The following is a 72089-nucleotide window of genomic DNA, read 5'->3' as shown; positions in this document are numbered from 1 at the left end:
GGAAGTCTTTCTAACCTACTTGAGACTTGAGACATTGATAGGTTGCAGAAGTGGGCTGAGAAGTGGCAGATGGAGTTCAACCCAGAGAAGTGTGAGGTGGTACACTTTGGAAGGACAAACTCCAAGGTAGAGTACAAAGTTAATGGCAGGATATTTGGTAGTGTGGAGGAGCAGAGGGATCTGGGGGTACATGTCCACAGATCCCTGAAAGTTGCCTCACAGGTAGATAGGGTAGTTATGAAACCTTATGGGGTGTTAGCTTTCATAAGTTGAGGGATAGAGTTTAAGAGTCGCGAGGTAGTGCTGCAGTTCTATAAAACTCTGGTTAGGCCACACTTGGAGTACTGTATCCAGTTCTGGTCACCTCACTATAGGAAGGATGTGGAAGCTTTGGAAAGGGTACAAAGGAGATATACCAGGATGCTGCCTGGTTTAGAGAGTATGGATTATGATCAGAGATTAAGGGAGCTAGGGCTTTACTCTTTGGAGAGAAGGAGGATGAGAGGAGACATGATAGAGGTATACAAGATATTAAGAGGAATAGATAGAGTGGATAGCCAGCGCCTATTTCCCAAGGCGCCACTGCTCAATACAAGAGGACACGGCTTTAAGGTAAGGGATGGGAAGTTCAAGGGGGATATTACAGGAAGATTATTTACTCAGAGATTGATTGGTGCGTGGAATCCACTGCCTGAGTCAGTGGTGGAGGCAGGTACACTAGTGAAATTTAAGATACTACTAGACAGATAGATGGAGGAATTTAAGGTGGGGTGTTATATGGGAGGCAGGGTTTGAGGGTCGGCACAACAATGTGGGCTGAAGGGCCTGTACTGTGCTGTACTATTCTATGTTCTATGTCCTATAGTTTACAGATGCTAACAGATTGGTCAGACCAGTTAGATTTTGCCGGGGTTGAAATAGGACACCACATTGTTTCTATACTTAAAACGCAGGGTTTTCCCAGGAAAAATGATAGCCGATGCGATGGTTTCTGGCTTTTTGCATTTATCATACGACACCAGAATAAAATGATTGTGGGTCTTAAGAATGAGGTGGTGGATCTGAATCAGTGCTGTACTGTTCTGAGAGAAGTGCTGCTGTCAGCTCAGACTCGGGCTGCAAAGTTAGAAGATCAGAATATAGAGATAGCTTGTCAGCTAATGAAGGTACAGCAACTAGAGGCTGCTCACCGGGTTAATTGGCAGACTGATCCTGTTAAGACTTAAGTTTAACCTACTGTAGAGCTGGGGCGTGGGGATGTCTGGCTGGATGATGAAACTGAGGGAGAGAGAGTAGTGTGGACCCCTCTGTTCATCCTTCAAAATGAATGCCCTCTCCCCTAAGTACCGGAAATTGTACGGGCCAGGTCAGTGATTACGCGTTCCCACACCCACCATGGCTGCTTCCCCTCAGGACCAGGAGGGGGAGGAGGATCAAGAACGTGTGAAGGATGGTACAATGGGCACCTTCAAGACAGCAGAGATAATGGAATTCTCTGCTAAGGAATCAGCGGGTTTAGGGGATAGGTACAGATGGAAGCCTGGAGAGCCTCTGACCATGTGGTTGTTGAGGATATAAGTACAGTGATTCCATTATTACAAAGTTTGTAGAAGGGGGGCACATAGGCAGGTACAGAAGTTAGATAAGCAGACGGGGAGTAAGTAACAATCCATAGTGATGCATTATGTTCAGGGGAAGCAAGCAGCATTCTCGGGGCATTATTGATCACCTGCTGTTTGAGCAGAAAATGCATTTTATTGAAAGGTTATTTAAAAGAGAGTTCTTGCCCCCGCCCCCCCCCCCCCCACCATATGGTAGATGCTGAGTCCCAGGTTGGAAAAATAATACTGCAGGCTTTCAAAGTAACCTACTGATGGTTTTTGGGATGCAGGTAAATTAGTCAGACTATGTCTGTATGTCATGTATAGAAATGTTTTTAGCATTGCTCAAAGCTAGCGTCCTGGAGGATCAGGTAAAAGCTGTTCACACCCCACCCCTATGCAATGTGGAAGGAATATTGCCAGCATAAGTGAGAAGAGGGGGCCATTAAGGGGGAAGGATCATTCTTCAAGCCCTCTCCCAATAAGGGTTCTTTTTGTCCCCTGCTGGATTCCTCACAATCCATTACGGCATTACAAAGGGCTGTGATTGACCTTTGGCAGAAGTGGGAGTTGAGAGGTGGTTCGCACCATTGTTTCCCATCCTTGAAAGGAGGAGTTCATTTGACCTGCATCCTTCTTCCCTGTAAATAGAGTGTGAATTACTTGAATGCAGAGAAACGTGAAGAGGTGTGGCCACACGCGTCAGTTTGTATTTGTGTGTGTGTGTGTGTGTGTGTGTGCGCACTTTGCCTTTAAGAGACTGTGAATCTGTTGGAGCTCATTCAGTTGCTTTTTCCTTCTGTTGTTTCATAAGTGTGCCATTTCCCTGGGGGGAAATTAACTGGCTGTTTTAAATTTTGCAGTTCCATGTGATGTTATTAAAGAAGTGGAGTACAGCCTGGGCTTTGTGTTTTTGGTTGTTTTTTTTAATCTGTTATTCTGTTTATTGTGTCTTAATCTGTTACTTTGTTTATTGTGTTTTGTTACATGTTTCCCATGCAATCGATTTTAGTGATAACTCACATTTCACACTGGCAATGTGAAATCTGGGTTGATGGGGGTAGTAATTTGGGAACTATATTCCAGGTATGAGATGCATATAGTTCAGAGGGACGTAAGCATTTGGGAAGAAATTCTAGAAGTTTTTTTGTTTTTGTGTTTTCTAAATACCCAGTAAGTGCATTTGTAGCTCTGTGCATTACAGAATGGCAAAGTGGTAATGATACTGATCTGTGGTGGAACATTCCTGTGAATGGCCTATGATTATGCAAACAGGACTAATGTGTCAGACTGCTGGATTTGCTTGTGAATACCGAACCACACTGTGGAAATGATACCATTAATACTGATCCCTCTCAATGACAAGGAAAAAGACTGTAGGGGGAAATTATCCAGCTTCTGGGGTTTTGACACTGTGTTTTAGGAAAAGCCAGGAGGGCGTAGTCTATCCAGCCCAGCTTGATCCATAACAGCCTTAAGGGACTTGGAATTTAATAGCTCTATTGGAGTAAGTTCTTTAAGGGCTGGTTTTTCCTTACATACCATTTGTTTGATTGGAAGGTCCTGATTCTAAAGTGATGTCCCCACCAACAGGGAGTATTGGTGTAGGTGGTATGACAAGCACAGGTACAAGGTGGACGGCAAGTGTGAGCACGAACAGTATCCTGGAACGGTTGTGTCCATGCAGAATGATGTTGTGAAGGTGCATACTTGCTGGACACTGAATGGCTCTTACTGGATATGCATTTCCTAGTCCTGTTCCTGGTCCCCACAGGGTGGTGTAGTTGCCATAGGTACACCATCCCAGTGTTCTGGATGAGCACCTCTCCCATGCTGGTCAACAGAGCAAGAGGACTATTACAAAGTAAGGAAGGTTTTGAATGATAACCTTTCTCAGCATGGTGCAGACAGACGGTCCCTGGAACAGATTGTGGTGGCTTTATATTACTTGCTCATTAAAAAAATGTGGCACTTTTACTATTATTGGTCAATGAGAATGTTTCCAGGAATGAAAGGGAACGTCTGGCAGCTCTTAAGCTGAATTCCCTGGAGTTCAGGAGAATGAGGGGGAATATAAGAATCAGAATCAGGTTTATTATCACCGGCACGTGACGTGAAATTTGTTAACTTAGCAGCAGCAGTTCAATGCAATACATAATATAGAAGAGAAAAAATAATAATAAATAAAATAAAAACAATAATAATAAGTAAATCAATTACAGTATACATATATTGAATAGATTAAGAAATGTGCAAAAACAGAAATACTGTATATATTAAAAAAGTAAGGTAGTGTCTAAGGCTTCAATGTCCATTTAGGAATTGGATGGCAGAGGGGAAGAAGCTGTCCCTGAATCACTGAGTTTGTGTCTTCAGGCTTTTGTACCCCCTGCCTAATGGTAACAGTGAGAAAAGGTCATGCCCTGGGTGCTGGAGGTCCTCAATCATGCACGCTGCCTTTCTGAGACACCGCTCCCTGAAGATGTCCTGGGTACTTTGTAGGCTAGTACCCAAGATGGAACTGACTAGATTTACAACCCTCTGCAGCTTCTTTCAGTGCTGTGCAGTAGCCCCTCCATGCCAGACAGTGATGCAGCCTGTCAGAATGCTCTCCACGGTACAACTATAGAAGTTTTTGAGTGTATTTGTTGACGTACCAAATCTCCTCAAACTCCTAATGAAGTATAGCTGCTGTCTTGCCTTCTTTATAACTATACCGATATTTTGGGGCCAGTTAGATCCTCAGAGATCTTGACACCCAGGAACTTGAAGCTGCTCACTCTCTCCACTTTTGACCCCACTTTGAGGTTTGGTACATGTTCCTTCGTCTTACCCTTCCTGAAATCCGCAATCAGCTCTTTCATCTTACTGGTGTTGAGTGCCAGGTTGTTGCTGTGGCACCACTCCACTAGTTGGCATATCTCACTCCTGTACGCCCTCTCGTCACCACCTGAGATTCTACCAACAATGGTTATATCATCTGCAGATTTATAGATTGCATTTGAGCTATGCCTAGCCACACAGTCATGGGTAAGGGGAGAGTACAGCAGTGGGCTAAGCACACACCCCTGAGGTGCACCAGTATTGATCGTCAGCGAGGAGGTGATATTATCACCAATCCACACAGGTTGTGGTCTTCCGGTTAGGAAGTCATGGATCCAATTTCAGAGGGAGGTACAGAGACTTAGGTTCTGTAACTTATCAATCAGGATTGTGGGAATGATGATACTAAATGCTGGGCTATAGTCGATGAACAGCATCCTGACATCGATGTTTGTGTTGTCCAGGTGGTTTAAAGCTGTGTGAAGAGCCGTCGAGATTGCATCTGCCGTTGATCTATTGTGGTGATAGGCAAATCGCAATGGGTCCAGGTCCTTGCTGAGGCAGGAGTTCAGTCTAGTCATGACCAACCTCTCAAAGCATTTCATCACTGTCGATGTGAGTGCTACTGGGTGATAGTCATTATGGCAGCTCACATTATTCTTCTTAGGCACTGGTATAATTGTTGCCATTTTGAAGCAAGTGGGAACTTCCACCCATAACACTGAGAGGTTGAAAATGTCCTTGAATATTCCTACTAATTGGTTGGCACAGGTTTTCAAAGCCTTACCAGGTACTCCATCGGGACTTTCTTCCTTGCAAGGGTTCACTCTCTTTAGAGACAGCCTAACATCGGCCTCTGAGACAGAGATCACTGGGTCATCAGGTGTGGCAGTAGTTGTGTTGTGTTCTCCCTTTCAAAGTGGGCATAGAAGGCATTGAGTCATCTGGTAGTGAAGCATTGCTGCCATTCATGCTATCGGGTTTTGCTTTGTAGGAAATAATGTCTTGCGAACCCTGTCAGAGTCATAGAAACATTCCGAATGTTAAAAGGCCTGAACAGATTAGATATGGCAAAGTTATTTCCCATGGTGAGGGAGTCTAGGACAAGAGGGCATGACTTCAAGATTGAAGAACGTCCTTTTAGAACAGAGATGCGGAGAATTACTTTAGTCAGAGGGCGGTAAATCTGTGGAATTTATTGCCACAAGCAGCTGTGGAGGCCAACTCATTGGGTGCATCAAAGGATATGGGGGGAAGGCGGGAGAGTGAGAATGGCTAGAAGAATTGGATCAGCCCATGATTGAATGGCAGAGCAGACTCGATGAGCCAAATGGCTCATCTCAGCTCCTATATCTTATGGTCTTAAAAATCCTGCACTATTAGGAAGGTATGCTCCAGAAGCACTTTTAACTAAGTATCTGTTTGTTGAATATTCAGTTTTATAGCTTGTGTAACTTGGGAGAACATGAGTGTTTGGTTGAATGTTTACTATTTGTAAATAAATGATTACTGTACCTACTCACACTGGTTTCCTGTCTCACTCACCAAAACCATGGACCTGCTTTAACATTACAGTTATGTCAATAGCTGACTGGATTCACAATCCAGTTTTTAGATGTTCTGTAAATCCACTTCTGCAATGTGGCTTTGGGTCATGTGTCCAAGTATCACGTTTGTGTACTGTGGCAAATTCTGTTTGGTACTGCTCAGCTTAAGGTGCCATGTAAGGATTGCCAGTTTGTACTAACATTTTACTGCTTTACACAGAATTTGCATTAGTACGTTAAAATGCTGATTCTTTTAGGCAATGTAATTCCTTTTGACTGCACTCGACTTTGTCGCAATCCCCATTATTTGTCGTTGTATCGGATTGCATTTGCTTTCTGAAAATATTATTTTGCATTAGAAGTTTACAAGTCAGGAACTTAATTGAAAAAATTACTTTTTTTTTGGTCAGGGAAGACGAATTACGGCTCAGATTTCGACCAAGAGATTACAAGCATTTTGAAATTCAATTTCCATTATCGATGTGCTAGAACCTTTAATCCTTTTTCCACAAAAATAATTTTTAAATAGAATTAATTTTAAGTAAATGTTGTGGATGTTGGGATCATGAAATAAAAATTCTGAATGAGCCACACAGAAACTGTGGCAGGAGAAAAAGTGTTGATGCTTCACACTGATAACCTTTCAGTGATTATAAACAGCAGCCAATAATACTGCACATGCTCAGCACTTGCGGATTTCTTGACCTTTAGACTTGTTTTGTTCGGAAGTCTCTGATTCCTTTAGGCTGTGCACAGCAATAGTTTGTAAAAATTAAAGGACACAGTTACTTACTTTTACAAATAGGCAGTCAAGTTCAGAAAGCATTGTGAGGTAGAGTACATAAAAGCAATTTAATTTTACCTTGCCAAGGAATGTGACCCATTAGTGTGAGGAATCATAAAGTGCTTATTATCTTGTGCTGTTCTACAATGACAAGATGTAATAATCACAATCATTGTCCTGCATATTTCTTGGTTAAGCTACAAGTTGTTGATGATCAGATGTGTTGTCTAGGATCTTCTGAATACATTCAAGAAGCACTCAAGCAAAGGACAGTTCACATGATGATATTTTACACTCCTAAGTTATGTTATTGCATTTTATTAGATAATGGAATCGTGCAGAGCATATCTTAGATCTAAAACATGCATACAAGCTACATTTACTTGTACACATACTTTTTATACATCCCCCATGAATTTATTCAACTATTCCAAGTCCAGCAGTGGTTTTAATTTCAAAATGCTCCCTCTTGCATTCAAACTCCCCAATACCCTTCCCTGCAACATGTTTTTAGCTGCCCTCTGAGAGTGCAATACTTTTCTAATTCTCAGTAGCTCTTGGCTCCAACACATTCATATAGTGGTTCATATGCTTTCACTTTCCACAGCAATTAATCCCAAAACTCTCTCCCTAAACTCTTCACTTCTTCAATATTTCTTCGACTTTTAAAATATGCCTTTTTAAAAAAAAAGGTATTCCATTGTTAAAGCTTTTAATCAAATGCACCAAAGTCATTTTATATGCTTTGTTGTAAAGTAACATTTGAAAATACCTGTGTGAAATTCCTTAGGATGTTCTAATGTCTTAAATACTGCATAGGTTCTTGTTTTGCCATTGATTGACTGCTGCATCTAAAGACGCCAATGTCAAAACTCTCACATTGTAAACTCTATTATTTATCTGACACCTTTATGTGACAAAATTCTCAGCAATTCTATCATGAGCACAGCAGTCAAACCAAGATAAAAAGAGGTTGAATTTTTCCAGCGTATTGACTGAAATGAAACAAATTGATCAGTACACTTATTTTGAGCACATAGCATATTATTCTTTGATTGTTACCATCAGACATGCATTTGCACTCGATCATTGTGTCTAAAGAAGTCACATGGAGAACTCATCATCATCTTTATTTGTCAACTCATGAATGCATGAAGTAAATGATTGGAAGTAAATTCACAGAGTAGTATGTAGCTGGTTTTTGCCAGGCCATGCGTGCGACGTAATGAAACAATATTGATTTTAAGAATGTGCAGGAAAGGCAGGGAATATGATCCATGACCTCGATTACTAAGACAAATGAAAATAGCTTTCACTAACTTCATGAAGAAGTGACTTTTAAGACAGTAAAAATTTTACTAAGAGGCTCATCAGGATGAGTTAAAGGAACAGTGTTGCCAAGGTACAACAGCCTCTCACTCAACGTCAGCAAGACCAGGGAGATGATTTTTCAGGTGGAGGAAACCGGAGGTCCATGAGCCAGCCCCGACTGGGGGATCAGAGGTGGAGAGGATCAGCAACTTTAAATTCTTTTGTGTTATCATTTCAGAGATCTGTTCTGGGCCCAGTACGTAAGTGCCATTATGGAGAAAGCACAGCAGCGCCTCTTAGAAGTTTGATTCCACATGACATCTAAAACTTTGACAAATTTCTAGAGATGTGTGGTGGAGAGTACATTGACTGGCTGCATCATGACTTGGTATGGAAACACCAACGCTCTTATATGGGAAAGCCTACAAATTTGGTGGATATGGCCCAGTCCATCGCTGGTAAAGAACACTCTACCACTGAGCACATGTACACGGAGTGTTCTCGCAGGAAAGCTGTATCCATCCTCAAGGGCTTCATCATCCAGAGTATGCTCTCTCCTCACTGCTGCCGTCAAGAAGGCACAAGAGCCTCAGGACCCACACCACTAGGTTCAAGAACTATTATTACCCCTCAATCATCAGGCTCCTGAACCAGAGGTGATAACATCACTCAGCTTCACCTACCTCATCACTGAATATTCCCACTCAACTGGACTCACTTTCAAGGACTCTGCATCTCATCCTCTCAATAGTTATTGCTTATGGTATTATTATTGCTGTTATTGTCATTTCTTTCTGTACTTGCACAGCTTGTTGTTGTTTTTTGCAAATAGGTTGTTGTCCATCCTGTTGGGTGTGGTCTTTCATTGATTCTATTGTCTTTCTTGTATTTACTGTAATAGCCCACAAGAAACAGAATGTCAGGGTTTACATGGCAACACATAGTATGTACTTTGAAAATAAATTTACTTTGAACTTTGAACATTGAAATTCAATCACTGATTTAAGGTGGTCTTACCAGAATTATTATGCTATAGTTTGTCTTAACTCATGAAAACTGACAACAAAAGAAATGAAGGATAAAATTAAATGTAATCAAATCAACCGTGAAAAAATTGAATATAAATTCCCAGTATTATTGCTTTATAAAACAGGAATAGCCCATTGCGTCCTGACTATGAATGGTGATGTAAGAGAAGGGAGTTGATGCCTTAGATCAAGGCTTCAGTGAGGAGGCCCAGGTGAGGAGCATGTAAAGAATCAGGTAAAGTTTTTGTTTTCTTGTTCATCCATAGCACTTGACTCAGTGTAGGTAGGATGGCAGTTAGGGCAGTGTAATTCTCCTGCAAGGTGTGGGAAATTAGAGAGCTTCATGGTCTCCCTGATGACTACATCTGTGGGAAATGGACCAAGCTGCAGCCCCTTTCAAATTAGGTCAAGGTTTAGATGTATTCAAGATGCCAAGAGAATCATTGAGGTGAATTTTACTGACCATACTTAAGGTGCAGCTTCGGCTAGATGGACGAACAACAGGAAAACTAAGGAGGCAGGGGAAAGTTTAAAAGGGACCTGAGGTCAAGATTTTTTTTATGCAGAGTGTGGTAGGTTTATGGAATAAACTGCCACAGGAAGTGGTGAGGCAGGTACAGTAGTATTATTTAAGAAGCACTTACGTGGAGGGTGGAGCTTAAGGGAATATAGGCTGAATACAGGAAAGTGGGACTAGCTATGTGGACGCAGTGGGCAGCATAGACGTGTTGAGCTGAAGAGCCTGTATCCATGCTGTATTGCTCTATGATTACCAATTGTGTTTAGCCATAGTGATCATTAATAGAAGATGAAGCCATGTTGAACTGTCACTAGAGAAGCACAGGACTCTTACTTAATCACAGCAATGTTATGTTTGTTCTTTAATGATTCAAACTTGTGTGGGTTTTCAAACACTAACATATATATTAACATGGCTTCTATCTCCGTGCTTTGACCTGCCAATAGTGTGTGCGTACTTGACCCATTCAACAATGTCACGTCCAGTTCCGGGTGAACTGCCCGCATTGCACACTGGGAACTGAAGTTCTTTATTATGCACACATTGTCTCCCTCTAAAGAAAACAAACAAGTCAAGTCAAATCACTTCTTATTGTCATTTCAACCATAACTGCTGGTACAATACACAGTAAAAATGAAGCAACGTTTTTCAGGACCACGTTGCTACGTGAAACAATACAAAAACTTCACTGAATACAATAGTCTTCCTCATAAACCTGTACGACGCAATAATACTTTCCAACAAAAATATTTACATTAACTTCAATGGTAATGAGCAAATGCTGTCCCTTATTCACTCAGCCTCTCTGTCTCTGAGGTGTTTTGATGATCCTCCTTGGCCTGCCATCCATCTCCACAGGTGTATTGCTTTCACTTGCTGTGTTCAGTCTCTGATCAACATGTGTCTTTCTTTCATATCCTTCTGACAAGATCCTATCTGTTTGTCTCTGTTTTTGTTCTTGCTGTGTGACCATAATGCACTTCCCATCCCTCATAGCGGAGCACCAAACTACATTCATGTGATCAGTGAGCCATTGCATGGCTTCTGACTGAATCTGTCTCAATTGACAGAGATCCTTCTGTTGTCTGCATATCACAGATAGCGATTCCTCCTGTTGGCGTATGTTGCTCTTCATTCTTGGCGAGGATTGTGGAGATATTTTTGATTTCCAGTCTTTAACTGGAAGTGGTTGAGAGACAGATTTTGAACCACAGGTCCATGATGTGGAAGAAAGACTGGAGGCTTCTTCATCATGATCTCGAACTAGATGTTTGATTTCGTATCTCACTTCTGACACCATGTTACGTTTGTTCTTTTACAAAGACAAACTTGCGTGGGTTTTCAAACACTAATGCATTTATTAAAATGAGACAGTCATGGCTTCTGGCTTCACACTTTCATCCGCCAAGAGCATCTGACCTGTTCACCAATGTCATGCATAAAAGTCTTTAGAGGTTACGGAGAACTGTGTGCTAAACAGAAAAACACCCAATGAGTAGCTGTTCTGTGGTCAAAAATGCATTGCTAATGAGAAAGGTCAGTGGAGAATGATCAGAGTACTCAAGTTAACAAGGCAACAGCAGTATCTTAGGTAACCATGCGTTGTAACAGAGGTGTGCAGGAAAGCATCTCTGTATGCACAATAAGTCAAACCTTAAAGTGGATGGGCTACAGCTGCAGAAGACCACATGCATACAAACAGAGAGTGGCCACTTTATTAGATAAAGGGGGTACATAATAAAGTGGCCACTGAGTGTTCTGTATATGCTGAAATTCTTCTCAGTGAAACAGGGATGAATAGGGACACAGGGCAAGGAGCAGAACCAGGAACAGTAGGGGGAGGAAAGGCCTCCATAAACCTCTAGACTCAAACCTTTTTAAAAAAGATTTAAAGATTAGCTTTCATTCTCACATACACTGTACATCAAAACATTAAAGTATACAATGAAATGCATCAAATTAAATCAGTGAGGATTGTGCCAACATAGCATGTCCACAAATCACTATCACTAACCGAAAGCCTTTGGAATGTAGGAGGAAACTGGAGCACCTGGAGGAAATCCACACAGTTATGGGGAGAGTATATAAAGTCTTTACAGATGGTGATAGGAGTTGAATCTCAATTTGTGATTGCTGTAAAGTGCTCCATACTCCCCTTATCACTTTCTCATATTCCCTTGTCACAAAAGCATCAATTGATCTGCAAATAGAAACCATAGAAACTACAGCACAGAAACAGGCCTTTTGGCCCTTCTTGGCTGTGCCGAACTATTTTTCTGCCTAGTCCCACTGACCTGCACACGGACCATATCCCTCCATACACCTCCCATCCATGTATCTGTCCAATTTATTCTTAAATGTTAAAAAGGAACCCGCATTTACCACCTCGTCTGGCAGCTCATTCCATACTCCCACCGCTCTCTGTGTGAAGAAGACTCCCCTAATGTTCCTTTTAAACTTCTCCCCCCTCACCCTAAACCCATGTCCTCTGGTTTTTTTCTCCCCTTGCCTCAGTGGAAAAAGCCTGCTTGCATTCACTCTATCTATACCCATCATAATTTTATATACCTCTATCAAATCTCCCCTCATTCTTCTACGCTCCAGGGAATAAAGTCTCAACCTATTCAACCTTCCTCTGTAACTGAGTTTCACAAGTCCCGGCAACATCCTTGTAAACCTTCTCTGCTCTTTCAGTCGAAGCAAGCAGCTGAGAAGGAGTGAAGAAATCGGGTAGAAAAAGTCGTTCTTTTTTAAACACTGCTCGGTGAGAAGGGTCTGCACTGCGCAGGCACGTGACGTAGCGCGCCAAGGTTTAAAAAGCAGACCACCATATACAGTGGCCATCGTTGGAGTGGACTGAGTCAGAGTGGGACGGCTTTGGCTCAAACAGGCAGAGGCCAGGGTAGGTTCTGGTAAGTTTTTTGTTCAGATTGTTTAGTGCAGTGAGAATGCCAGGCAGGATGTTGGAATGCTCCTCTTGCAGGATGTGGGAAGTCAGGGAGCCCTCCGGTGTCCCTGACAACGACACCTGCAAGAAGTGCATCCAGCTGCAGCTCCTGACAAACTGCATTAGGGAACTGGAGCAGGAGCTGGATGACCTGCGGATCATTCGGGAGAATGAGGAGATTATAGATCGTAGCTACAGGGAGGTAGTTACGCCAAAGGGGCAGAGGACAGGAAATTGGGTCACTGTCAGGCGAGGGAAGAGGAAAGGGCAGTGAGAGCAGGGTTCCCTGTGGCCATTCCCCTCAACAACAAGTATACCGCATTGGATACTGTTGGGGGGGATGACTTACCTGGGACTAGCTGCAGTAGCCGGATCTCTGGCACTGAGTCTGGCTCTTCAGTGCAGAAGGGAGGGGGGAAAAGAGGAGAGCGGTAGTGATAGGGGACTCGATAGTTAGAGGTGCAGATAGGAGGTTCTGTGGTCGTGACAGAGAATCCAGGATGGTTTGTTGCCTCCCAGGTGCCAGGTTCAAGGATGTCTCTGATCGATTGCATGACATTCTGAAGTGGGAGGGTGACCAGCCAGATGTCGTGGTGCACATCGGTACCAATGATATAGCAAGGAAGAGTGAAGAGGTCCTGGACAGTGAGTATAGAGAGCTTGGTAGGAAGTTGAAAAGCAGGACCTCAAGGGTGGTAATCTCAGGATTGCTACCTGTGCTAGGTGCCAGTGAGGGTAGGAATAGGATGCTCTGGAGGAGGAACAAGTGGCTGAGGAACTGGTGTAGGGGGCAGGATTTCAGATGTCAGGATCATTGGGACCTCTTCTGGGGCAGGTGGGACCTGTACAAGAGAGACAGGTTACACTTGAACCACAGGGGGACCAATATCCTTTCAGGGAGGTTTGTTAGTGCAATTGGGGAGGCTTTAAACTAGATTTGCAAGGGGATGGGAACCAGAGTGCCAGAGCTGACAGTGTGGCTGGGGTGAAAATAAATGATTTTGAAAGTTTAAGCAAATCCGCTGATAGAAAGGTTGTGAGTGGTGGTAAAAATCTTCTGAGGTGTATATATTTCAATGCTAGGAGTATTGCTGGGAAGGCGGATGAGTTGAGGGCGTGGATTGACACGTGGAATTATGATGTTGTAGCAATTAGTGAAACTTGGCTACAGGAGGGCAGGACTGGCAGCCTAATATTCCAGGGTTCCAATGTTTCAGATGTGATCGAGGCAGAAGAATGAAAGGTGGGGGAGTAGCATTGCTAGTTAGGGAAAATATTACAGCAGCGCTCAGGCAGGACAGATTAGAGGGCTTGTCTACTGAGTCCTTATGGGTGGAGCTGAGAAACAGGAAAGGTATGGCCACATTAGTGGGATTGTATTACAGACCACCCAATAGTCAACGAGACTTGGAAGAGCAAATCTGCAGAGAGATAGCAGGCAACTGCAGGAAACATAAAGTTGTGGTGATAGGGGATTTTAATTTTCCATACATTGATTGGGACTCCCATACTGTTAGGGGTCTAGATGGTTTAGAGTTTGTAAAATGTGTTCAGGAAAGTTTTCTAAATCAATATATAGAGGGACCAACTAGAGGGGATGCAATATTGGATCTCCTGTTAGGAAACGAGTTAGGGCAAGTGACAGAAGTCTGTGTAGGGGAGCACTTTTGTTCCAGTGATCATAACACCATTAGTTTCAATTTGATCATGGACAAGGATAGATCTGGTCCTAGGGTTGAGGTTCTGAACTGGAAGAAGGCCAAATTTGAAGAAATGAGAAAGGATCTAAAAAGCGTGGATTGGGACAGGTTGTTCTCTGGCAAAGATGTGATTGGTAGGTGGGAAGCCTTCAAAGGGGAAATTTTGAGAGTGCAGAGTTTGTATGTTCCTGTCAGGATTAAAGGCAAATTGAATAGGAATAAGGAACTTTGGTTCTCAAGGGATATTGCAACTCTGATAAAGAAGAAGAGGGAGTTGTATGAAATGTATAGGAAACGGGGTAAATCAGGTGCTTGAGGAGTATAAGAAGTGCAAGAAAATACTTAAGAAAGAAATCAGGAGGGCAAAAAGAAGACATGAGGTTGCCTTGGCAGTCAAAGTGAAGGATAATCCAAAGAGCTTTTACAAGTATATTAAGAGCAAAAGGATTGTAAGGGATAAAATTGGTCCTCTTGAAGATCAGAGTGGTCGGCTTTGTGCGGAACCAAAGGAAATGGGGGAGACCTTAAATAGGTTTTTTGCGTCTGTATTTACTAAGGAAGCTGGCATGAAATCTATGGAATTGAGGGAATCAAGTAGTGAGACCATGGAAACTGTACAGATTGAAAAGGAGGAGGTGCTTGCTGTCTTGAGGAAAATTAAAGTGGATAAATCCCCGGGACCTGACAGAGTGTTCCCTCGGACCTTGAAGGAGACTAGTGTTGAAATTGCGGGGGCCCTGGCAGAAATATTTAAAATGTCGCTGTCTACGGGTGAAGTGCCGGAGGATTGGAGAGTGGCTCATGTTGTTCCGTTGTTTAAAAAAGGATCGAAAAGTAATCCGGGAAATTATAGGCCGGTGAGTTTAATGTCAGTAGTAGGTAAGTTGTTGGAGGGAGTAGTAAGAGACAGAATCTACAAGCATTTGGATAGACAGGGGCTTATTAGGGAGAGTCAACATGGCTTTGTGCGTGGTAGGTCATGTTTGACCAATCTATTGGAGTTTTTCAAGGAGGTTACCAGGAAAGTGGATGAAGGGAAGGCAGTGGATATTGTCTACATGGACTTCAGTAAGGCCTTTGACAAGGTCCCGCATGGGAGGTTAATTAGGAAAATTCAGTCGCTAGGTATACATGGAGAGGTGGTAAATTGGATTAGACATTGGCTCGATGGACGAAGAATTACATTGTATACATTGTACAATGTAATTGTATACAAGTATACATTGGCTCGGTGGTAGAGAATTGCTTCTCTGAGTGAATTGCTTCTCTGAGTAGACAGTGAGGAAGGTTTTCAGATCCTGCAGAGGGACTTGGACCAGCTGGAAAAATGGGCTAAAAAATGGCAGATGGAATTTAATACTGACAAGTGTGAGGTATTGCACGTTGGAAGGACAAACCAATGTAGAGCATACAGGGTTAATGGTAAGGCACTGAGGAGTGCAGTGGAACAGAGGGATCTGGGAATACAGATAGAAAATTCCCTAAAAGTGGCGTCACAGGTAGATAGGGTCGTAAAGGGAGCTTTTGGTACATTGGCCTTTATTAATCAAAGTATTGAGTATAAGAGCTGGAATGTTATGATGAGGTTGTATAAGGCATTGGTGAGGCCGAATCTGGAGTACTGTGTTTCTGCCAGGGCCCCTGCAATTTCAACACTAGTCTCCTTCAAGGTCCGAGGGAACACCCTGTCAGGTCCCGGGGATTTATCCACTTTAATTTTCCTCAAGACAACAAGGACCTCCTTCTTTTCGATCTGTACAGTTTCCATGATCTCACTACTTGTTTCCCTTAATTCCATAGACTTCATGCCAGTTTCCTTAGTAAACACAGACGCAAAAAACCTATATAAGATCTCCCCTATTTCCTTTGGTTCCGCACATAGCCGACCACTCTGATCTTCAAGAGGACCAATTTTATCCCTTACAATCCTTTTGCTCTTAATATACCTGTAAAAGCTCTTTGGATTATCCTTCACTTTGACTGCCAAGGCAACCTCATGTCTTCTTTTAGCCCTCCTGATTTCTTTCTTAAGTATTTTCTTGCACTTCTTATACTCCTCAAGCACCTTATTTATTCCCTGCTTCCTATACACGTCATACAACTCCCTCTTCTTCTTTATCAGAGTTGCAATATCCCTTGAGAACCAAGGTTCCTTATTCCTATTCACCTTGCCTTTAATCCTGACAGGAACATACAAATTCTGCACTCTCCAAATTTCTGCTTTGAAGGCTTCCCACCTACCGATCACATCCATGCCAGAGAACAACCTGTCCCAATCCACGCTTTTTAGATCCTTTCTCATTTCATCAAATTTGGCCTTCTTACAGTTCAGAACCTCAACCCTAGGACCAGATCTATCCTTGTCCATGATCAAGTTGAAACTAATGGTGTTATGATCACTGGAACCAAAGTGCTCCCCTACACAGACTTATGTCACTTGTCCTAACTCGTTTCCTAACAGGAGATCCAATATTGCATCCCCTCTAGTTGGTCCCTCTATATATTGATTTAGAAAACTTTCCTGAACACATTTTACAAACTCTAAACCACCTAGACCCCCAACAGTATGGGAGACCCAATCATTATATGGAAAATTAAAATCCCCTATATCCCCTTATAGTTTTGGCATCATGAAGCCAAGAACAGTGTGACTAAGATCGATCTTACTGAAAGATTGGATGTGAATGGCCCCAAGGTTGAGAAACAACAAGAATCCACTGCTGCGTAATGACAGCAAGCACCCTCATGAGGAACAATGAGGAACAATTTGTTGCAGCAACAAATGATTTCCCTCTGGCAAATCATTTGTTGTTCCAGATTCCAGCATCTATAGTCTGCAGTGTCCGAGCTCACTGATGATTTCAAGAACCAACGAGGTATGACAAATACATTGGAATATGTTTTAGGCACCTAAGAGAAGACAATATCAAGCTTGAGACGTTTAGCTAACTGCAACCTTCTCTCTGCCCCTCGATCTATCATCCTCCATCGAATACAATATTTCACAAGTGGGGAATAACTTAATATCATGGAGCCAAGATTTTATCCAGTACATTCTATGATTTAAGACTTGATAGAATGGACAGAAGATACCATTCCCCCAATGAGACCACAGTGGTGCAACGAGTTGAGCTACTGCCTCATGGTGCCAGAGAGCTGGATTCAATGCTGACCTCCGGTACTCTCTGCATACAGTTTGCACATTCTCCCTGCGACTGTGTGTGTTTCCTCTGGGTGTTCCAGTTTCCTTCCACATCCCAAAGATGTGTGGGTCAGCCAGTTAAACGGCCACTGTAAATTGCCCCTGGTATATAGGTGGGTGGGAGGAGTTGATGAGAACGTGGGGAGAATAGAATGTGGGATTAAGGCATGATTAGTGTAAAGGGGTGGATGATGGTTTACATGGACTCAGCAAACTGAAGGCCCCATTTCTGTTTTCTACGATCAAAGAAGGGGATAACCTTTGAGGTAAAATATTCAGAGGTAAGGTCTAAAATAAGTCTTTTAAAGCAACGGGAAGTTCAAAACAGTGCTACTCAAAAACCAACTGCAACTCCAAAAGGATTTCAAAATAAAATTTGATTGTTTTGTTTTTTGGAATCAGGCTAGATAAAGAGTTAAGATACAGATCAACTATAATCTAATGCAATGAGAAACATGCTTGAAGATCTGAACAACTTATTCTTAAATGCAACTTTGTCGCCCAAGGGAAGTCTGATGCAAATAAAAAATGCTTCTGCGGAATTTAACTTTTGTTGTGCTGAAAGGATATATAAAAAAAACTCCATGCTTTGAAAATAATGGGATGGTAACCTTACAGAATTAGGGCACATCCTCCCTCCCAGCTACAACTCCACTCTCAAGCCTACCCTCTACTATTCTCCTAACCTTCCTCCCTGCACCCTGCCCCCGCCATCCAATGAAGCAGTCACTTAGATAATTAAGATTTGCACAACCATTTTGAAAAAGCAATTTGACTGTCAGATTGAATGATTTTTCTTTGTTTCAAGCAGGGGAAGAGCAATACTGGCAGCTCTGATAAAGGCAGGCAGTGTTAAGAAGCATAAGTATTTAATTGATCTGTTCTTTGATAATCCTTGTTGTTCTTACTGAGCAGTCCTTGGAGTGATGGCCATTCTAATGACTTATTCAATTTTACACTTTCCCAGTACCTCAACCAGGAATTTATTTGTCCTCCTTAATTATGAATTACAAACCTTGTGTTGTATTTAGACCTTATAACTATATACCAAATAAACTTACCAATTACAAGTAGCAGAAAGGCCAATGGTTCAGGATTTAACACCACATTTTTTGACCTAATCAATTGGATTACAGACTCAGTTTCAGCTACAGACATCTAGGAATGAACTGAGTATTTTTTATAAATAGTGTAGTTATTTCTTCTCTAGGAGAAGTGGACACTTCTGCTTTATATTAATGGTTAAAAGAATTGTTACTGCTGAATTGATGCTAAGTTATCAGTGTAGGGAAGTGGATGGGGAAAACAGTAGGGAATGGCAGAGGGGGAAGTGAATACTGGATATGGAAGAACATAGCAGAGGGGTGATGGGAAGAAGAGGTAAAGTGGGAAAATTTCCAAACAGAATCCCCACCACCATGCAGCTGTTCTCCCGGTAACCCTATAAAAACACTGAGAAGGTAGGGATTTACTTTTTTTTAGGTGATCCTCATAAAATGTTGACAGAACATATTGGAAGTCTTAACAATCTGTCTCAAAGGTCTCCCACTGCTATTCAAAGCTCCAACAAAAACTGACCAGCAGAGGGTAGTATATTTTTATGTAGCACTCAGAATCAACAATGTAAAATTGTTTTCTCCCAATCCGCAGTTTTCTGTTGGGGAAGTGTGCAAGTGCACACCATAGCTATCAAAGTGCCAGTTGACCTTGTTAATTAACACTACAGAGCAACTTAAAAGACCATAGGACCAGACACATGTGCAGAATTAGGCCATTTGGCCTGTCGAACCTGTTCTGCCATCCAATCATGGCTGATCCTTCTTTTCCCCCTATGCCCAGCCTTGTCCCAGTAACCCTTGATACTGTGTCTAATCAAGAACCTATCAAGCTGAGCCAATGACCTGGCCCCCACAGCTGCCCGTGGTAATAAATTCCACAAATTCATCACCCTCTGGCTAAAGAGATTTCTCTGCATCTCTCTTTTAAATGGATTGCCCTTTATCCTGAGGCTGTGCCCTCTTGTCTTAGACTCCCCCACCTTGGGAAACATTCTTTTCACATTTGCGCTGTCTAGGCCTTTCAACATTTGAAAAGTTTTAATGAGATTAAAAGGTTTCAAAGGTACATTTAATGCCAGAGAAATGTATATAATATACATCCTGAAATTCTTTTTCTTCCCTCTCATCCTTCTAAATTGCAGTGAGTACAGACTTAGAGTTATCAAACATTCCTTGTATGATATGCGTTTCATTCCTAGAATCATCCTTGTGAACCTCCTCTGAACCCTCTCCAATGCTAGCACATCTTTTCTTAGAATGAGGAGCCAAAACTGTTCAAACTACTCAAGATGAGGCCTCACCAGTGCCTTATAAAGCCTCAGCATCACATCCCTGCATTTGTATTCTAGACCTCTTGAAATGAATGTTGACATTGCATTTGTCTTCCTCACCATCAACTCTACCTGCAAGTTAACCTTTAGGCTGTTCTGCACAATTATCAGCTTCTTGATGATCACTTGGGTTCTTCAACCCAGTACTAACATTTATTCCTGTCTAGAATTGGCATCTTCTACTAACTATGAGTTGAACTGATTTGTTAGCTCAGGCCCCTTCAGCCCTGAGTGGAGGTTGGACATCTAAAGGCACCAATAAGAAATTTTTCCCGTTGCTTCTTAATGTAAACCATCTGGAAACAGTCCAAATGCTATTACACTTTTGCTTAGCCAGCTTTTATCTATTTCTTTGCCCTGTTTCACTAACTGAGCTATTAAAGCAATCATTTTAAACAGGCGATTGCTTCCATTAATCTAATGGTGAGCATTTTGATGGATTGAAGGATTTGTACATCAATGAGAATAATGTTAGTGTCTTCTAGTCACCACCATGGTATAATGCCGCTTGGAGTAATGTTGGAAAAGGAACCTGAATATTGGTAGAATGACAACCATGAACAGTTCACTGCATCTGTAGCTGATTCATTTCTATTTTGTCTCTCAGCCTGAACTTAAAAATTCCAATGCACCTTCTGTTTCATGACTCATTTGACAACCCCTAATAAATGCTCCATTACTGATGAACGATTCCCTACATTAAACTTTGCAAAATAAGCCTCAGGAAAAAAGGCTTCATCAGTTCCAATGCTTTGCAGTTGATAATTCTAATTGCAAATTAAGAAATTAAAGCAGATGGCAACATCAAAAACAACTGCTGTTTCAAATTGTTTAAACTAACAGAAACCAACATAAAAATATCTGAAAATTATCAAAAGTTATATCGGGTCCAGAGTCATTGTCTCGCCACAACAGGTCTGATTTAATAAACTGAAGATGAATTCCAATTCCAACTGAAATGGCAGCTCAGTTCTATAAATCTGGAATTAAAATGGTATGCAAATGAACACAAAGTTGTTGGATTTTATCAAAACCCAATAGTGCAGAAGGAAACAGGATTGAAAGTTGCAGTTTTCTGAGTAGAACTTATCACATACCACATGACTTGGATTCCCTATTGACCGACACCTTGCCTGCTTCACACCAAGAAATCAGAATCTGTTGGCTGACAGGGCTGGTATCAAACAGGGGCTGCACAGTAGTGTAGTGGTTAGCACAATGCTTTACAGTTCCAGCAATCTGGGTTCAATTCCTGCAGCTGCCTGTAAGGAATTTGTGCTTTCTCCCCGTGACTGTGTGGGCTTCCTCTGGGTCCTCCAGTGTCCAAAGATCTACTGATTGGTAGGTTAATTGGTCATTGTACATTGTTCTGTGATTAGGCTAGGATTAAATGGGGAGTTACTGGGTGGCATGGCTCGAAGGACTGGAAGAGCTCATTCTGGACTGTATGTAAATACATAAATAAGTCCTGCATAGCAGCAGGGTCTTTAGGGAAAGGGAGACCAGAAGCAAACCATACCCACAAGACCGATGAGGAAACAGTTGGATGATAAAACCATCACCCCCCTCCCTCGCCAGCTTTGTCATCTGTCAAATTGTTGAGTTTTTGTAATGTTTCTGAATGTTCTTGATATTTCAAAAGCATTAAAATCCTTTAGATCTGGAACAAAAAATATAAAACAACATTTAAAATGATAACAACCATTATTGCAAACACAAATAATTTAAACAGAATTTACTTAGTCTTAACTTCCTGGCAGGTGCAAAATCTTCCTTGAAGATGAGCAAAGTCATTGATTCTACATTGGATGCATCAATAAGTTCTTCACACAATGTTTAGCAAATTCTAGAGTACAATGATAAATTCTCAGCTGACCTCTTTCTATTCTCTTACCTCCTTTTCCTGCAAGCAGCAACTTATCTTTCATCTCTAAATTTTCCCAATTCCAGTAGAAAATCACTGAAAGGAAACACTAACTCGTCTTCCCAAAGACGCTACCTGACTTGCTGAATAGGTCATATTTCGATGTTACATTACATTCCTTAGGGCTGCATCAAAGACCTCAGCGTACTTAGCTGCTTCATTACGGCTACCCTAGCCTCCATTACAAGTTCAGATGCTTGCAGCTGTTGCATTCTTATTCTGACATTTCAAGCTCAAGTTAACATTTATTGTCATCTGACTGTACACATATACAACCGAACGAAAAGATGTCCAGGCCGGGTTGCACCCACACAGCATACATCACACACTGCACATGAAACAAGGTATTACCACAAATAAGTTAGTAAAATATAATTCACAGTGCAAGTAGTGTGCAGCACAGGTAAGCAGGGAGCAGCTCACTGTCCTGGTGATTAAGTCCCCGGTGGTGGCAGAATATTCATTAATTTCTCAGCCTGAGGGAAGAAGGTATTACTCAGTCTAATATTCCTAGTTCTGATGCTCCTGTTCTTCCTTCATGATGGTATTGGATCAAAGTGATAGCGGAATGGGTGGTAGGGATCTTCAACAATGCTTCAGACATTTCATGTACTATAATTCCAGTAAATGCAACAAATAGGGGAGGAGGATGATCCTAGTGACCCTAGTGATCCTCTTCATGGTTTTTGCAGGGTCTTGCAGTATGATGCCTTGCAGCTTCTGTACCACACACTAATTCAGTCAGACAAAACACTCTTGAGGTGCTCCCGTAGAAAGTAGTTAGAATTGGGGGTGGTGGGATGGTGTCTTGTATGTCTCAATCTCCTCAAAACGTGTGTACACCACTGTACCTTCCTGACTAGTGAGGAGCTGTTGTGGGTCCAGATTAGATCATCTATTCTGTGCACACCGAGAAACTTTGTGCTCTTCACTTTCTCCACGGCAGAGTCATTGATATGCAATGGAGAGTGGTTGACCTGTGCCTTCCTGAAGTCCACAATCATCTCTTTTGTCTTGTCCATGTTGAGATTCAGTCTGTTGTTCTCACACCGTTTCACAAGCCTCTTTACCTCCTCTCTGTATGCCGACCCATCATTTTGCTGATGAGGCCAACCACTGTAGCAAACTTGGTGATATGGCTTGAGCTGAATCTGCCAGTGCAGGCATGAGTCAGCAGCATGAACAGCAGAGGACTGAGATCACAACCCTGGCAGGGGGTGGGCACCAATGTTCAGTGTGATGGAGCTTGAGATGTTGTTGCCAACTTGGACTGACTGGAGTTTTTCCATCAAGATATCCAAGTTCCGGTTACAGAGAGAAGTGTTGAGTCCCAACGAGGACAGTTTACTCACCAACCTCTGAGGAATGATTGCGTTAAACACCGAGCTGAAATTAATGAACAACATCATGGCATACAAAACAAAGTTTCTCAGTGGGACAGGATGGTGTGGAGGACCAAGACTATGGAATCATCGCTGGACTGGTTTGAGCAGAATGGGAATTGGAAAGGGTCCAATGTAGCTGGAAGGTAAGATTTTATGTGATCCATTACTAGCCGCGAAGCATTTCATGATTATTTAAGTCAGTGCTATTGGGTGATAATCATTTAGGCCAGATACTGTTGGCCTCTTGGGCACCAGAATGATGGTGGCTGCCCGGAAACCTGCAGGAACAGTGAGTGGACTGCTTCAGAGAGATATTAAGGATGTCCATTAAGACCTCTGTTAACTGGGCCACACAGTTGCTTAGCAGCTAACCAGGTATGTTGTCGAGCCCTGCAGCTTTGCATGAGTTTACCCTGGCTGTGGCCTGACAAGGTGCCTGTTGCTTATGAAGAGAGGGGGCTTTCCACATCATTCAGTTGGTCAAATCATGTATAGAAAGCATTCAGCCTCTGAGAAAAGGAGGCTTCACTGTCATTGACACGTAGGGTGTGTTTTATACCATGCCCTATGTGCTACCTGTCTCTGGTGTCACAAAAGTGTTTGTGGATTTTCTAGATGATACTTCAGAGGCATCAACATTTACTGTAGTGCGTGGGGTGCTGATCAAGAAAACTAATATTTGTTGAGTTTAACTTTGAAACTCTTCAGATTTTGAGGAGCCCATGCTCACGTGAAGCAAGCAAGACAGTATTCAGACTTAGACTGGAAATCAGTAATTGGAAGCCACACAAGTGCCATGATTCAGTCACTGGTTTCCGGTCCATATCTGGATACAGCTCCAACACTTTGGAAGCTAAATACTATACAGGGCAAATTAGCTTGCTTGATCAGCAACCAACACACTGCACTAAGTGTTGATGCCTCTGAGGCATCATCGAGAAAATGCTCTGCATCAGCTCATTAAGGGTCCTGATCACATGACCTTACTTTTGAAGGGCAACGAGAGCCAGTGCGTGATGGCACCACCAGCTGTGAGCTTCCTCCAATAATAAGGCAGCTTTATTTTGTAAAGTATCACTATTCCCTCATCTTCACCAGTTTGAGTTCTAGATCTGCCTAACTGTGGAAGTACCTTCATCACAAACTCAACCATTTAGGACCGAAATGAACAGGAACTGCTTTTCCCAGAGGGTGGTGAATCTGTGGAATTCTCTGCCCAATGAAGCAGTGGATGCTACCTCAGTAAATATATTTAAGACAAGGTTGGATAGATTTTTGCATAGTAGGAGAATTAAGGATTATGGGGAAAAGGCAGGTAACTGGAGATGAGTCCATGGCCAGATCAGCCATGAGCTTATCGAATAGCGGAGCAGGCTAGATGGACCAGATGGTCTACTGCTGCTCCTATTTTTTATGTTATGTTCTCAAGTATCAAAATAAAATAAATGTAGATGGAGAAGACTATTTCTTCTCTGTTGTTACATAGTTGATTCAATAATTCTCACTTTCATCAGTCTCTGGACGGTTTCCTTGTCCTTGATGTTATTATGAACTCCATTTAATGAGTTTTACATTTTAGATTAATTTTATCAGCAAGGTGTAGTTGAGACTTAATTATATTTAAGTGTTACTTCAAACAAATAAATTTGCTTTGTTTTCAAAAGTGAACTTAAGGCAGATAGTTTAATTTTCAAAATGCCATGTTTACTGTCAAACCACAGATCACGGAACCAATCTAACTGACCATTCATGAACCGGTTTCCCAGAAAGAAGATATTAGGATGTATCTGCAGACAAATAATCAGAGAAGTCTGGGATAAAGCTGGACCAAATCAGAAGAAATTTACTGCTTATGCCCAGCTACCAGGAAAGTGAAAGTGAATTAAAAAGCTGCAGATGCAGGAAATCTAAAACAAAAACAGAAAATTTGTGAATGACACAAAGGTTGGCGGAATAGTTGACACCAAGGAAGGATATCAAAATTTGTAGCGCAGTCTGAACCAGCTGGAAAAGGCCAAAAAATGCAAGATGGAATTTAATGTAGACAAGTGTGAAGTGTTGCACTTTGGGAGGACAAACTATGACAGGACTTATACGGTGAACAGTAGGGCACTATGAGTTTGGAAGAACCGAGGAATCTGGGAATACAGATCCTTAATTCTTCAGAAGTGGAGTCACAAGTAAGTAGGACCATAAAGAGAGTTTTTGGCCTAATGGCCTTCATAAATCAAAGTAAGACATTGCTGAGACCTAATTGAAGTATTGTGTGCTGTTCTGGTCAGCTACATACCTACAGGAAAGACATCAAGAAGATTTAAATTTGCAGAGTAAAATTACAAGGATGTTGCCAGGATTGAACCTGAGTTATAGAGAAAAGTTGAATAGTCTAGGATTTCATTTCCAGGAGCATAGGAGAACTGGGGGAGATTTGATAGAAGCATACAAAATTATGAGAAGTATAGATGAGGTTAATTCAAGCAGGCTTCTTTCCACCCAGGTTGGGTGAGACTGGAACTAGAGATTATATGGCAAGTATTTAAAGAAAACTAAGAGGGAGCTTCTTCACTCAAAGAGTGGTGCTTATCGAACGAGCTGTCAGCGGAAGTGGTGGATGCTGGTTCTAATGCAACATTGAAGAGAAGTTTGGATAACTACATGGATAGGAGGGTTGCGGGTCAATGGATCTAGGCAGAATAACAGATTGGCATGAATTAGATGGGCTGAAGTACACCATGACTCTATAGCTCTATGACTAAATACTAAAAATGCTTAGCAGACCAGGCAGCATTACAGGATAAAGAAACAATCAACATTTCAAGTCCAGAATCCTTCAACCAAATCCTGGCAGAAATTACTTTCGATACTTTTCTCAGAAGGCTGGTTTCAACTGTGGGGAAAAAGAAGATAATATAGTTTTCTAGAAACATCAGAGATTTTTTCACAATAATGCACATCAATACTAAATTCAGTCCAAAAGTGCAGGATAAATTTAATGTGAGAAATGAGTCTGTTAAAAATAAGATATGCATACCATATTAATGGTATTGTATCGAATGTTTGGGAAAAATAGAAGGGAGAGCTTATATCGGCATTACATTCAGATGCCTATTTTCCAACACAGTAGATTGTTAATTTTGCAGTAACCACCCACCTTTCTTGTATATGTAGGGGTTCCCCTTTGGTTTTTCCCTCATCTACATTTCCAAACAATCTTTGCAGCTTTCATAAGTGGTTAAATCTGATCACTGAATAGAAGAAGTGATGTACAACCGGTTTTTATAGTGGGTTGGGATACGAGTAGTGCTAGCAAGCAGTTCAACACCCTTAATTGACATAGTTCTACTTTCTTTCTGATTGCCCACTCAATTCAGAATCAGAATCACCTTATTGGCAGAATATGAAAGATACCAGCATAAAACACTGGACAATATCATAACAGACAACACAACAACAACCAACAATCTACAAGACAATAGTGCAAACAGTCTGATCAATCAACAATTAGCAGAATGGTCAAATGTACCAACATTAATAATCGAACTTAAATAAACGTGAGTATATGAACAGACTCAGGTGCATTAAGAAGGCCTGGAAGTTCAATGGGGACACCAGTCACCCAACAATAAACTGCTTCCATCTGGCAAACAGTACCTCAGCATTAAAGCCAAGACCAACAGGCTGCAGGACAGCTTCCTTCTACAAGTCATTAGCCATTCACATGTCTGTACATTGCCATAGAGTCATAATGCAAAGATTTTTATTCCCACACATTGTGGGATGGATGTAAGATTTAAGTAACTTCTAATTCAAGTTCAAATAATTATCAACAGAACAAAGAGAGACCATTTAATGGATGTTGTACAGGGATAGCAAGGGTATCGATTTATAAATATTGTATGTTCACAAAATTTACTATGAATGCACCATACATTCCTGCAAAAATAGCAACAAAAATCAGGAAGAAAATATGAATTCTGGCTAAACCACTGTCAAAGCTTTAGGAATAAATATAACATCTACATGCTCTCTCAGTATTTAATATGCCTAGCCTGTATGCAAGTTGATGATGTAGCACGGTTGACAGAAAGGTGCCTTCACCTTCAGTATCCTAATTTTGTATCAGCTCCAGAGTTGGAAGAGTCTATGCTTGAAATCTGTTTGCTGAGAGATCACAGGCTGTGCCTTCCTGCCACCATGAATATACGTTTTAGTGTCAGTTCTTAGAAAATCAGTGACTCTGATTTTAAGCTGTGACATCAGAAGAGCCCAGGAGCAAAGAGCAGTGAGTTATTTATGGAGACTTTGACAGTCATGAAAACAAAACCCACTGTTTCACGAGTGCTAAAGCCATATTTATAGCATACAAATAGTTACTTTCCCCATGCTGTCAGGCTGATCAACACCACCTATATTAACCCACCCCACCACACTCTCCTCCACTGCCCCAATTTAATATTTCCTCTCAGTGTCATCTTATGTACAGATATTCCTGTAGCTAGCGTTATTTTATGTACATACAATCAGTCTATATATATAAGCTAATCTTAAGTATTTATTGTGTTTTTATTGTATTTTTATTGCTTCAGTGTTTTTTTGTGTTGCATCAGATCTGGGGTAACAATCAGTTCATTCTACTTTATGCTTGTGTACTAACAAAGGACTATAAATAATCTTAAATCTTGAATATTTTTAACTGTATGATATACATCCCTGGCATAAATGCTGCATATTTAGAGTCTCTTCCCAGATCAATATCATTGTGTACACATTATCTTTAGATATACAGTGCCTTAAATGATTCAAGTGGCATCAGTCCAAATTCTGGGAATCTATTGCCAGGGTATAAAACAGAATTAAGCAGACACAAAAGTGGTTTGATGGGAACATTTTCCTGATCATTGACCAAAAAAGAGAAGTGCAGGTCCCGGTTGATCTGCTGGGCATTTGTAATACTTCCTGATTTATTTTGGATTGCTAGCATCTGCAGTAGTGTAGAGCAACACACAAAGAGCTGGAGGAGCTCATTGAGAAAGGCAGCAACTTTGGAGGGAAATCGACAGTTGATGTTTCATATAGACTGACAGGTAGAGGAGAGGTCACCAGTATAAGAGGGACGAGGGAAGGAGGAAGCAGGCATTAGATGGATCTAAGTGGGGAGGGTGGTTAAGCAAATAGGGAGTGGAGAGTGGAAATAGCAGACGAAGCTGGTAAGTGATAGTTCAAAGTAAATTTTTTTTATCAGAATGCATACATGTCGCCATATACAACCCTGAGATTCTTTTTCTGCGAGCACACTTAGCAAATCTATAGAACAATAAGTGTAAACAGAATCAATGGACAAAGAACTGTGCAAATGCAGATATAAATAAATAGCAGTAATTACCAAGCGTGAAATAACAAGACAGAGTCCTTAAGTGAGTGTAGCTTGTTCAAGAGACTGATGGTTGAGAGGTACTAACTGTTCTTCAATCTGGTGGTGCAAGTCCTGAGACAACTGTACCTTCTACCTGATGATGGCAGCAAGAAGAGAGCATGGGCTGGGTGGTGAGGATCTTTGATGGTGAATGCTGCTTTTCTACGGCAACATTTCATGTAGAAATATTCAGTGGTTGGGAGGGTTTTACCCGTGATGTATTGGGCTGAATCCACTTCATTTTGTAGGATTTTCCACTCAAAGACATTAGTGTTCTCATTACAGGCCATAGTAAAGCCAGTCAGCACACTTTCCACCCCCAACTAGACAAATTTTTCAAGGTTTTTGATGAAATACCAAAGCTCTGCAGACTCCTGAGGAAGTAGAGATGCTGTTGTGCTTTCTTCACAATTATATTTATATGACATGTCCAAGACAGATCTTCTGAGATAGTGACAAGGCTGAAGGTGATAGGAGAAGAAGGTGGAGTATGGAAACGAAGGGAGATAGAGAGAGAAGATGAGAGTAATGGAAGTGGGGCATATGGAGAGGGTGGAGGAGACAGAAGAGAGAGGGTAATAGGGTTTGCTTAGATCAGGAGGAGAGAGAAAAAGGATAGAGAGGGAGCAGTTTATCAGAATTAGGAAATTCAATGTTCATGTTTGTGGGTTCTAGACTACTCAGGTTGAGCATGAGGTGCTGTTCCTTTAGTTTGTATTCAGCTTGACCCTGACGATAGAGGAAGCTAAGAACAGACGGGCCAGTGTGGGAGTAGGAAGGGGCATTAGAATGGCTGTCAGCCAGGGTTCCAGATGCCCACAATGGACAGTAGTGTGCTTGGTGAAGCAGTCAACCAGTCTGCACCTGCTCTAAAAAAACAGGAGGCCAGATCGGGAGCACTGAATAGAGTAAGTAAGGGTGGGGGATATGCATATTAATGACTGCCACACCTAGGAGGGCTGTTTAGGGATGTAGTCTGCTGTTGGATTCTCTCCTCCCAATGATAAGTGGCCTCTTTTGCATTTTATTTAAAATTTCCAGTCTTCACAGTTTGTATGTTTTATTTCTGCCGTAAGAACTTTACCTTGCCTTCCCTTCCCTTCCCGGTTTTTCAATGTGGGAGAAATTCCCTTTTTGATGTGACATTGACATCTCTTTTATTTTGTTCTCTGGAGAATCCCCTTCAATTCTTGTTTGTTACTTGTTTTTAGGGAATCTATCTTAACAGCCAGCTCTACCAACTGGGCAGAAACTTGCTTAGATTCCAGCTTCTAATTTAAAACAAAATTAAAATCCAATTCATTCTGTGCTACCAATGGGAATGAAGAATACAATAAAGCAGTACATGGAAGATATCCTGCAATATGCACTCTATTTAGTAGCTTATTTGTGTAGCAATGGTTAAGTAAACTCTTATAAAATTGATAACGTGAGCTAAAAATTATGAAAATTAAGATTTGTTGAATTGCTAATGATGGTGATGCTTTGTGTTTTTTTTTTGGCTTCACCGAAGCATTTTATATTGGCATTGTACAGCTGATCTAATGAAGCAGCTGTGCACCGTCATAAATACATTGAGCTCTATGTGAGATGAGAAATGAAGCATATAGTTCAATCAAGGAAATATTTGTTAACTGTACAAATCCTAAGGATAAATAAACATGGAGTTGTTATTATTAGGGTACATTGATTGCAGTAGCATCATTCAATATTTTTTTTCAATCAAGTGATATATTTATTACCAAACTCTCTATATGAAATGTTTTCTGCACTACATAACACAGTTAACACTTGAGGTTCTCTGTGCTGTGTTTGGTGTAACCAATGACCAATCAAATCTCACAACGTTCCTTGCAGCCTTTGACAAGCCAGAAAGATCTTTGATAAACAATCAACCTAGTTTTGGACCTCATGATTGCTTCCAATTTCACCTGTCAGTGGTCCTGTACTTCGTAAATTTTGGTCACCCTTTTCCATATCTGCTCCTCAGATAAATCCTGAGGACTCTTACTCAGATCTACCGTCTCCACAAGCATTTTAATGCCATTTGATGCTAAAATCTGCTTCATATGCTCCTGATGCTAATTCTTGTTTCTCCCTCTCACCACCCAACACTTATTCTGTAACTTCGCTTTCTCCCCCCTGCTTACTGAACATTAAATTCTGTTTCCTGTCTCCATAGAGGCTTTAGTAGATCTTTACTCTTCACCAGTACTACTGTCCCAGACTCAGTATTGTCACAGGTCCATGCCAGCTCATCTCTGTGAAAACCTTTGATGCTGTTGTCATGATTTTGTACTGCCAGTCTGGAACCAATATTCAATATGGAGAGTGATGACACTTCAGAATTTACAGCATGAAAGGAAGCCAATCATCCCACTGAATAGCCTTTCCATTCTACCCAATGGCTTATTTCAGACATTAACCATTTACTATGTAAAATTAAAAAAAAACCTCTTCCTTACATCACTTCGTGAATATCCCCTATTACCTGCCCCCTCCACAATGAAAACACTTCAATTCATTCTACTCTGTACTAATTCATCATGATTTTAATTGCCTCTGTCATGTCAGCTATAGACTCAGAGTCATAGAACACTGCAATACAGAAACCTGCCCTTTGGCGCATCTATCCTGTGCCAAACGTTTAATCTGTCAATTCTCACCAATACTGCACTTGGGTCATAGCTCTCCATACCCCTTTCGCCCATGTGCCTATCCAAATTTCTCTTAAGTGTTGAAATCAATCCAACATCCACCACTTGAACTGGCTGCTTGTTCCACACTCCCACCACCCTCATGTTTCCCTTAAACATTTCACCTTTCACCCTTAACCCATGACTGCAAATTGCAGTCTCACTCAACCTCAGTGAAAAAAGTCTGCTTACTATTATCCTATCCATATCCTTCATAACTTTATATACCTCTATCAAATCTCCCCTCAGTCTGCTGTGTTCAAGGGAATTAAATCCCTTTTTTAGTCCTGACGAAGGGTCTCGGCCTGAAACGTCGACTGCACCTCTTCCTACAGATGCTGCCTGGCCTGCTGCGTTCACCAGCAACTTTGATGTGTGTTGCTTGAATTCCCAGCATCTGCAGAATTCCTGTTGTTTCCCTTTTTTAGACTTGTTTTTAGGGAATCTATCTTAACAGCCAGCTCTACCAACTGGGCAGAAACTTGCAGAGATTTCAGCTTCTAATTTAAAACAAAATTAAAATCCAATTCATTCTGTGCTACGAGAGTGATTGATAAGTTTGTGGCCTAAGGTAGAAGGGGTCAATTTTAGAAAGCCTAGCACATTTATTTTTCAACATAGTCCCCTCCTACATTTGCACACTTAGTCCAGCAGTCGTGGAGCATATGGACCTCTTCTTTGTAGTCGGCATCTTTGACCTCCAGAAAGTGGTCCACAGCTGGGGTGATTGATAACTTCGTGGCCTAAGGTAGAAGGAGATGAGTTATACAGCTCTCGTTACATACACGTGCAGTTCAACTCCGTGAGTAATTTTGCAGAAAGTTTGAAGTTAATAACTCATCTCCGTCTACATTAGGCCACAAACTTATCAATCACCCCTGTTGTGGACACTTTCTGGAGGTCCAAGATCCGTATGCTCTACGACCACTGGACTAAGTGTGTAAATGTAGGAGGGGACAATGTTGAAAAATAAATGTGCTAGGTTTTCTAAAATTGACCCCTTCTACCTTAGGCCACAAACTTATCAATCACCCCTGGTATTCAACCTTTCCCTATAACTCAGATCTTCAAATTCCGGCAACTTCTTTGTAAATTTTGTCTGCACTCTTTCAATCTATTTACATCTGTCCTTTAGGTAGATAACCAAAACTGCACACAGTATTCCAAATTAGGCCTCATCAATGTCTTAAACAATTTCAACATAACATTCTAATTCCTGTACTCAGTATATTGATTTATGAAGACCAAGGTACCAAAAGCTTTCTTTATGAACCTATCTATCTTTGACACCACTTCCAAGGAATTCTGGATCTGTATTCCTGAATCCCTCCGTTGTACTATATTCCTCAGTGCCCTACCATTCACTGTGCAAGTCTGACCTGATTTGACCTCCCAAAGTGCAACACCTCACACTTGTCTGCATAAATTTCTATCTGCCACTTTTCAGTCCATTTTTCCAGCTGGTCCAGATCCCACTGCAAGCTCTGATAGTCATCCTCGCTATCAACGAGTCATCACTAGACCCTCAAACTTGATGTCATCTGCAAATTTGTTGATCCAGTTTATCACATTATCATCTGGATCATTGATATAGATGGCAAACAACAATGAACCCCGCACCAATCCCTGTGACACACCACTTGTCACAGGCCTCCAGTTAGACAGGCAACCATCTACAACCGCTCACTGGCTTCTTCTGTGAGCCAAGTGTTTAATCCAATCTACTATCTCATCTTGAATGTCAAGCATATAAACCTTTCCATATGCAGGAACTTGTCAAAGGCCTTGCTAATGTTCATGTATAAAATATCCGCTGCCTTGCCTTCATCAATTTTTCTGGTAACTTACTCGAAAAATTCTATAATTTTGGTTAGACTCGACTTACCAAGCACAAAGCCATGTTGATTATCTCGCTGATGGCTACAATGTCATAATTCCACGTGCTAATCCATGCCCTAAGCTTATCCGCCTTTCCTACAATACCCCTTGCATTGAAATATACACAGCTCAGAACATTAGTCGCACCGTGCTCATACTTTTGATACTTGACCTTGTATGTAGGCTTAACAAAATTATTCTCCACAACAATAGCACTATCTGTTCTGACACTTCGGTTCCCATTCCTCTGCAACTATAGTTTAGCACCCACACCCCACTTCCCATACATGGAGCACGAACAAATATCCCCACCAGGATATTAGTCCCCCTCCAGCTCAGGTGCAAACCTATACAGGTCCCACCCTCACTAGCACATAGCAAACGTAGCAATCCTAAGATCATAACCCTGAAGATCCTGTTCTTTAACTTATCACCTAACTCTCTGAAATCTCTTTGCAGGCCCTCATCTTCCATCCTATCCATGTCATTGGTATCCACGTGGACCACAATCTCTAGCTGCTCACCCTTCCACTTCAGAATGCTATGGACTCAATCCGAGATGTCTGGATCTATGGCACCACAAGGCAACAAAGCATCAGGGATCTCATTCTCATCCACATAACCCCTTTTGTGTTCCCCTAACCAACAAATCCCTATCACTACAGCTCACCTCTTCTCCACCCTTCCCTTCTGAGCCACAGAGCCAGACTCAGTGCCAGAGACCTACTCACTGCAGAGTCTCCATGGTAGGTCATCCCACACAAATGTATCCAAATCAGCATATTTATTATTGGGGGATGAATGGACACAGGGGTCCTCTGCACTGGCAGACTATTCCCTTTCCCTTTCCCAACAGTTACCCAGGTACCTGCTTCCTGCAATCTGGGGGTGACTACCTTGCTGTAGCTCCTATCCATCACCTCCTCATTCTTCTGTATGAGACAAAGGTCACCAAACTGCAGCTTTGGTTCATAGAAAATAGGTGCAGGAGTAGGCCATTCGGCCCTTCGAGCCTGCACCTCCATTTATTATGATCATGGCTGATCATCCAACTCAGAACCCTGCACCAGCATTCCCTCCATACCCCCTGATCCACGTAGCCACACGGGCCATATCTAACTCCCTCTTAAATATAGCCAATGAACTGGCCTCAACTGTTTCCTGTGGCAGAGAATTCCACAGATTCACCACTCTCTGTGTGAAGAAGTTTTTCCTAATCTCAGTCCTAAAAGGCTTCCCCCTTATCCTCAAACTGTGACCCCTCGTTCTGGACTTCCCCAACGTCGGGAACAATCTTCCTGCATCTAGCCTGTCCAATCCCTTTAGGATTTTATACGTTTCAATCAGATCCCCCCTCAATCTTCTAAATTCCAACGAGTACAAGCCCAGTTCATCCAGTCTTTCTTCATATGAAAGTCCTGCCATCCCAGGAATCAATCTGGTGAACCTTCTTTGTACTCCCTCTATGGCAAGGATGTCTTTCCTCAGATTAGGGGACCAAAACTGCACACAATACTCCAGGTGTGGTCTCACCAAGGCCTTGTACAACTGCAGTAGTACCTCCCTGCTCCTGTACTCGAATCCTCTCGCTATAAATGCCAGCATACCATTCGCCTTTTTCACCGCCTGCTGTACCTGCATGCCCACTTTCAATGACTGGTGTATAACGACACCCAGGTCTCGTAGCACCTCCCCTTTTCCTAATCGGCCACCATTCAGATAATAATCTGTTTTCCTATTTTTGCCACCAAAGTGGATAACTTCACATTTATCCACATTAAATTGCATCTGCCATGAATTTGCCCACTCACCCAACCTATCCAAGTCACCCTGCATCCTCTTAGCATCCTCCTCACAGCTAACACTGCCACCCAGCTTCGTGTCATCCGCAAACTTGGAGATGCTGCTTGACACAATCTCTAAGAAGCTGCAGCTCAGTGCACTTTGCGTGGATGTAGCTATCAGGGAGACTGGAGATCTCCCAAAGTTCCCACATCTCACATAGGGAACATACTACTAAGTCAGGACCCATTCTCAGTTCACTAGCTACATACTATAAGAAAACAAAAGTTACTGGAAACTTACTTAGAGCCTATGTCTTTGCATGCATAAACCTTTTGTGCCAAAGCTGGACAATGCTAACACTGCTCCACTCACACAATAACTGATCTGCTTACACCTCCTTTCATTTTGTTGGCTCAAGCAATGACGCACCCCTGACAAGGCTTGCAGTTCTCAAATGGCTCCACCCTGCAAGGTGTCGCTCTCTCACTCACTAAGTCAAATGGTGCCCTCAGCCATGTCAGTTTAAGAAGAACCTAATCAAACCAAAAGACTAAAATGCCTTGTCCCTGGAATATTTTTTGTAAATATTTTCAACAACATTTTTGAAATGCCTGGTGCACTGAACTGGTTGGAAAACTCCACATTTAGTGACAATAGTTTTTATTTTACGGGTTCATATGACTTCCTTGCTCTTTTACACAAGATATATATGCCAAAAGCTTGTATGTATTTTATTAAACTATTTTTAAACACTTTCAATATTCTATGCATGTACCTGCAGATTTTCGTGTACATGCATTCCTTTTAAGTGTTTGCCCGCTATTGCATTTTTAAAAAAGTTTTCCTTCCCAGATCTAACACTTCACATCTCTCAACATCAGCATTCATTACTGCTTATCTGTCCAATCCACTAGCCTGTCTATTCCTCCTTGAAGTCCATTACTATCCTCCTCACACCACATTTAGTGTTATCTATTATTTGGAATTGAGCAAGCAAAGTCATTGAAATATCTGCAAGATTGTGATAAATTCAAGAATGTGTGCATAGTGATCCCTGATAAACCTAGTTATAGGGTTGACAAGTCCATGGAACAGCAGTCTGAAAATCAAAACAATGACTGCCGTATCAAGTCTGATCGGCTAGTTGTATTTCTAAGCCGCTATATAGGCACAGTCTGAAGACCGTAGCAGCAGTGGTGAAGGCCATGAAGGAAATTGGAGAAGATTTACAGGACTGCTTTGAATCAATACACTGGACCATATTCTGGGATTCACCTTGGGATCTGAATGAATATGCTATGATCATCACTGACTTTATCAAGATTTGCATGGATAAGTGCATGTCTTCAAAAACTATCAAATTTTCCTCAACCAGAAGCAGTGGATGATCTGGAAGATTCACAGGCTGCTGAGAGCGAGATCTGTGAGTTCAAGACCTGTAATCCAAAAGTTGTCTGGGTATGACTTATGGAAGGCCAATGCAAGAGCAAAAAGGCAACTCCATGTGAAATTTAAAATGCAATTGGATCCAAAGCATCTGCAAAAGGGTTTGCATGACCTTACTTCTTATAAGGTGAAACCTAAAAGCATAAATGTGACAAACAAATCCTCCAAAAGGTAATGGATATGGCTCAGTCCATCATGGGTAAGGCCCTTCTCAGTACTGAGTACATCAACATGGAGTGTTGTCGCAGGAAAGCAGCATCCATCATCATGCCACCCCAGCATCTAGACTCGATTCGTTTCTTCCTGCTGCCATCAGGAGGAAGGTACAGGAGCACTGAGACTCACTTCACCAGGTTCAAGAACAGATATTATCCTTCAACCATCAGGCTCTTGAACCAAAGGGGATAACTCCATTTGCTCCATCACTGAGATGTTCCCATGGACTCACTTTCAAGGACTCTTCATCTCATGTTCTCAATATCTATTGCTTATTTATTATTATTATTTTTTTCATTTAGAGATACAACATGAAGAAGGCCCTTCTGGCCCATCAAGTCGTGCTGCTCAGCAATCCCCAGATTTAGCCCACACTTAATCACAAGACAATTTATAATGATCAATTAACCTACTCTTTGGAATGTGGGAGGAAACTGGAGCATCCAGAGGAAACCTACATAGTCACAGGAAGAATATACGAACCCTTTACAGGCAGCAGCAGGAATTGAACCCTGGGTTTCTGGTACTGTAAAACATTGCGCTAACCATCACATTACTGTTATTATTATTATTATTATTTCTTCTTTCTTTTTGTATTTGCACAGTCAGTCTGTAGTCTTCTGCACACTGGTTGTAAGCCCAGTTGGTACGGCCTTTCATTGATCTATTATGGTTATTGGATATATTGAAAATGCCCACAAGAAAATGAATCTCAGGGTTGTATGTGGTGACATGCTATAGTATGGTTGGTTGACTGGTGTCAGAACAGCTACCTCAAACACAATGTCAGCAACACCAAGGAGCTGATTGTGGACCATAAGAAGGGGAAGTTGGGAAAACCACACTCCAGTCTTCTCTGAAGAGTTAACAGTTGAAAGAGTGAGCTGCTTCTGGTTCCTGGGTGTCAAGATCTTGGAGGATCTATCCTGGGCCCAACATATTGAGACAATCTTGAAGGTGAGCAAGAGGCTCTACTTTGTTAAGGATTTGATGAGGTTTGGTGTGTCACTTAAGACTCTTACAAATTTCTATAGAGGTATGGTGGAGAGCATTCTGATTGGTTGTGTCATAACCTGGTATGGAGACTTCAATACACTCAAGGCTCAAGGCTCAGAGAGTTATAGATTCGGCCAACCCCATCACAGGCATAATCTGCTCCACCCTTCCCACCAGCACCATCAAGGACATCTTCAAACTGTGATTTATTAAGAAGGTAGCATCCATTATTTGGGACGTCACCAGCTAGGACATGTCCTCTTCTCCTGAATTCCATTAGGGTGGAGGTGCACGAGCCTGAAGACCCAAACTAAATGATTCGGAAACAGCTTTTCCCTTGCACATCAAATTTATGAACTTTTGAAAAATATATATTTATTTATTTAGAGATACAGGGCAGAATAAGCCCTTCAGGCCCTTTGAACCACGCTGCCCAACAACCCAATGATTTAACCCTAGACTAAGCACTGGACTAGCGACCTGAAGGTCGTGAGTTCGAGCCCCAGCTGAGGCAACATGTGTTGTGTCCTTGAGCAAGGCACTTAATCACACATTGCTCTGCGACGACACTGGTGCCAAGGTGTATGTGTCCTAATGCCCTTCCCTTGGACAACATTGGTGTCGTGGAGAGGGGAGACTTGCAGCATGGGCAACTGCTGGTCTTCCATACAACCGTGCCCAGGCCTGCGCCTTGGAGAGTGAAGACTTTCCAGGCGCAGATCCATGGTCTCGCAAGACTAAGGGATGCCAATGCTGAAGCACTGGACAATTTTTAATGACCTACCCTACTAATCTGCGTGCCTCTGGACAGTCCATGTTGCTCCTCTTATTTTTGCACTATTTATTTATTTTTAAAAATTATTATAACTCTATGCCTTTGCACTGTATTGCTGTCACAAAGTAACAAATTTCACAATGATAATAAACCTGATTATAATTCTTCAGTTGCTGGAAATCTGAAATAAGTCCAGGAATCTTTCTATAAAGAGTCTGCTTGTCTCTACTGACTAAGTAGCTCAACCAGGTTGAGTTGTGAGACTTCTCGATGTAAGGACTCGCAGACTAGATCACACTCCCTCTGCAGCATGGGGTTCATGGTCGAACATAAATTCTTAATCATTAAGCTGGTTTCAGCCTTTCTGCTGTACTCCCATTAGGTTTGCAGCATCTTCCCAACCTGCAACAGGACAGGAATATATATGTTATGCATACCTAAATCGGTACTTATGACTGATAAGACTTATCCTGAAACCTACTCTTTCTTTAATGAGATATTTATTTATTCTTTATGAAGTTTTTTTAAAGTATGTAATCAATGGAATAGATTAATTCCACCAATAATGGAATATAATCGCATTTTCTGAACCTTCAGTCTGCAGTTTATATAATTAAGGCTTGAATATTGTATAAAATTTTTATAGTTGCTTTTGCAAATGAATGTGGCGAGTTTCTGTCTAGTGTGACTTTTTGAACGATTTGAACAATCACCTCATACACAGACTCAATGAGTGCATCATAATAAGGCTTTGTTTTCTCCCCCACGCTGAACCAGCCAATCTGTAATGTGAATTAATTGTAAAACAAAAGCAAATAAACGGTAGCTTGAATGCACTGAGTATCCAGCAGAGGGCCTGCCACAAACTTTCAGCTTCTCAGCAATCAAGACGGTCAGTTCCCAGCTAGGGCGCAACTGGGAACATTTACAATAACAAAAGAACATAGGGGATTTTAATCCTCAAGAACACATGAGTTGGGAGCTGAAGGAATAACATTTTTTTTGTGAGAGGCCTGTGATCATTAGTGCTAAAGGTGGGAACAATGCCCGCTGCTGATTGTACGGCACTTTATTTTTGGTTTCAGTGCTGTCACATGTGCAGAAGTGGATGCAACCACTGGGCGCCTCACTGCAAATGACCAAAGACAAATGTCCCCCCTTGAATTTTGATAGATGATTGGCAGAACCAGATGAGGTGAGGGATGAGGGGACAGATGGAGCCAGATATGGGGTCAAGTGGGCAGAAGGGGGTAATGGAGAGTACTTTCCCCTTGAACTTTGATATATGAACTCAGCAATTTACTCACTTCCAGCTTTAGACGTGTTTCGATGACAGTCAGGATTGCCAGACCTGGGAAGGTTAAGACATAGAACAGTACAACACAGAAACAGGCCATTTGACCCACATGTTGTGCTGAAACAGCTAAAAAAAAATCAAAAATTCCCAAACACTAGTCCTTCCTTGATACACAATATCCATATCCCTTCCTTACATCCATCTGCCTATCCAAATGTCTTTTAAAAGCCTGTAATGTAATTGCCTCTATCACCATACCAAGCACTGCATTCCAAGCATCCACAACTCTGAGTAAAAAACCTACCCCTCACGTCCCCCTTGAACCTACCCCCTCTCACCTTCAAAGCATGCCATCTGGTATTAGACATTTTAACCCTGGGAAAAAAGATAATCTCTGTCTGCTCTATCTATACCTCTCATAATCTTATAAACCCTTATAAACCTTTATCAGATCTCCCCTTGGGCTCCACTGCCCCAGAGAAAACACAAGTTTATTCAGCCTCGCATTATAGCACATGCCCTCTAAATGAGACAGCAACCTGGTAAACCTCCTCTGCACCCTCTCTAAAGCTTCAACATCCTTCCTATAGTGGAGTGACCAGAACTGTATGCAATACTCCAGATGTGGCCTAACCTGAGTTTTATAATTTGCAACATAACCTCTTGATTTTTAAACTCAGTGCCTTGACTAATAAAAGCATGCATTCCATAAGCCTTCTTAATTGACCTGTGGAGCTACTTTCAAGGAACTATGAACTTGGATCCCAAGATCTCTCTGCTCAGCATCACTGTTAAGGATAGTAAGGCACGACCTGCCACTCACTAAGCCGTCCTGACTCTCTCTAATTAGGCCATGGGTTTCCAAGTGTTCATATATCCTATCCTTAAGAATTTTTTCCAGCAATTTCCCTACAACTGATGTGAGACTCACCAGTTCATAGTTCCCAGGATTTTTCCTTGTTCCCTTCTAAAATAGAGGTACAACATTAGCCAATTACCAAACCTCTGGGACCTTATCTGTGGCTAGAGAGGACATGAAGATACTGGTCAAGGCCCCAGAGATCTCATATTTTGCCTCCTTCAATAACTTGGGGTAAATCCCATCAGGTCCTGGTGACTTATCCACCTTTAAACTCATTAGGAGGCCCAACACTTCCTCCTCCTTGACCTCTAAATGCCTTAACGTATTTATACATCCAGCTCTGATCTCCTGATCCTCCATAACCTTTACCTTGGTAAATACTGAAGCAAAGTACCCATTAAGTATCTCACCCACATTCTCTGCATCCAAGCAACTGTTCCCCCCCTTTATCCTTGAGTGCTCCCACCCTTTCTCAAGTTATCCTGTTGTTCTAGGTGTATGTATAGAATGCCTTGGACTTCACTTTAATCCTACTTCCTAAGGAATTTTTGGGTCCCCTCCTGGCTTTCCTAATTCCCTTCTTTTCAAGCTTCTTCATACTCCTCATGTGGTTTGCTTGATCCTGACTTCCAATGCTTTACATCTGTCTGTCTTAAGTACCATATCCGATGTGGAATTTGGTGACCATGGTTTTCCATATAGATCTATCTTTCATCTTTTGGATGTCTTTCATTTCCTCGATGTGTAGCCACTTGGCTATGCTTTTGATGCACATAAGCTGAGGTCTTCCTCTAGGTTTGCTCCCCTCAATCTTTCCAGAGAGTATGAGTTTTTCTAGTTCATCTTTCCGCATGATGTGTCCTAGGAATCGGAGTTGTCTTTCTCTTACTGTTGGTATGGGTGATCGAACTGCTTGGGCTCTTCTGAGAACTTCTTCATTTGATGTGTGTGTGGTCCATGATATTCTCCTCTATAACCATAATTCAGCTTTTAGTCTCTTTTCCATTGCTGGAGAAATGGTCCAGCATTCACTTCCATAACTCAGGATAGAATAAATGTAGCACTGCAGTATTCTGTTTTTAGTGTATGCGCTCATCTTTCTGTCTGTTAATATGGTCTTCATTTTTTTTTGGAAAGCTTTATATACTTTTCTTTTTTTTTGACTAAATTAATCAACACTCTGGACATCTAAGGCTCTCTTATCTCTCCATTCCCATCCTTCCTTCTAACAGGAGCATACCTTTCCTGTACACTGTGCATCTGATCCTTAAATATCCTCCACAGGTCTGATGTCAGAGAAAAGGTGTTCCCAATTAACTCTTCTTAGTTCCTGCCTAATGCTCTTATAATTTGCCCTACTCCAATTTAAAACACTCTTGCAAGGACCATACCTATCCTTATCTAGAACTGTTCTGAAAGTTGAGGAGTTGTAGTCACTGTTCCCTAATTGCTCACCCACTGAAAGGTAAGTCACCTGGCCAGGTTCATTACCCAACACTAGGCCCAATACTTCTCCCCTCTCGTTAGACCTTCCACATATTGTTAGAAGAAATCTTCCTGGATACACTTAACAAATTCTGTCTCAGCTAAACCCTTTGCACTAAGAAGGTCCTAGTTTATATTAGGGAAATTGAAGTCCCCCATGGCAACTGCCAGAGCTGGTTAGGGATTGGTAAATAATACCACAATTACTGCCCTCGGGAGATGTTCGTGAGAGTTCAGAAATCTTTAGTAAGTTTTCAGTTTAGCTCCAAACTTTACTCACGCTGCACTTGTTTACTGGAGCAAAAGCGGAAATTGATGGGAACACTCAGCATATCAGGCAGCCTCTGTTGACGGGGAAACAACTAAATGTATCAGATCTCCTAAAATTAAAGAAATTGAGCAGTGAAAAGAATGCAAGATTTACGGGTATTTAGATTCATTGAGAGAAATAGCATAATTTTAGATTTCTTTCTCCCCCTTTCCCACCTGGCTCCATCTGTCAATCATTCCCCACCTCCTTAATTCCACCTATCACCTACTCACCTCTTTGTAATGGATTTCCTCCTTTGACACCTGTTTCAGATGCAGGCTCTTGACTTGAAATATTGTCCATCTGTCTGTCTCCACAAATGCTACACAATATACTGATTTCTTCCAGCACTTTGTTTTCTGCTCCAGACTGTGGCATTTTCTATCTCTTGTGTCTCCATGGAAACAAGTTTCTTCAGTCCACCATGTCTATGTCACCGTCAAGTGCCTAAATATGATAATCCCATTCTCCACCACTCAGCTTGAACCCCCTGTGCCAAGACAGTTCAAGCATTCATCTAAATCATTTATAGATGCTGCTCTGGCCTCTAGATGCATAGTTCATTTTGTATGAACATTACTTTCTAAACATAAGCTGTTTTTGATTTGATTTAGCACATATGATGAAAAGGCACATGTTCATCCTCTTGTTAATTGCTCCTGAAACAGCAAAATCTGAGAGTCTTAAGGTTCTGTTAATATTTGTGAACGTTTAGTAGATATATTTTGAAAAGTATTATGTTTATTTTATGTTGTTATTAAGATACTGTTGTGCCTTACACTTGTTTACAGGCATAGTTATGGAGTATTGTGTATGTGTATTACTTTGTTTAACACTGATCGTGAGAATAATCAACAGTATTAGTATATTCAGTTGCTCGATGATTCTATGTTGAATTTAGTTCAAATTTTACTTAATTTTCTGCAGTTGCACAAGTGAGAAAGCTCATTAAGAGACCCTGAGGAAAGCTTCCATCTCAGGTGATTTTCGAGTAGTTGTTTAACTCACAGTGTGAGGGCAATAGAGTGAAAAGATAACTCGTCTTCAAAGGCATTGCCCGTGGACTGGAGACACATCTGAATACTGCAGATGATAATGCTGGCTTCCTAACCGAGCAACATTGATCTCCAAGACCTGGAAGCCAGGTCAGAACGTGCTCAATCAAAACCTTAATTGGAATACCTGCAGCATTAGCTCGCGCCAGAGCTGAAGTGGCAAGAATGCTAAACACGAAGTTCAGATGCAAATGGAGGAAGCTTGTAGAGACATAGAGAGAGAACATATTCAAAGAAGAATGTGAAGCTGGGTGAGACTGCATTAACAGAGGCAAAGATGTATGAAGCAGCAGCTGACTCAGACACTGGTGAGTCTATAACTGGAATTAATCATGCTTTACTGTCACAACAGCCAATGCATCTTACTAAAGAATATGTCCAAATACATTTTGGCTGTAAAAAGGACAGTGCTCCAGTTTTACAAGGCAAAGCTGCCTGCACTATGCAATCAACATGCCTTTGATATATGCCAATTATTGACAGTCAAGGCCTACAGCAGCAAAGGCCCACAACACCCCCTTCTGCTGTTCCAGCACAGCGGCAACCTCAGGCAAGAGTTGCTACTGATGCCAATCCCATCTGCAGAGACATGGACAGTCTTAACTTCCATCCATTCCAGGACGTATATTTGGCAAATAATTTCCCACAATCTTCTCATCTAGGAGCCGCAGATGCATTAGATTTGGCTTGCTATCTGGCTCATTGAGATTTAGTCACAGCAGGACTAAAAGTATTCGACAACCAGTCTGCCAGTTATCTGACCTAGAAGTCAAGTTTTCACAATGCTGTGGAAGGACTAAGTCTCAAGCCAGAGGGAGATGCATTGACCCAGGTTTTGAAAGACGAAGATGTAGCTAAATCTGTAGAAAAAGGAAAAAAAAAAACTTAATTCAGTTGGTGTTTTAGTTCAGTCTGGAAACCATTTGTTGGTGTGCCACTGTGTGATTGTATCTTGCTTCAATATGATCCAGAACATTCCAGAATTCCCAATCCATCTGCACACATCTCTTTGTATTTTACCATCTCTGCAGCTTCTTAGTTCCTTAAGGTTGTTATAACTGAGTGTGATAATGGGGACAAGCTCCCACCACCTATTAAATGTTCCCAGTGGCGTACGCCTCAAATAGCCCCTGACAACAACATCCAGCTCCTGGTCTTCATGAGTGGCTTAGCTACTAAGCCCAGGAGAACCATTTCTACTGACAGGAGAAGGGGATAAGGCGGGCTACTGGAGTTGGCAGCTCACCTAGAAGGAGAACTCTGATCTCAAACCTCCGCTGCCTTGCTGGTATACAAGTTCATGAGGAAGGGTTCAGGTGTAAAGCCCAAGGAAAAACTCCAGAGTTGGAGTCCCTAAGGGAGACTTACGTTACACCTGGCAACACTGACTGGCAACTCCAGTGATCCTGCTGGTACCAAACTATTTTGGGCTCTGCCGTTCCTTTGGGTTCATCGGGTGTATGGGGGGGGAGGGGCTTGCTACATGGGCAACAGCTTGCTCTCCTTATTGTACTGCCCAGGCTTGTGTATCTAGACAGCTAGGACACAACCTCCATGACCAACCTGACCAATGGCGGCCTCACTAACATACCCTGTCTGCAGCTCCTCATCACAAGCTACCAAAATGATATAATTTGCTCAGTTTTGTAACTCAGCAAACTCATTCCTCAAACAACAGGAATTCTGCAGATGCTGGAAATTCAAGCAACACACATAAAAGTTGCTGGTGAACGCAGCAGGCCAGGCAGCATCTCTAGGAAGAGGTGCAGTCGGCGTTTCAGGCCGAGACCCTTCGTCAGGACTAACTGAAGGAAGAGTGAGTAAGGGATTTGAAAGTTGGAGGGGGAGGGGGAGATCCAAAATGATAGGAGAAGACAGGAGGGGGAGGGATGGAGCCAAGAACTGGACAGGTGATAGGCAAAAGGGATACGAGAGGATCATGGGACAGGAGGTCCGGGAAAAAAGACAAGTGGGGGGGGGACCCAGAGGATGGGCAAGTGGTATATTCAGAGGGACAGAGGGAGAAAAAGGAGAGTGAGAGAAAGAATGTGTGTATAAAAATAAGTAACAGATGGGGTACGAGGGGGAGGTGGGGCATTAGCGGAAGTTAGAGAAGTCGATGTTCATGCCATCAGGTTGGAGGCTACCCAGACGGAATATAAGGTGTTGTTCCTCCAACCTGAGTGTGGCTTCATCTTTACAGTAGAGGAGGCCGTGGATAGACATGTCAGTATGGGAATGGGATGTGGAATTAAAATGTGTGGCCACTGGGAGATCCTGCTTTCTCTGGCGGACAGAGCGTAGATGTTCAGCAAAGCGGTCTCCCAGTCTGCGTCGGGTCTCGCCAATATATAAAAGGCCACATTGGGAGCACCGGACGCAGTATATCACCCCAGCCGACTCACAGGTGAAGTGTTGCCTCACCTGGAAGGACTGTTTGGGGCCCTGAATGGTGGTAAGGGAGGAAGTGTAAGGGCATGTGTAGCACTTGTTCCGCTTACACGGATAAGTGCCAGGAGGGAGATCAGTGGGGAGGGATGGGGGGGACGAATGGACAAGGGAGTCGCGTAGGGAGCGATCCCTGCGGAATGCAGAGACGGGGGGGGGAGGGAAAGATGTGCTTAGTGGTGGGATCCTGTTGGAGGTGGCGGAAGTTACGGAGAATAATATGTTGGACCCGGAGGCTGGTGGGGTGGTAGGTGATACTCATTCCTCATCCCAGTTACAGGAACTGAATGCTAGCTCCTCAAACAGTATAGTCATATGGATCAGAAACACTCCTAACAAACATCAGGTCTTCTGAAGGTCTTCCCTACATTGCTTCTAGCACCAGTAGCTCAACCATACTAAGTTCCCCTTCACCTCGTCAGATAGAACAGGGCAGCTGGGAGCAGTGGGGGTGAACTACTTTGGAGGATGATAGTTATCCTTTATCTTTCATCTCTCCTCCCTGAGATGTGCAAGCAAAATGAGCATTGACTTCTCTAACTTCCGTTAATGCCCCACCTCCCCTTCGTACCCCATCTGTTATTTATTTGTCTTTTATTATTATATTTTACTCTCTCTCTCCTTTTTCTCCCTCTGTCCCTCTCACTATACTCCTCGCCCATCCTTTGGGCTTCCCCCCTCCCCCTTTCTTTCTCCTTAGGCCTCCCATCCATCCCATGATTCTCTCATATCCCTCTTGCCCATCAACTTTCCAGCTCTGAGCTCCAGCTCTCCCCCTCCTGTCTTCTCCTATCATTTCAGATCTCTCCCTCCCCCTCCCACTTTCAAATCTCTTACTATCTCTTCTTTCAGTTAGTCCTGACGAAGGGCCTTGGCCCGAAACGTCGACTGTACCTCGTCCTATCGATGCTGCCTGGCCTGCTGCGTTCACCAGCAATTTTAATGTGTGTTGCTTGAAATTCCAACATCTGAAGATTTCCTTGTGTTTGCGTTCTCTACATAGACAGGTTTTTTTGTATCTTGCCTGTTCTTCCCATTTAAACATGTTCAATGTCTTCCACCATTCTTATAGACTCCAGTTTCCTGGCCTGAATGTCCTCATTTCATCTTGGACTTCCAACCTTCAGCTCACATGAGGATACCAAACAGTCACTTTGCTCTTACTCAAGCATTCCCAATGTTCTCCTCCACCATCACCCTCCATTGCTTAGCTGATATCATTCTGACATTGAAAACATCTCCATTTGCCAAATGAAAAGTGGTGCTGTGCAACCCCTTATGGCTCATGTTCTTGTAGGATAATTGCAGAATTCTTTGCATCATTCCTATACAGGATCTTTCCTTTATCAGGGAAGCGGCAGCCTCTTTACTTCCTTAGAAAGTTTGGTGTGTCACTGAATACTTTAACAGACTTCTGAAGATACTGTTGAAAGTATCCCAATTGGCTAGTGGTGTGCCACAGGGATCAGTGCTGGGTCCATTGTTATTTGTCATCTATATCAATAATCTGGATGATAATGTGGTAAATTGGATCAGCAAATTTGCTGATGATACAAAGATTGGAGGTGTAGTAGACAGTGAGGAAGGTTTTCAGAGCCTGCAGAAGGACTTGGACCAGCTGGAAAAATGGGCTGAAAAATGGCAGATGGAGTTTAATGCAGACAAGTGTGAGGTATTGCACATTGGAAGGACAAACCAACGTAGAACATACAGGGTTAATGGTAAGGCACTGAGGAGTGCAGTGGAACAGAGGGATCTGGGAATACAGATACAAAATTCACTAAAAGTAGCATCGCAAGTAGATAGGTCATAAAGAGAGCTTTTGGTACATTGGCCTTTATTAATCAAAGTATTGAGTATAAGAGCTGAAATGTTATGATGAGGTTGTATAAGGCATTGGTGAGGCCGAATCTGGAGTATTGTGTTCAGTTTTGGTCACCAAATTACAGGAAGGGTATTAATAAGGTTGAAAGAGTGCAGAGAAGGTTTACAAGGATGTTGCCGGGACTTGAGAAACTCAGTTACGGAGAAAGGTTGAATAGGTTAGGACTTTATTCCCTGGAGCGTAGAAGAATGAGGGGAGATTTGATAGAGGTATATAAAATTATGATGGGTATAGATAGAGTGAATGCAAGCAGGCTTTTTCCACTGAGGCAAGGGGAGAAAAAAACCAGAGGACATGGGTTAAGGGTGAGGGGGGAAAGGTTTAAGGGGAACATTAGTGGGGGCTTCTTCACACAGAGAGTGGTGGGAGTATGGAATGAGCTGCCAGACGAGGTGGTAAATGTGGGTTCTTTTTTAACATTTAAGAATAAATTGGACAGATACATGGATGGGGGGTGTATGGAGGGATATGGTCCGTGTGTAGGTCAGTGGGACTAGGCAGAAAATGGTTCAGCACAGCAAGAAGGGCCAAAAGGCCTGTTTCTGTGCTGTAGTTTCTATGGTTTCTATGGCTACTCATGATCTGGCATGGCAATTTAAATATTCAGGAGCATACGTTGAGAGTAGTGGGCTCAGCTAAATTCACCATAGGCACATCTCTCCCCCACCATCGGTTGTATCTATATGAGACACTGATGCAAGAAGGCAACGTCAAAGATCCCCACCATCTGGGCCATGCCATATTCTTACAGCTGCCATTGGCAGGAGGTACAGAAGCCTGAAGTCCCACGTCATCAAGTTCAGGTACAGCTACTTCCTTTTGACCATTCCATTCTTGGACCAGTTTGCACAACTCTCATCGTAGCAGCAGAAAAACAACAGTATGATGATTTTGATCACAACCTCTAAAATGGGCTTTGTTTTCTTTGTTCTAGTTGTATATTTCTTGTTAAAAGTGCGTTTAATTTATGTTTATGTTTTTTTGTGAACGCTGTTAATCTGATGCAAGTGATGTTGCTGTAAGTAAGTTTTCTTTGCACCTGTCCATACATGTTCTTGTGCTTAAGGCAATAAACTTGACTTTGAACACATTTTCTGGCACTGCAGAGTCAATTCCTGCTGGCACACTGTTGTAAGAATTCTATTCCATTCTCACAGTCCCTTTCTTTGTCACAGTTTGCAGATGCTCTGACAATGTCACCTTCTACATCAGTATTTCCAAAATGTGCTCTCCCAACTCTCAGTCTACTCATGTGAGAGTTATGAATTATTAGGTGACAAGAGACCCACTGTCAAAGAACACCCACCGATAGGCAAGTCATTGTGGTGCTAACGAAGATATATAACCCTCAGATAGAATGGAATCTTCATAGAAATCATCCTTATGTGTCTCCTGTGACAGTAGCTGTATGTATGTAGAAAGCCTGAAACTCAAATGGAAGCAAAGGCATTGAGTCAATGTTCACAATCTGGAAAATTATCATGGGCAGTTTCTGGCTCATTCGTGGATGAAATAAAATCCTACCATGAGTGTCAAAGTCATTTGTAATCTACTAATTGAAATCTGAAAACTTCCCATGTTTCCATCTCTAAATGTTGATGCAGATTTCCTTTGTATACCTATTGTGGCCTTCCTTCAGCTCTCTCTTTCATCATGTTCTGCATTTTTCTTCTGAAAACCTGTGGGTGAGAAAAATTGTGCAGAAAGACACTTGCATTATGCCAGATGGGAATTAAGGGTAAATGTTGACACTGGCAGAAGAGAAATCAGCTTGGAGATACCAGAGGGCAGAGTTACTTGATACCATTATATTGAGACAACAGCTCCCAATTTTTGCAGCTCATCTCCAGGAATTCCAGGAATGCTTTTTCCAAACCCAACTCCTTGGAGCAAGTACACAATGGGTGTCCTGCTTTTGCCATTGCTGACCTGAAGGAAGACAGGACCTAGAGATCTAATAAAGCTACTGTATTTTCAAATGTTTCCAGTTATTTATAGTGGAATGTATATACAAGGTGAAGAATAATCTTGCATTCTGGTGCACAAAAATAAAATGTGCTTCACAATATGAGGTATCAAGTATTTATTACATCCTAAAGGTCAATAACATAATCTCTTTGATGTCATTAATATTGACTAAGGCAGCTCTGTAACGATACAACTGACCTCTGCTCTGTCCCACCACATCCTGCCAAGTGGAGACAGAAACTAGCTGCATATAATGGAGGTCAGTGGCATGAAGCATTAAAGCAGGCAAAAGTAAAATGTGATCTATATTGCAGTATAGTTACTGAACCATTCAGCTTATGATCTAGAAGAAGTTTTTTTTTAGTAAATAAGCAATAGTAATGAGTATTCTTGAAATTTCACTTCAATCTCAATTTACAGGCTACTAGTTTCCAGATATCAGCTGTCGATGTTTATAAACTGATTCTAGTTAATTAACTACATCATTATTTTTCTTGCATAATAACCAGTTTTTCTTAAAAGAGGCAACTTATGTTTATTTCTGCTTCAGCAATCTAGATCAATGAGTCTGTCTATTCTTTCTGACAATTGTTAAAGGTCAGGATGTTCTTTGAAATTATTAATAATCACCTTTAATAGAGTACATATATAGTCAACTTACATAGTAATGTTCACTTTTAAGGCAGTGCCCTTGTAGAGTGGTTAATGTTGCTACAAGGTACTTGTCCCATTTTCCATCCTTGCCCAGTGGAGCAGAAGCAATATTTCTGACAATGGTAAGAGCTTACAGATGAATTCAGTTCCAGCAGTGTCTGAACTGTGATCATTAGTGGTTACCTTAGTAATCTGGTAGTTTTTCTTCATCCTTCTTCATAGCCCTATAGTGCTTGGATGGTCAACCAAATAGATTACCATGGCAGTACCAATGTCTTGACAAATTTCTGATTCTGCTTGACCCAACTGATCGTCTTACTTCTTCATCTGAAGCAGAACTATCAATTGGGCCAATCACCAACAGGGGAGAGAAATAACTCCATTTCAATTTGATTATCATGATGAATCACATGATTATTTATCTAGCTTAGGAGATCTAAGTCAATTAAAAACAGAAGATTTATGTAGAGTGGTCACAATAATGAATGGAAGAGGCATCTAGCCAATGATGAAATCTTATAATATAGGTTAAACAAGCTCTAAATCCGATGGTGTTCTTTCACAATCTCTCACCACAGCTTCAAAAGATGGGATCCTTTAGGAGGCAGGGTACATGGTGCCAAAAATAGTACTAAAAATAAAGTTTGATGAATTCAGTCGGTCAGGCAGCATCTATGGAGGGACATTTTGGATAACCCTTCATCTGGACTGATCTAGATTCCAGCATCTACATTTTCTTGTGTTTCCAATGAATAGTAACAGTGTGGGCTTTTCCACATATTTTAGGTGATTACTTTCATAATCTGAGTTTATAACTCCTTATTTAGATCTGAAATTAATGTAAAGGAGCAATTTTAGTTCATTTTTTCAGTATCATTGCATCTGTTCAAGATAAAAATAGAATGCTAATAGCTCAGTTATCTTTTCACATTGTGCCTGGGTCAATAATCATAAACAGATGTACGGATTATAGTTTTGGTGGGTTAGTATATTCTTTTGAGTGGCAGGGATGAAGTTACATGAAGTCAACCAAATTATCATTTCTCACAATGGCTAAAAGTGCACCTTTTAAGTACTGTACTTTTTGGGTGGTTTGCAAACAGAAAAGAACATTAGCAAGGCTGGTGATTACCCAGTTGACAATGCAATGTTCTAATCATTTAGCAGAAGCATCTGTTTAATGTTCATGGATCTTTCTAAATAGGCAAAAAATCAATAGAATTTTTTGTGTACGCTAAAGTTTAATGTATCATGGAGGTTAAATGATTTCTTCACTGACATTAATCAACCTTGAATTACCTGTCTAACTGAAAAGTGACTTTGATAACTTAAACATTTTTAAGACAAAGCAAGAAGTGCAACACTAGCTTATGGATATGTTGGCTTGACATATCACACTGCTGTAAATTATACAGCTAGGGAGACGTAATTGTTGCCAGTAAAATAAATGTGTGCTAGACCATGAATGCAGAGGCTTTGCAAGGTTCACTAACCTCTCTGATGAGAGCTGGCATTTATCGACACAAATTGCACAATGTGTCATGTACATAGTTGTTGTAAACTCACTTTCCTCTAGGTGCAAGATTAATAGAGGATGGAAAGTAAAAGGATTCATTGGAGAAGTGGATAGAAATGTTACCTTGCATCTTGTTTGCAGCATCAAGCCAGATCTTTTAGTAATGGACAAACATGGAAAATTTTCAGTTCAACTTTCAAATTTGTCAGGTTGCATCCAAATTGATCTAGAGATTAACCTGCTAAAGGTCATGGATGGCTTTGGAATCTGATAATCGCAATCTACTTCAAGAAAAAAATGGCTGCAGTATTCACTATACGTTACCCAGGACAACATTTTTTTTTCGATAGTGTTGCTTTCTCATTAATTTTGTTTGTTTATAATAGGCTGCTTGAAGTTGAACATGAATATAGGCAGGTAGGCAGAGGGGGTGGTGTGGCTTTATTGGTAAGAAATGGTATTAAATCATTAGAAAGAGGTGGCATAGGATCGGAAGGTGCAGAATACTTATGGGTTGAGCTAAGAAATTGCAGGGTTAAAAGGACCCTGATGGCAGTTATACACAGGCCTCCTAATAGCTGCAGTAAGCTGGACTACAAATTACAACTGGAAATAGAAAAGGCTTGTCAGAAGGGCAGTGTTATGATAATTGTGGAGGATTTTAACATGCGAGTAGATTGGGAAAATCAGGTCGGCACTGGATCTCAAGAGAGAGAATTTGTAGAATGTCTGCGAGATGGCTTTTTAGAACAGTTTGTTGTTGAGCCCACTAGGGGATCGGCTGTACTGGATTGGGTATTGTGTAATGAACTGGAGGTGATTAGAGAGATTGAGCTGAAGGAACCCTTAGGAGGCAGTGATCATAACATGATTGAGTTCACTGTGAAATTTGAGAAAGAGAAGCCGAAATCTGATGTGTCGGTATTTCAGTGGAGTAAAAGAAATTACAGTGGCATGAGAGAGGAACTGGCCAAAGTTGACTGGAAAGGGACACTGGCGGGAAGGACGGCAGAGCAGCAGTGGCTGGAGTTTATGCGAGAAGTGAGGAAGGTGCAAGACAAATACATACCAAAAAAGAAGACATTTTCGAATGGAGAAAGGATGCAACCGTGGATGACAAGAGAAGTCAAAGCCAAAGTTAAAGCAAAGGAGAGGGCATACAAGGAAGCAAAAATCAGTGGGAAGACAGAGGGTTGGGAAGTTTTTAAAAGCTTACAAAAGGAAACTAAGAAGGTCATTAAGAGGGAAAAGATGAACTATGAAAGGAAGCTAGCAATTAATATCAAAGAGGATACTAAGAGCTTTTTCAAGTACATAAAGAGTAAAAGACAGGCAAGAGTAGATATAGTACTGATAGAAAATGATGCTGGGGAGATTGTAATGGGAGATAAGGAGATGGCGGAGGAACTGAACGAGTATTTTGTATCAGCCTTCACTGAGGAAGATATCATCAGTATACCGGACACGCAAGGGTGTCAGGGAAGAGAAGTGTGCGCAGTCAAAATTACAACAGAGGAAGTACTCAGGAAGCAGAATAGTCTAAGGGTAGATAAATCTCCTGGACCAGATGGAATGCACCCTTATGTTCTGAAGGAAGTAGCTGTGGAGATTGCGGAGACATTAGCAATGATCTTTCAAAAGCCAATAGATTCGGGCATGGTTCCAGAGGACTGGAGGATTGCAAATGTCACCCCACTATTTAAGAAGGGGGCAAGGAAGCTAAAAGGAAATTATAGACCTGTTAGCTTGACGTCGCTGGTTGGGAAGTTATTGGAGTCGATTGTCAAGGATGAGGTTACGGAAGACCTGGAGGCATATGACAAGATAGGCAGGACTCAGCATAGTTTCATTAAAGGAATATCCTGCCTGACAAACCTATTGCAATTTTTTGAGGAAATTACCAGTAGGCTAGACAAGGGTGATGCAGTGGATGTTGTATATTTGTATTTTCAGGAGGCCTTTGACAAGGTGCCGCACACGAGGCTGCTTAACAAGATAAGAGCCCATGGAATTATGGGAAAGTTACATACGTGGATAGAGCGTTGGCTGATTGGCAGGAAACAGAGAGTGGCAATAAAGGGATCCTATTCTGGTTGGCTGCCAGTTACTAGTGGTGTTCCACAGGGGTCTGTGTTGGGGCCACTTCTTCTTACGTTATACATCAACGATTTGGATTATGGAATATATGGCTTTGTGGTTAAGTTTGCTGATGATACGAAGGTAGTTGGAGGGGCCGGTAGTGCTGAGGAAACAGAGAGTCTGCAGAGAGCCTTGGATAGATTGGGAGAATGGGCAAAGAAGTGGCAAATGAAATACAATGTTGGAAAGTGTATGGTTATGCACTTTGGCAGAAGAAATAAGTGGGCAGACTATTATTTAAATGGAGATAGAATTCAAAGTTCTGAGATGCAACGGGACTTGGGAGTCCTCATGTAGGTTAACCTTAAGGTTAACCTCCAGTTTGAGTCGGTGGTGAAGAAGGCGAATGCAATGTTAGCATTCATTTCTTGAGGAATAGAGCATAGGAGCAGGGATGTAATGTTGAGGCTCTATAAGGCACTGGTAAGACCTCACTTGGAGTACTGTGGGCAGTTTCGGGCTCCTTATTTAAGAAAGGATGTGCTCACATTGCACAGCGTTCAGAAAATATTCACTAGAGTGATTCCAGGAATGAGAGGGTTAACATATGAGGAACATTTGTCCACTCTTGGACTGTACTCCTTGGAGTTTAGAAGAATGAGGGGGGGATCTCATAGAAACATTTCAAATGTTGAAAGGCATGGACAGAGTGGATGTGGCAAAATTGTTTCCCATGGTGGGGGAGTCTACTATGAGAGGGAATGACTTAAGGATTGAAGGGCACCCATTCAGAACAGAGATGCAAAGAAATTTCTTTAGCCAGAGGGTGATGAATCTATGGAATTTGTTGCCACGGGCAGCAGTGGAGGCCAAGTCATTGGGTGTATTTAAGGCAGAGATTGATAGGTATCTGAGTAGCCAGGGCATCAAAGGTTATGGTGAGAAGGCAGGGGAGTGGGTCTAAATGGGAGACTGGATCAGCTCATGATAAAATGGTGGAGCAGACTCGATGGGTCGAATGGCCGACTTCTGCTCCTTTATCTTCTGGTCTTATAGTCTTATAATTTCAAACTATTTGTATCATGTAGGATTTTGGAGAAACAAGAAATTAACTTTAATTTAATTTAATTGCATAATGGTGCTGATGCTTTGCGATAGTTCAATTAAGCTAAAAATATTTTGTTAATGATACTCATATGTATTAAGTGTCTGTAGCTTCTCGCTTTGATGTCTGACAATAATCAGCCAGCATTGATAAATTCCATTTGCCCTGATTTGCAAGGAAGAAGTCTAAATGGGAATGCAGAAAATGAATCTTTAATGACATGTTCCATTACATGGTTTTATATGCTTGAAGCATGTTGTCAACCAGCTGCACATAGTTTGGTGTTCTGTAGTTGCCATAGATACTTCCAACAACATTCTTGAAAGCATTCCTTGCGATTTTCTCCGGTCACATAGAAGTTACTCGAATTGCCTGTGATTGATAACCTGTTTGATTTATGGGCCAACAAATATGCCTTCATTAATCTTGGCATCAGTTATTCTGACTTGAATTATAAATTGAAAGAGCAAATATAGGTGAATTCAAAAAACATATTGTGTGTGACAGGGAAATTTCTTGCTGATTTTCACGATCAGCAGCCCAAAATTCATAAGATACACCCAAAGGTATTTAGGAAACAAAATCTTTCTTGTTCTGTGTTATCAGTGGAGGGAATATCATGAATTCAGGAAACTTTAACAATGCAGACTCCTTTCTGTTAAGAAGTGGACTGAGATTAAGGCAGAAGCCAGATAATTTAAAGCTTACTTAAATGGTTTAAGAAGTACATTTATTTCCTATTTTGAGGAACTTGATGCACATGAAAATTCCCCCTAAATGTACTATTGATAACAAATTAAGTGGTTCTTCGGCTATTGGAACAATAATTTTGATGGAGAGGCCTGGAGAAAGTAAAGGATTCTTTCCCAAGAATCAAAAGCTTTCTTGTTTAATTGCATAAAAATGTATTTGAATTAAAATAATTTATAATATTATAAGACTGCTTTTAGTTTTTTTTTATTTACAAGGTTCAAAGTTCAAATTAAATTTATTATCAAAGAACATATATGTCACCCAATACAATCCTGAGATTCATTTTCTTGTGGGCCTTCGAAGTATGGCAAGAAACACAATGGAATCAATGAAAGACTGTAACCAACAGGACAGATAGATAGCAATGTGCAAAGTGCAACAAGCTGCAAAAGAAAATAAATATCAAGAACATGAGATGAAGAGTCCTTGGAAGTGAGTCTAAAGGTTATGGGATCAGTTCAGTGGAGGGGTGAATGAAGTTGAGTGAAGTATCTCCACTGGTTCAAGAAACAAATACTTGAGAGGGCAATAACTGTTCCTGAACATGGAGCTGTGGGTCCTAAGGCTCCTGTACCTTCTTCCTGATAGTAGCAGCAAGAAGAGAACATGGCCTGGATGGTGTGCTTCCTTGATGATGGACGTTGCTTTCCTGAGGTAGTGCTCCTTGTTGATGTGGTGGAGAGGGCTTTACCCGTAATGAACTGGGCCATATCCACTATTTTGTACAATTTTCTGTTCAAGGGCATTAGTGTGTCTATACCAGGTTGTGATGCAACCATCCAATATACTCTCCGCCACACACACACACGTTTGTCAAATTTTTAGATGACATACTGAATCTTCACAAACTTCTCTGGAAGTAGAGGTGCTGCCGTGCTTTCTTTGTAATGGCACTTATGTGCTGGACCCAGGACAGATCCTTTCAAATGATAACACCAAAAAATGTAAAGTTGCTGACCCTCTCCACCTTTGATCCGCTGATGAGAACTGGCTCATGAATCTCAAGTTTGCTTGTCCTGAGGTTAATAATCAGCTCCTTGGTCTTGCTGATGTTGAATGAGCAGCTGTTGTTGTGGCACCAGCTCGCTGGATTTTCAGTCTTGCTCCTATATGCTGATTCATCACCGCCGTTGACTTGGCCAACAATTGTGGTGTTGTCAGCAAATTCAAACATGGCATTGGAGCTGTGCTCAGCCTCACAGTCATAATTATAAAGTGAGTAGAGCAGGGAACTAAGCACACAGCCTTGTGGTGCACCTATGCTGATGCAGATCGTGGAGAAGATGTTGTTGCCAATCCGAATTGACTGAGATCTGCAAGTGAGGAAACTGTGAATCCAGTTGTACAGGGAGATACTGAGGCCAAGGTCTTGAAACTTATTAATTAGTTTGGAGGTGATGATAGTATTGAATTCCAAGCGTATTCAATGAAGAGCATCCTAATGTACACATCTTCACTTTCCAGATGTTCTAGGGTTCAATGAAGGGCCAATAACCTGTTATGATGGGAGGCAAATTGGAGCAGGTCCAAGTCACTTCTCAGGCCGGATTTGAAATGTTTCATCACCAAACTTTTGAAACACTTCATCTCCGTGGACGTAAGAGCTGCTGGATGACAGTTAATGAGGTAAGTTACCACGTTATTCTGAGGCACCAGTATAGTTGAACCCTGCTTGAAGCAGAAGGGTACCTCAGACTGTTGAAGTGAGAAGTTAAAGATATCAGTGAACACTCCAACCAGTTGATAAGCACAGGTCTTTAGTACTTGCCCCGATACTCCATCTGGGCCAGATGCTTTCGTTGTGTACACCCACCTACCCACCTCTCATGTCAGCCCCAGAGACTCTAAGCACTGGCTCATCAAGGGCTGTGGGAGCTTGTGAAGGTGCCTCCATGTTTTGATGGTCAAAGCAAGCATAAAAGCATTCAGCTCATCTAGGAGAGAAGTCTTGTTGTCACCTATGTTGCTTGGTTTCACTTTGTAGAAGGTGCAAGCGCTCAGGCCCTGCTACAGCTGTCGAACATCCTTCAGAGATTCAAGTTTGGTCCAGAATTGTCACTTCGAATACAAGATGGCTTGGACGATACCTCGACCTCTTGTATCTAACTTTGTTTTCAGCCCTGAACGCCATGATTGATCTGGCCCTCAGCAGATTGCGGATCTCGTGGTTCATCCAGGGCTTCTGGTTGAGGAAACCGCTAAATGATTTTGTAGGCACCTACCCATCTACGATTGTTTTGACAACATGGTGTATTTGTTCAGATCCTCTGATGATTCCTTGAGCACAGCCCAGCCCACTGACTCGAAGCAATGCCGATGCTGCCCCTTTGCCTCCTGTAACCATCTCCTTGTTTTCCTTGACTCTGGAGCTTTGCTCTTTAACCTCTGCCTGTATGTAGGTAGGATGAGTGATCAAATGTTCTGAAATGTGGTCTAGGCATGGAACGGTCGGCATTCCTATGTAGCAGTGGTCAAGTGTATTGGGACCCCTGGTGCTGCCAGGTGATATGTTGATGGTAATTGGGCAGAAATTTCTTCGAGTAAGCCTGACTGAATTACAATAATTTTTATTTTAAAAATCTACATTTCATAATAATTAGACTATTAGTGCAGAAAGATGTAGAGAAAAAGTAGCGGTTATATTATTCATTTATTGTTTGGAAGGTGGTTACACTCTGTGCATGATACTTTCATTTTGTAATTATTTTACATAGCTTAGTGTATTAAATGCAACATTTCACAAATGTGTCAGTTCTCAGTCTTTTTGTCTGGGGTTCTTACCCTGATAAAAAAGGCTTAAATAATTATAAAAAACTTGGACTTTAGTAGTGAACAATTAATCCTTCACATTAGAGTGAGTTTGATCGTGGTGAGATTTCCATCTATAGTACAATCAGCACTGCACTCCAGACCCCACCACTTTCCTGGATCAGACTTTATTAATTATGTACAGTTGCTGCCAACAGACCTCTTGCTATCAAGAGATCCTGAAGGTGTGAAGGCACTAGAGATTATGGTATGATTTTTATAGTAGCAGATCATACACAAGGTGAAACACAATGGTGTTCAGATGGCTACAGTGAATTATAAAGCCATTAAAGGAACAGACCTGATGAAGGAAAGACCACTACCTAGCCCTCTTTTTTTCCTGGAATGTCCTACCTGTCTCTTTTCAACAGAACTTGCTGCTATCTTCCTCCAGAAATGTCCTAGATAATCGCAGAAATAATGTGAGGAAAACAGACTCAGATATCAACTGCCAAAACTTTTTAGTGTATGTAGAAATGAAGTCAGCAACAACAGTCTCAATTATTTTCAATGAGTACGCAGAGAAATATCCCTTGGTCTTTGATTACAAGTTCCAGGATGTTACTTTCAACACATTTATTTATTTATTTTGTTTATTTTCATTTCACTTAAATTAATACTAAATTGAAATGGAAATTTAATTACAAATTGTCCATATTGCATTAATTTACCAAATTTTACCTAACTCGTATACATATATTAAAGGCATACAAAGATACATTTATCATTTCAAATAAAAGCACAGCAAGACCTGTCTTTTGCCAGCAAAACATCTAGAGCCTGGACACCAAAAAAAAACTGGCTTTATCATTGGTCTGCTATACTGATTTGAACATGCAGGAATGTAAGAAAAGGCAACAAGTAATGGACTGTGTACATCATGGGCACATCCCTTCAAGCAGTGGGTAGTTCCTACAGCAGGTGTTGCTTCAAGAAGGCAAGATGAAACATCCATCAGCAAAGATCCCATCATCTGGGCTATGCCACCTATTTGCACTTACTATCATGCAAGTGGTATAAAAACCCTGATGTCCTATATCGCCAAGTCCAAGGACAGCTATTTCCCTTCAGTTATTTAGTTCTTGAAGCCATTGGCAAAACCCTGGTCCTACGCCAACAATTTAGTAACACTATAACCACTTTGATCACTTTGCACAAAAATGGACTTGATTCTTTTTGCTCTAATTGTGTTTTCTTCTCTTGTAAAAATTGTATATTAATTATTTTGAAGTTACATTTTCTTGTGAATGCTGTTTATATGATGCTCTATACCTGTGATGCTGCTGCAAGATTTTCATTGCATCTGTGCATACATGTACTGTACTTGAGCATATGGCAATAAAATCCACCTATTGTCTGCCACCTCTTACTCCATCCCTTACCTTTTGGTCCAGCTGATACATCATCTATTCATTTCCCTCTACAGATGCTACCTGACCCGCTGAGCACGTCCAACATTTTGTTTGCTGTGAAAGATAAAGAATGTTTGGTATATATGATCTATAAATTAATATTAACGTCATAAAGCTTGTGAACATCATGACAATGTTTACTTTGTCCCTGTTGACAGGGATAGGGAACAACTGTTCCTAATTTAGCAAAATTGCCTATTGTCAACATTGCATTCACCTGTTTTACTGTTGTACAGTTATCACCAGGATGTTTAAACTTTGACAGGTTTATGTCATGTCATTGGGATTGAGGTTCAGATATGCCATTATCTCTCAGCTTCAATCTTCTTCTTTTGGCATTCGCAAAAACAGTCCTTAAGCATAATGAAAAGTTTTCCTTTACACTTATCAGTGTTACCATTATGGTCATTGAATTAAGTAATGACTACAAGTCAAGAACTGTATCAACAATAGGGCTTTTACACAAACAGTTCTTCGTAGTTTAGACATAGGCATATTACCCGCTGTGCTATTTGAAATATAAATTCTCAATGAATTGTGGAATATGTTGGTTTGGATATGCAAGCTGACTTTTTCTCATATACAATATACACTCAGTGGCCACTTTATTAGGTACACCTCTACACCTGCTTGTAATGCAAATATCTAATCAGCCAATCATGTGACAGCAACTCAATGCATAAAAACATACAGACATGCTCAAGATATTCAGTTGTGGAATGAATGGGGAAGAAATGTGATAATGTGATTTTGACTGGAATAATTGTTGGTTCCAGATGGGGTGGTTTGAATATCACAAAAACTGCTTATCTCCTGGGATTTTCATGTACAACAATCTCTAGAGTTGACAAAGAATGGTGAAAAATAAAAAAAAATCCAATTATGCTATTATATGCATATTGATGCAAGTCTCCAGTTTTATTTTCAGGATTTATGCCTGTTGAATTCTGTTAAAAAGAATCATAATTGTGAGGATTGAAGGTTCTGTTTAGAAGAATGCACACCGGGATTTGTCATACTTGGAAGATGAATAGTTCTTACTTTAAAATAATGCTAGAAGGCATGCAGGTGACAAGGTAATGTTTCTGCTGTGGAGTCATTGAACTTCCCTTGTGGGAAGAAAAAAGAAGCGGAGCAGAGAGTGATCCTGAAAGGAAAGAAGAAACAGAACCATTTTGGTGAGCCAGAAGAGGAGTCTGTTTTTCTAGGGGTGAATATGTGTCACTTCTTGTCTAAAAGTCTCCATTACACTGGACTACTATGGGATGTCTTTTAAAGATCAAGCATTAACAAAAGCATTGAGAATGGCATGCTGCAGATGTCATGATGGATGCAGTATTTGGTGGATGTGATGTTTAAGCAGTACCACAGACCATGTAACTACTTCACTAGTTTATCCAACCAAACAATTATTGGCTTCTTACTTTAAAATAATGCTGGAAGATATGTGAGTGACAGGGTAATGTTTCTGCTGCCAAATCACTGTAGGAAGAAAAGCATTTGTAAGTACACAGTTGGTGATTTAGCCAAGATGTGTCTGCAGGCTGTAGGGCTGACACTGGGGCAGAAGTTTGGCTTGGGGTGTGCCACCCATTCTCTCTGCTGACCTTCAAAATAAAATGGTGCTTACATTTCACTTTGATTTTCAAAAACTGCTGGAATGAATCCTTGGTGATGAGACCCTGTACAACAACAATGACCAGCACAGTCAATATGGACAAGTCCACCCCTGAAAAGGACAAATAACAGAAAAGTCAAAGCTATTGAAATACAAAAATGTTCTTAATCTGGTACTTTGAAACAGTCAAAAGCACAAAGTACTGAAATAAGCTGAAAGTCCTCAAAAGTTAGAAAAATTAAAAGTCTTTAAATTAGAAGCTACTCTTCTAAACATTTTTAAACATCTGTAATCACATTACCAACTTAACTTGAAAATTTTAAGACACCTAGAAGAAATTACAGGAGCACACTTTCATACCATCTACATTTCTTAAATAGCAAACTCACCTGAGGTGCTCATCATATTCCCTTCCATTCAAATCTAAGGGAAAGACCACTGACCCGGCACAGGTTTGCTCAGCAAGTTGAAACACTGAAGGGTATTTCATTCAACTTCTGCACTAAACTTCACCCAGAGTTCAGAATCTGAATCATTGACCAGAATAGGATCCCCTTATTGACTTCTATTGTGAAATTTGTTGTTTTGCAGCAATAGAGTGTAAAGATATAAAATCACTACAAGTTACAAAATAACTAAATAGTGCAAAAAAAGATATAATGAAATAGTGTTCATGTGTTCATGGGCTGTTCAGAAATCTGATGGAGAGGAAAAAGTTGTTTCTGAATCATTAAATGTACTATAGGCCTTTTGGCTCCTGTACTTCCTCTGTGATGGTAGGAAGGAGACAAGGGCATGTCTAGGCTAGACAAGGGAGATGTAGTCGATGTTGTATATTTGGATTTTCAGAAGGCCTTTGACAAGGTGCCACACATGAGGATGCTTAACAAGATAAGAGCCCATGGAATTACGGGAAAGTTACATAGGTGGATAGGGTGTTGGCTGATTGGCAGGAAACAGAGTGGGAATAAAGGGATCCTATTCTGGTTGGCTGCCAGTTACCAGTGGTGTTCCACAGGGGTCCGTGTTGGGGCCGCTTCTTTTTACATTGTACATCAACGATTTGGATTATGGAATAGATGGCTCTGTGGCTAAGTTTCCTGATGATACAAAAATAGGTGGAGGGGCCAGTAGTCCTGAGGAAGCAGAGAATCTGCAGAGAGACTTGGATAGATTGGGAGAATGGGCAAAGAAGTGGCAAATGAAATACAATGTTGGAAAGTGTATGGTTATGCACTTTGGCAGGAGAAATAAACGGGCAGACTATTATTTAAATGGGGAGAGAATTCAAAGCTCGGAGATGCAACGGGACTTGGGAGTCCTTGTGTAGGATACCCTTAAGTTTAACCTCCAGGCGGAGTCGGTGGTGAAGAAGGCGAATGCAATGTTGGCATTCATTTCTAGAGGAATAGAGTGTAGGAGCAGGGATGTGACATTGAGGCTCTATAAGGCACTGGTAAGACCTCACTTGGAGTACTGTTGGCAGTTTCGGGCTTCTTATTTAAGAAAGGATGTGCTCACGTTGGAGAGGGTTCAGAGAAAATTCACTAGAACGATTCTGGGAATGAGAGGGTTAACGTGTAAGGAACGTTTGACCACTCTTGAACTATATTCCTTGGAGCTTAGAGGAATGAGGGGGAACCTCATAGAAATATTTCAAATGTTGAAAGGCATGGACAGAGTGGATGTGGCAAAATTGTTTCCCATGGTGGGGGAGTCTAGTATGAGAGAGCATGACTTGAGGATTGAAGAGATACGAAGAAATTTTTTTAGCTAGAGGGTGGTGAATCTATGAAATTTGGTGCCACGGGCGGCAGTGGAGGCCAAGTCATTGGGTGTATTTAAGGCAGAGATTGATAGGTATCTGAGTAACCAGGGCATCAAAGGTTATGGTGAGAAGGCAGGGGAGTGGGACTAAATGGGAGAATGGATCAGCTCATGATAAAAATGGGGAGCAGACTCGATGGGCCGAATGGCCGACTTCTGCTTCTTTGTCTTATGGTCTTATGTCCTGCTTTCAAAGTTTCATTTATTATCAAAATATACAACTCTGAAATTCTTCTTCTCCAGATAGCAATGAACCCAAGAAGAAAAAGAAAGGCAGTGTGATCACTATTTCTACCTCCCCACACAAAAAAAAATCATAAACAGAACCCCAAATTCCCCTTCCTGCACAAAAAAGCGAGAATGTTCGGACAAAAAACATAGAATATAAAAACCTATAAGATTGAAAAAAGTCTGTGGTCCAAGTCCACATTCAAAATGCAGAAAGCTTGGGCAGCAATCTCCGAGCACAGCAGCAAGCTCTCCCCTCTCCAGTACCGAGCGACCCAAAAGGCGAGCTGCCAGCACTCACCCTCTACTCTCACCTTGATGCTTCAATCTCTATTGTCACTTTAATTGGTGCACAAAGGAAGCTTTATTTGGCATAATGGAGTTAAACATCGGCTTGCACCCCGTCCAGCAGCCTGCCTGTTATGTGGTTTGCACACACTGCCTCTGTCTCTCAGAATCCTCTGGGAGACTAAAGAGCATTGGAACACCCAAACGATCTCCATGCTTCTACATTTGCCTTGATGTTTCAATCTCCCTTGTCACTTTAAGCGGTGAACAATGGAAACTTTAATCAGTGAAATGGAGTTGAACATCAGCTCACACGCTGTCCTGCAGCCTGCCCACCATGAGGATCGCTCACACTGCCTCTGCCTCCCAGAATCCTCTCGGAGACTGCAGAGCACTGGTACACCTAAATGATCTCCAAAGAGCAAACCGTAGACTCCAACAGTCAGAATCATATTCGATACAAAAACCAAATGTAAAAGACATAAAAGAAGTTAAATATATGGTTTCATGATCTATCCAGAAGATATCAACTAAAGGAGCATTTTACGCAGGTGCCATCTTGACCGGAAGTGATGAGTTCAACATCAAAGAGCAGTCAGCTGCCCTGTATCAAACACTAGCAGTAACACATAAGTGTAAAATTCTAAATGCAAATTTCAATCTTTTACATCCTGGTTGTGACTCATTTAATGTCACCCTTGTTTCAGAATCATAAGATGTGGACTCAAAACCGATTCCAGGGAAATGAGCACCTACTTGATCTTCCAGGTAGACATAAAATTTGCTTGAGTATGGTAGTGTAGTGGTTAAGAAACTGGACTACCAGTCAGAGGTCTGGATTACTGATCCAAAGACAGAAGTTCAAATCCCATCAGAATGGCTGGAGAATTTAAATTCAGGTAATTAAATATATTTGGAATATTAATAAAAATGCTAATATCAGTAATGGTGACCTTGAAACCTTGAAACTGCTTGATTATAATGAAAAATCCCAATGCTTCCTGAATGTTTTTCAGGGAAGGATACCTGCTACCCTTGCCCAAACTGGCCCCAGCATGACTCCAGATGCATCAAAATAATTAACTCATAACTACTTCCTCAGCTCAGTGACAATTAAGACCAGATAACAAATACTGGTACTACCAGTGGAGTCAATGTCCCATGTATAAATAAAACAAACTAATGCTTCAAAGAAGCCGGCTGGTGGCATAGTCGTGGCATCAGCACCAGACTTCGGAGCGAAGGCTCCCGAGTTCAAATCCAGCCGCTCCCTTGCACGTTTTCCATCCCTGTTGGGTTGAGCGTCGAGCTAGCAACTTGGTCTCATAAAAATAAGAAAGCCTGCTAAAAACGGCGTCCTGATGACTCCACTCAGAGTTAAGGGCTTTCTTTTTCAATACTTCAAAGAATAGCGTTTTTATCGCAAGTACATCTTCCACCCCCCATTCTCAACACATTCTACAGAGGTTGTATCGAGAGTATCATTACTGCCTGGTTTGAAAATTGCACCATCTCAGATCACAAGACCCTGCAGCAGGTAGTGAGGTCAGCTGAAGGGATCATCGGGGTCGCTCTTCCCGCTATTACAGACACTTACACCACATGCTGCTTCCACAAAGCTAACAGCATTGTGAAGGACCCCATGCACTCCTCATACAAACTCTTCTCCCTCCTGCCATCTGGCAAAAGGTACCAAAGCATTCGGGCGCTCACGACCAGATGGTGTAACAGTTTCTTTCCCTAAGCCATTACACTCCTCAATTCCCAGAGTCTAGTCTGACACCAACCTACGCATGCACACACACACACACACACACACACACACACACTCAACTGACCACCACTCCACTCCCTTTGCAATTTTTGCTCATTTCTTTCTCAATTCTGCTAAAACATTGTTTACATTTACATCATTTATTATTATATTGTAATTTGTCCTTTACTGTGCCTATTGTCTTGTTTATTAATTATTGTACTGTGTCGCATTGTTTTGTGCACTTTATGTAGGCCCATGTAGGCCTGAAGTCTAGTGTAGTTTTGTGTTGTTTCGTGTAGCACCATGGTTCTGAAGGAACGTTGTTTCGTTTTTACTGTGTACTGTACCAGCAGTTACGGTTGAAATGACAATAAAAGCGACTTGACTTGACTTGACTTGACTGGAACATTCATCCCTCAGTAAACTTCACAAAACTGATTATCTTCTTGTTATTCTAAATTATTTTGGAAATATGCTCTGCCCAGTATTATGCTTCAAAAAGTGCTTTGCATTTGGAGTAGTACTAAGATGCTGAAAAGGGCTAGGTTAAAACAAGCCACATTTTTATTTTATTCAATTATTTTATTTAGTGATATAGCATGGAGTAGACCCTGCTGACTTTTCAATCCTCATTGCCTATGCAAACCTACAAACCTGATTAACCCTAACCTTATCACAGGACAATTTATAATTACCAATGAACTACATCTTTGGATTGTCGGAGGACACCAGAGCACCTGGGAAAACCCATGGAGTGGATGTACAGAGACTCCTTACAGAACAGCATCAGAAATGAACTCCAAACTCCCGAATTCCCGAAGCTGCAATAGCGTCACATTAAACGACATGCTACGTGAAGCTCCATGCTATGCAGAAACTTGAAATTTCCAAATGAGAAACTTTATGTTTTCTATTTTGGGCAGGTTTGAAATCTCTAAATGGAGCTGTTCTGGCTCATGTAATTGTAGATTTTCTCCTCCTGAACAGAGCAGTTTTCAGGACAATCGGTAACCTTGTACCAAGGTTATTGCAGGAAGACGTGGCCTTTGATTCCATAGCATTTCTGATTAAGCAGATGCAATACAATGCAAGAGCCTTGACTTGAAGCTCAATCTCAAGGTCAGTTGCTTGCAAAACAGATATACACAGCGCTCTGGGACTAGAAGGCTGTACCAGGGCCACAAAATTATTCCCTGGAGACTGGAAATTGTTGTAAACAAATTAGTATTAATGTAACAAGTGTTTAGGCACTAATTTTAAAGACATTTTAAATTACAGGTTAATTTCTCTGCCAATAAAACAAACAATGCAATATTATGGCTTTGTTTACGTTAAAAATACCATTGTTATTTTTTAAAGAAAATCTTATCACCGCAGTTATTTTTTCCACCACAATAAAAATAAATGGATTTAACATACATGCATTGGTAAACTTTATATTATTAAAATTGTTAATTAAATTTTCTCCAAAATTTTCCCACATAATTTTTCCTCAAATATACAGAGACTAAATTGCAATTTATATCATTGTAATCAGATGTTTTAGTGCAGGGGCATTTTTACTAATGCTTTGACATGAAAGCTATTCATCTTCTGAAAAGGAAAATACATTTTGAGCATTGCGTTAAATGCAGGAGTTGAGTTAGTGAAGTTCTAGTTTGGTAATCATACAGTTAAGTATGATTATACATGCATCAGAGAATGACATGTTCAGGTTGCCAATGCATATTAACCTTGGAGAAATTGAAATTTTCACTTCTTTCACACTATTGACTGAGCTGAAATTCCACTTCAGTGCCTTTGGCATGCACGCTTCATCTCCTATTTTCCAAAATGAGTACTTCTGTGCAGATATAATGGATGGTTTGAAACTCAGCAACGCAGGGCTAATATCAAAACATCTTAGCAGAAATCCATAAGGCTGGAACATTTGTTATTTTAGAATATTTTCAAAAACTTCAATTTAACTCAGAAATATTTTAAATCACTAACATTTTCAGTAACATGCCAATAAGGGAGGCTGGGTAGTTTGAGTATGTATTTCTTGAAATTTAGATGAATGAGAGGTGACCTTATTCAAACAGATGAGATCTTAAAGGGCCTTAATATGGTAGATGCTGAAGATTTTCACTCACTGGAAAGTCATAGATGAAGTGATACACCATCGAAATAAGGGGCCTGTCATTTAAAGCAGAAGTATGAAGAGATTTCTTCTGTCAGAGGTTAATGAATCTCTGGAATTCTCTGCCACTGAGGGTGGGGCAGACCAGATCATTAGATATGTTTTAGGTGGAGATGGATAAATTTGAGAGTTTGAGGAAGTGAGGTGTATGGGGAATCAGCTGTAAAGAGGAATCAAGATCAGCATGAATGGCAGTGCAGTTTTGAAGTGCTGATGGCCTATTCCTGTTCCTATTTTATTTCTTTTGTTTGTCGCTGAGATACAGTGCAGAATAGGCCTTTCTGGCCCTTGGGGCCATACTGCCCAGCAATCCCCCTGTTCGTATTCCAAGCCTAATCACGGGACAATTTACAAAAACAGATTAACCTATCAATCAACTGGTACATCTCTGGAGTGTGGGAGGAAACTGGTGTGCCTGGAGGAAACCCGCACAGTCATGGGGAAAACATATAAAATCCTCACAGGCAGCAGTGGGAATTGAAATCATGTCGCCTGCACTGTAAAGCATTGTGCTAACCACAATGCTACCGTGCTGTCCACTACCAGAAAGAAATGTTAGCAGACAAGCAAATTAATTTTAGTTACTATAAAATATTTGCACTGTTCACACTCCAGCTTAAGAAATGGTTTAAGGAACATAAATCAGATGGAAATGATACAGGAAATGATTTTTTGCTAGATATACCAGCCACAGACTACTGTACAGTATATCATTCCAACATGAGAGTATAAAACAAGTATTACTTGCATAAACTAATTTAATAACATTATTGTTAATATTGTTTCTTGTACATAATATCCTGTTAGATTAAGTATTTACCTGACCAACCATATATGAGAGTTTCCCTATATTCTTTGAAAAGGTTTAATAAAGTTCTACACGAGAAATTGATGTGTAGGCTAAAAACACTTGATAAAACCTAGGTTTATATCATGGTTAGCTGAAGGAAAGTAAGCAACTAGTCAGACAGCTAAATTGACCATCAGTTTTTTAAATTCAGAAGTAAATTAAAGTTCAGTCACACATGAAAATTTCACTTTGCCTTTTTGTTGTATAGTTTTGATGTCTAACTAATTTCAACATTGTGAAAAATGTTTTTTGGTACAGCAAAAGAATGAAAATAGAAAGCATTATTTTGTCATTAATAAATCACCTTAATATCAATAATTCTCTCATACAGTGTAATTAAAATGTCAAAAATATTTATATATCAATAAAGTGCTTTCCAAATGGTGAAACAGGCACCAAAGAATAAAAAAGGGTCAATTCTCCGAGCTCTCTTGGATACAAGTACTAGTCAAAATTTTCAGCTACACCAATGGCTAGCATGAACTAAGAATGATATATTAAAGATGTTTGTTAGAAAATACTCACTTGTGTAAGCGCTAATAGTATCTGAAATTATTCCAAGCAAAGACAGTGATATTAACTAATCATATTAGTTTCTCGCCCCTATCATTTGCCAAGGTATGGAATGTGAATTAAAGATGTAAACACTGCAATGCAGACCTAGTATGCCAACTGGGGATTCCAAGTTATCTGTTCAATGGAGAGATAGGACACTTAATTTGCATATTGAGGTCCAGAGTACAATTTAAAATTCCCTGCTACCCTACAGGCTTTCTATGCTCAAGAAAGCTGGCAGTGAAAAGAAGGCAAGAAAGCTCAAATCCACCATTTAAGGGCTTTCTCAGGCTTCTGAGAAGGTGGCACTTAGCCAGTTTCTGAGTTGTACTGGTGGCGGTCTTGTTAGTTTAAGCATTAGGATTTTTGATGCCCCAATGCCAGGTAGGTTTATACCACATTGCTCTGGATCTGGAATTATGCTGGAAAGGGTCAGCAAAATCTTCTTCTTTGAAAGTCTTTAGTAAACGAAAATCTTTTGCAACTGCCATTTCTCCTTAACACCCATATTTTTCAATTAATTGAATTTAATTAGGTACTGTTGTGTGATTTGAACATGCAACTGGTGAATATAATACAGGTCCAGAACAGAACCATTGCACCATCTTCCATTGTTAGGGATCCCTATGACTGCAGATGTCTTTAGTTCTTTTCTGCTCTCCTGGATTCTGTCAGAGTCATAGTTTTTTTTAAAAAAAGGAAGGAGAAATAAGTGATTACAGACCTTCCTTGACCAGAACTGCTTTACCTGTATGAGCCTAACAGGACTCCTCCTTTCATAGATCACTTGACAGATCCCAGAATGTATTATTTATTAAGGGAAGTTTCAAAACATATTTTTCCATTGGTATTCATAAGCATATATTTCTTCATATTCTTACTGTGAAAACAGCACGGGAATCATTAAGCATTGAAAATATTTTAATATTTTCTACTCTATTTAATTTAATATCCTGAATCCTATTTTTAGCTGAGAGTAAGGAGTGAACTGCTCAGGTCAGGATGTGTAGACATGTCCCATCTGTTTTATGAATGAATATGCACAGAGTAACACCGCATTTAATGATCAGACCACTTTCTCAGAAAAGTTCATGTTTCTTCTTCTCCAGAAATAGGATCACAAAGTCCATGTAAAAAGGCACATGTGTGAAACTGCTCAAGTGGTCACTGGAAGCAAACATGCAGATAAAGAAAGCAGTTCCGAAGGCAAATGTAATATGTCAAGAAACTTTGAGCAAGGATGTCTTACTACAATTATACAGGGCCTTGCTGAGTCAACAGCTGGAGTACTATGTATAATTTTAGTCTCATTGTTGAAGGAGAATACAGTGAAGATTCATCCGACTCCTGGGAATGATAGCACTGAGGAGGGAGTGGGTTAACTCTTGTATAACACAAACACGAGGAAATCTGCAGATGCTGGAAATTCAAGCAACACACATAACAGTTGCTGGTGAACGCAGCAGGCCAGGCTCTCTCGGAAGAGGTACAGTCGACGTTTTGGGCTGAGACCCTTCATCAGGACTAACTGAAAGAAGAGCTAGTAAGAGATTTGGAAGTGGGAGGGGGAGGGGAGATCCAAAATGATAGGAGAAGACAGAAAGGGGAGGGATGGAGCCAAGAGCTGGAAAGTTGATTCGCAAAAGGGATATGAGAGGATCATGGGACAGAAGGCCTAGGGAGAAAGAAAAGGTGGGGGGGGTGGGACAGGGTCTCGTCCCGAAACGTCGACTGTACCTCTTCCTATAGATGCTGCCTGGCCTGCTGCATTGACCAGCATTTTTTACGTGTTATTCATAAATATAATTCCTTTAATTGTAGGCAGTGTGCTGTCTGTTATTTCTTGGCGCTGAGTTGTAACAGGGTAGCAAGTCACACAGCATTCACACAAACTGGGGTTTCAGGTGAGAGAGCAGTCCCAATCTCTCCGATTTGACGGGGCTGGAGTGTGTATCCTCTAGACGTATGCAGCCCCAGGAAACTGGGGTTTCATATGCATCCCTGATTTTGCAAATGATGTGCACAAACACATTTGACACTTTGCTCCAGACGCTGCATTGGAGTGGACACAGGCACATGCAGCACACGTGCTCTACGTCCTCCCCTCCTCCACTGGTAAAGTGTTTATCTGCTACTTGCAGGATTTATTGGTGTTCTCAAGCCTTGTTAGACTTTGCCACACCTGCAGCAGAGGTGTGCAGTAAGCAAGACGTATTTACCTCACTTAGCCCTTTGGCATTTTTCAATTACTCAGACACTAGTGTGCGCTATTACTTTTGCCTTAGGAGTATCCTCAATGACATATGCTCCATTCTGCAGCATTAATCATACCCACAGAGCAGGGCTAGAACCCCCTTGCCAATGGCTACTAAGAACACAATAGCCATCAACCTTTATGCATCCAGCTCTTTCTAAAATCAAACTGAAGTTACCTGCAACATTTCCCAATTTACACCTTATTATTACATTTGTAGCACAGTGCTTCAGTCAGCAGAATTATTCTGATTCTTGTTTGGAAGAGACCAGTAAGTAGGAAGTTCACTGGTTGAGCTCAAGTAATAATTCCACTGCCTTGAGCACGTTGGAAGTGCTACTCAGTAAAATGCAGAGAGGAGTTCTGGATTGCACAATCTCACAATCAGGGTGGCTCAGCCTGTCCAGATGCAAAGGGAAACCAGATGTGAAAAGGAGAGAAGGAGGAGGAAAGCTAAAGATTGAGACATTTTTTGACTAAGCAGTCTAAATGTACTATTGATAAACCACTCTCTGCTACCATGTGTCT

The sequence above is a fragment of the Mobula birostris genome, chromosome 2, assembly GCF_030028105.1.
Source record: "Mobula birostris isolate sMobBir1 chromosome 2, sMobBir1.hap1, whole genome shotgun sequence".
Taxonomy (NCBI): domain Eukaryota; kingdom Metazoa; phylum Chordata; class Chondrichthyes; order Myliobatiformes; family Myliobatidae; genus Mobula; species Mobula birostris.
Note: the sequence above shows the minus strand (reverse complement) of the source record.